Here is a 71261-nt window from a genome sequence, read left to right as displayed (position 1 = left end):
TCCCCCATCAATCACTAATTACGAAAATGCCCTACAGATGAATCTCACGGAGCATTTTCTCAACTGAGGTTCCCTCCTTTCATATAACTCTAGCTTGTGTCAAGCTGACTTATTAGACTAGCCAGGACACCCTCCTTCAGGGGAAGGATCCAGTGTTCTATAAAGATGGAATGCTTGCCGGCTGGTGGTGGTGGTGGCGGCGGCGGTGGCGGCGGCGGCGCACGCCTTTAATCCCAGCACTTGGGAGGCAGAGGCAGGCGGATCTCTGTGAGTTTGAGGCCGGTCTGGTCTGCAGAGCGAGATCCAGGAAAGGCGCAAAGCTACACAGAGAAACCCTGTCTCGAAAAACCAAAAAAAAAAAAAAAAAAATGGAATTCTTGCTCCTCTCCCTCTGTGTGAGTAGCAGCTGTGTCTCTGGCATCCTGTGAGGGGAATGAGAGGATCTCATGGGTTATCCCCATGTAAATACAACTCCTCACTTACAAACAAGGGAAACCCCACTCATTCGGAATGACACAACAGCGTCATTCTCACAAACACAAGAAGAAATCTGTCCAGCGTGTTGAGACGACAGGTCTCTCATAATGGCTTGAAGAAGTTACTGAACACAGTCTGCACACACCATTTGTGAGAAAGTTCTGGCACACTGTTATTGGGAAAACCATTTTCCATCCCGGCCTGTTGTTGGAGGAAGGAAAGGAAGAAAGGTGGTTTACTCTGTCTTCAAGCTCTGTGTCTGTCGAGAAGAGCTTTGAAAACCCGCAGACTCTTTAAGGTTTGTATGGGCTCCAAGGCTTGCCTCTAAAAATCCAGGGAAATTGCTTCAGATAGAAAAAGGAGCCTCTCTCTCACGTTCAGACGTTCTTTTGAATTCGCATCTGTCAGCTGCGCTGTGACATGTCATTTGCAGCTGGGGCGATGGGCGTGGATTAGTCAGAAGCTAAATGCTTAGCAGAGTTAAGAAACTGTTTTCCTGGTTGACTACCAAGGTTCTCCTAAACAACATCTTGCTGGTGGGTCACAGCAGCAGCACAGAAGCAGGATGAGGAGGGATCAGAAAGCCAGATTGATCTGCCTTTTATGAGCACTTGAACCCGCTTCCACATTGGTGCCAGTAGTTGCCAGCGCACAGCCGGAAGAAAGCATCAGTCAAAATGGTGCTGTCTGCTCCTGGAGAGGGAAGGGAGCCACACCCACCTTTCCCACACTGTCTGCATCCCACTTCTTGATTTTCAGGTTCCCCCCCCCCTAAATGGTAATATAATTCTCCTAGGTGCCTTGGCTCCAAATATCTGCATGACTCCTGGAGGCCAGGGAAGTAGCAGTGTGTAAATAGGACAACAAAAATCACTCAGCGCCATTTGACTGAAATTCTGTCTGAAGCACATTGTGTTTTCATAGTTAAGACTATATCGGGTATAGCTTTAAGACGGCCTCACTCGTTTCCTGCTTAGCTCATGTTATCATAAGCATTTTCCCATGTCACAAAAAAATTCTTCATACGATAATACAAGGGGGAAATATATATTATTAGCAACGGACACAAGAATTCCTTTTAGGGTGAAATTTGGCTTTTTTTTTTAAAAAAAAAAAAAAGTAGTAAAAGCTCTGGGGAGAAGCGTGGGGAATAATTTGTTAGTTGCTCCAGTCCCAGGCCCTTTGCGGACCCTCACCACCACAGTACATCACCACATCGTGAGAAACTGGAAGGCAGCAGAGAACTCAGCGGCCCCGGGCAGGGCAAGGCAGGGCAGAGCCAGAAAGTGCCTGGAGAAGGAAGCCCTCGGCGATCTACAAAGTTAATGGAGAGGATATGCATTTTTCATAAATTGTGGTTTGGAGAAATAGGGCATGTTAATCAGAGCATAGGAAAGACTCGGTTGCCGCAGCTGGTGTCAGGCTGATCGTCCAGGCTTTTGATAATTGCTCTGGGTTCTGCTGAACATCCAACACACTGCATTTAAATGACACTTTGAACAGCTTCATGTTTGGATTATTTCTTTGGACTTTAGAACCAAAAGGTCGGACGGCACAAGTGTGCCAAGTGAACTCCTGAGTGTCATCAGGAACGTGTGGGTCTATGGATTTGCAGAGAGCTGGCTTACTGTGCAAGATCCCTTTCATATCCCGTAGCCACCACAAAGCCCTTTGTGACCTGTATAAAGGAAATAGTATGTTTTCTCCCCTCTGTAAGCGTCACACTCACCAGGAAACTGCCCCTACTGGCAGAGATTCACATTATGGGGCATAGCTTGGAACTCTGACCTTGCCACACCGTGATAGACGAGGGAGAAGAAAAGTGTGGCTAGCCCCGGTCACTATGATGTCATGTCTGACCCAGATTCATAAGAGGATCAAGTTCAAAGAGATGCTGACGGATTGGGGGCTGCCCCCACTGAGCCTGTCTCTGGACTGGGAAGGCTGGAGATGGGTGGGCAGTGATATGGTTGGAAGATACAAGTGAGGTGAGACTCTAGCCTGGAGTGCTAAGACCACAGCTTATCATTCCCAGAAATCCGGAGCTTCTGTGGGGCCATTCAGACAGACCGCATCTCACTATTACTGCCAGGATCACAAATGGCACACAGGAAATGAAGACAGCATTGTGTGACATCTGAGTCTGGGACTGGCTGTGTTTGTCACAGCGCTCCTGAGACTAGTGTCTTAGGGTTACTATTGCTGTGGTGGAACATGACCAGAAGAAGCAACTTGGGGAGGAAAGGGTTTATTTGGCTCACATGTGTACATCACAGTCTATCGTTGAGGGAAATCAAGGTGCCAACTCAAGGCAGGAACCTGGAGGCAGAAGCTGATGCAGACAGAGGCCATGGAGGGATGCTGCTTACTAGCTTGCTTCTCATGGTTTGCTCAGTCTGATTTCTCAGCCCAGGGATGACACCACTCAAAGTAGATTGGGCAACATCACCCCCACATCAACCACTAATCAAGAAAATGCCCCACAGACTTGCAATCTTATGGAGGCATTTTCTCAATTGTTTCCTTTTCCAGATCACTCTACCTTCTATCAGACTGACAAAAACTAGCCAGTACTGCAAGGTCTGAAAATGTGGTGTTTTTTTTCCGAGACAGGGTTTCTCTGTGTAGCTTTGTGCCTTTCCTGGAACTCACTCTGTAGCCCAGGCTGGCCTCGAACTCACAGAGATCTGCCTGGCTCTGCCTCCCAAGTGCTGGGATCAAAGGCGTGCGCCACCACCGCCCGGCGAAAATGTGGTTCTTATGTGCGGTTAGGTTGATGGATCCAGACCTGCATGAACATCCTTATTAGTTCTCAAAAGTTGCAGATCCATGGATGAATTTTAATGTGAGGAGAGGTTTTTGGTAACGTAGGGTATTGTGGCGCTGTTGTGGAATATGGTCCTTCAAGCAAAGCAGCTGCCATCTTTATCAGATCAGTTGTGCCCACTTGTAAGAGGCCATCAGTAGTAGGACTATTGACATGTGATGTTCCCTCACAGAAGAAGAGCATGATGAAGGTCTGAATCCTCCTCTGAGGTGCCAGCCATTCTCCAGGCCACTTGTATGCAATTCTGTCCCTGTTGCACATGCGGCCCCCACCCCCCACCCCCCACCCCGGGATCATTGGAGGTGCCGGAGTGTGTAAGCTGGGGAAGGTTAGCTGGAGGGGCTCCATCTCTGTCAATTTGGGGAAGCCACCATCAGTGCTAGGTGGAGACTTGGTGGTATGGTTGCTCTGGGGTCACTCATGCTTCTGTCAGTAACCCCTCGTTCATGTTCTGGGAGTAAACCCCCAAGATGAACTCTGGTGGAACCATAGATTGTAGTTGGGGCCTTATGAGGAGAAGGTAGACATTGTTTATGTCTGCTCCAGGGAGGAGTCTCACAACAGGAGCCTTTGGAAAATAATGAGATGACATGTGAGACTGGGGCCCCCATAGTGGCATTAGTGACTTCGTAAGAGGAAGGAGAGACCTAGGCTGCCTTGTTTGTCCTATTTTGTCATGGACTGTCTCTGCCATGCTGTGATGTAGTAGTAAGGGCCTCCTTAATGCTGGGAAGATGCCAGTGCCATGTCTGAATTTTAGACCAGACTGTGCATACGTCGGTGACAGTCAGACCGGTGGATCTTGGAAGTCCATGGCCACTGGTCCTGAAGGGAGGCTATGGATCCCCCTCTGCTGCTGCTTCCGAGCCATTCATTCTTGGACAAAGCATATCATTTCTGTGTGCTGATTTCCTCATCTGTGAAGTGGGAAATCCAGTCTCCCGTGACTACTGTGTGGTTGGACGAATACATGAGAATTACCCATAACAGCCCTGGCCTGCATATGCCACTCAGTCTGCCTCAGTCACCACCTTAGTGCTGTGAAGAGGCTCCATGGCCAAGGCAATTCTTATAAACAAAAGCATTTAATTGGGGGCCTGTTTACACTTTCAGAGGCTTGCTCCATTATCATTGTGGCTGATCTGTAAGCGGAGAGAGATAACTGGGTTTGGCAAGAGCCTTTGAAACCTCAAATCCCACTCCTGGTGACATGCCATCTCCAAAAAGGTCATACCTCCTAATCCTTCTAATCTTTTCAAATAGTGCCATCCCTGGTGACTAAGCATTCCAACATATGAGCCTATGAGGCCATTCTTTGTTGTTGTTGTTTTTGTTTTTGTCTCTGTGTAGTTTTGGTGCCTGTCCTGGATCTCACTCTGTAGACCAGGCTGGCCTCGAACTCTCTGAGATCTGCCTGCCTCTGCCTCCCGAGTGCTGGGATGAAAGGCGTGCGCCACCACTGCCTAACCAAGGGGCCATTCTTATTCAAACCACAAGGATCAGGGAGGAAGCTGTGAAGATTTACCAAAACTTATCTCAACTACCGAACATGTCTGGTGGAATCAGTGAGTATAGCGTGAGCCTTATTTGGAGGTGGCAGAGTCAGCTTTCTCCAACACACTTGATCATGAGTGGGTGGCGTCAGTAGAACCTGGGACCTGTCAATCCTCTCGAGTGGGCTCTGTTTTGGTGGTGCTGGGGCCTGTCTTGATGGAGCTGTTGCTCAATACTTTTTTTTTTTTTATTATTGACTTGAGATAGATATGAAAGGAAGAAGCACTCTGGCTAAATCATTCCTGCTGGAGACTGCCTACCGCATTTGATTTGTTATGTTTTTTTCATCAGCCATTAATGCCTCTGAACACATCCTTAGGAAGTCAGCACTCCTAGTCCAGAAGATGAAAGACTTGGGAGCGGAGGAGCCTGTGAATTTTCAGTTACTGAATAGAACATTCTGTATTACTCTGCCTAGAAAGTCAAGGTGGGTGCAGGCCCAGGCTGTTGCACCTGCCTATCCTTCTCCAATGTGTAGGGTTGAAAAGGAACAAAGTCTCAAGGAGCACTTTCCTCTTCCCTGCTTCTGGAATCACAGCTCCATGGTTCTGATGGAGACCCCATTACTGACAATCAAAGAAAGGGACACCAGCTGTTGAATAGTTAATGGACGCCAAACAGGCCCGGAGTTGAAAACTCCCTCTCTGTTAGTCGCATAACATGCCCAGATCTATTCCCAGAGTCCTGGGAGATAACCCTAAAGTCCCTTGTAATTCAGCAAGGTACGCTTCTACCAATCTAATCTAGGACGTGGGGAGAGATAGGGAGAGGCCGGGAGGGCAGAGCTGCTAGGCCAGATAGGGCTGGCCCTCGGCTATTCAGTTTCTCCAGACACGGGCACCAAAGCCAATGATCTTAGGACTCTAAATGAGGACAGACAAACTGACCTACAAAATGGGGACAGGTGGTTACTACTGCTTACTCTGAAGCCCCACATGGGGTATTTTAATAGTGCTCTCCATCTGTCCAACCTCCGGGGTTAATCCTTCCTAATCTATGCCGTAACAATTGGGTAATCAGACAGGACACTCCAAGAAGCCCAGGCCATAGCTTTGCTGTTCTTTTTGGCTGGAGTTGCTTTTTTTTTTTTTAAGTGTGAAGTACAGCTGACCTACAAATTTCCTGCCGGAGCTTCAGTCTTCTGCTAAAATTAAAACAGACACTTGTAAGACGGAAGCACTCTTAGAAAGCATAGCTCTCCTGCTTAGGGGTAATTTGAGTCACTGTTCCCCCAAACATAAAGAATGAGGGCTGCTAGGGGGCAGCTCACGTGATCCTGGTCCTTGCTACCAACTAAAAGGAAAGGGGGAAAAAAAAACCCTAGTTCACTTGGCTAATGAGCTCGCTGGTGTGAGCCCAGGATAAAGCCCAGGGTGAATGCATCTGCTGAGATGTCCGTCTTTTGAAGACAGTAAGCTTGCTGGGGCAGACACAAGAGAAGCACAAATGATAGACTGGTGCATCCAGATCAGGGTCTTACCCTCAAAGCCCACGAGGAATACCCCGGAGGTGGTTAGCATGTGGGACAGAAGGAAGCTTGGCTATTTGGGGATTAACCCATCATGGAGGCAAACAGATTCCAAACCCCACCCTACTCGCAAGGAGACAAAATAACATCCAAGCTGCTAAGCCTGGCTATCCTGGCCTAGCGTCGGAGGAAGGAACAAAGACGCCACCAGCCTAGTGAGTTGGAGGGTGGCGTAGTGCCTCACCTGGGCCAGTGTCCTAGAGCGGCCAGTGGCGGGCGCCCTCTGTGCCGTGAAGAGCAGCACCCAGTGAGCAGTTAGAATGAATGGACCAGATGGAAGCCCTCTCCAATATATCCTGGGGGTGGGCGTAACCACACCCAGGTGTTTAATTTAGCCTGTTTCATGCAGGTACTAAGTGTATTTACTTTAACCCAAAATACTCCTCTCCAAGGAAAAGGCAAACTGACCTGGAGAGGCCAGCTGGGAGTGGAATTCCTGAGCCAGGCCTGAGACAGACTAACTACTGAGACGATGACTTGGGGGGAAAGAGAACAGCCTCATTCATAATGGGGCCAAGGTGTGACACAGGAGAGCAAGTCTCAAGTAGGTCTTCTTAGGAAAAGTTGGGGGGCTGTTTTTAGACTGAGAATTGATCACACTTCATGAGTAGGCCATCAACATGGCCCACTTGTCAGAAGTGTTCGCTACAGTCAGGCTCAGTTGGTTGAGTACTTGTCTAGCTTGCATGATGCCCTGTAGTCAATTCCCAAAATGCCTAATCTTGGCACGTGGGAGGTAGAGGCAGGAGTATCAGAAGTTTAAGGTTATTCTCAGATGAATATATACAAAGTTCGAGGCTAGCCTGGGCTACACAAGACTCTGTATTTTTAAAAAGTGGCTAAGGTCAGAGTTACACAGTTTGCCTAGCATGCACAAGGCTCTTTCTTGTTTTGAGCCTCAACACTGCTACATAAATAAATAAAAAATTAATAAGTGAAGAAAGGAATAGATAATAAATGAATAAATGAATAATATTATGTATGTTAGCTGTAGTTACTTAAAAGCTAGTGACTACAGGGAAGTGAAGCCAAAATATTTATTTGGGAGCAGAGAGCAGGTGATTTTTTTTGGGGGGGGGTGGGGCAGGTTCCTTTGTTTTTGGCAGGTGGTAGAGACTGAACATAAGTTTTGAGGAGCATGGAGAATAAATGAAAGTCCGTCTATTGAAGATGGAAAGTGGGATGGTCTATCAGGATCTGCTCTCATGTGCTAGCTCCTCCCTGGACTTTGGTATATGGCTGGGTCAGAACATGTTTCCTGCCCTCTCCCGTAGCTCTGTCTAGAACAGGTAGGTGAGTGCTGCGGTCTGAATGTTTGTATACTCCTCAAACTCGTATGTTTAAATGCTCCAAGGTGATGGCCCTTGGGGGTGATCAGGCCATGATGGTGGAGGCCTTGTGATAGATTACTGCCTTTATAAAAGAGGACAGAGAGAAGGGGACCATCTGAAGATACAGATTGATAATGCCATCTAGGAACCACAAGGCCAAACCCTCACCACATAGAACGTCTGCTGGTGCCTTAATCTTGGATTTCTCTGCCTCCAGAAGAAAACAGCACAATTCTGTTCTTTATACATGACCTGGGGCCAGTGAGGTGGCTCAGCGGATCAAAGCACTTGCTGCACAAGCCTGGAGAACTGATTGAGATCCTGGAACCCGCAATGGGAGGAAAGAACTGACTTCTAAAAGTTGTTCTCTGGCTTCTATCTGTGCCCCTCATGTGCATGCTTGCTCATGAACACACACAGATAAACAATGATGATGATGATGATGATGATGAAGATAGGCTATATAAGTAAATACAAATAAGATAATAATGCATACAATGGCCAACTACTCATTCTGTGGTATTTTGCTATAATGACGCAAGTGAACCAAGAAAGCAAGAAACAGGCCTCTGTTGGGCTGACCCCTGCGATTTGGGGGCTATATCTGGTACACAAGCCAGCAAAACCCTACATAACATATCAAACCACTAAAGGAAGTAACCCACCTCCCACATGACGAGACTGGTGGAGCTCACCACTCTAAAGACTACCCATCAGCCCCTGACAGAAGTGATAGAGCCGCTTGACAGCAGCCCTGTCAGCTCCCAGCTGAGTCCAGTCAGAGCCAGTTTATGGGAAGTGACCAAGCTGACTGACACTATGTAGAAAATGGTCTCTCCATATGTGACATATTACAGAAATCTGCAGGGCTTCAGAGGGACACAGGACAACTATGGTCCCAACTGCCACCTGGGATGCATAGGACATCATTAGCTCCAGAGGTGAGGTGAGGTGTTCCAGGAGTCGGACGCAGTGTAACACAAAAGCAAAACAAAAACATGTTCAGGGAGCATGCTCAGAGTAGTTGGGGCATGTGTTATTGCTGTATGTTGGGGTTTGGTGATAGGCCAGGGCTGGGGAATTCACTAACACAAGTAGACAGAGGTGAGACTTAGCTTTTGGAGTTAGGCATGTGTGTGTTTCTCTTAAGTATGTGTGAGATTTATGCAGGTGTCTGGGGCAGGTTTGCGTACACACAAGCGCATGTGGTTGCTTCACTTAACCGTGGTGTTAGGTCTGCTTCCCTGAGCATTTGCAAATGGAAGGGAACTGGTGTGTGGTACTGGCTGAGTGTTCAGAATCTCTCCCTGAACTTCCTTCCTGCACAGAGTGAATCTGCTTCACAGAAACAGAGCCAAGCTGAAGGTCTTTAGGAAGGGCTCTGTTCTGCATGCTCTGCCCTGGTAACCTGCAAAAGAGTAGGCATGAGATGCCCTCTTTCCCTAACTCTGAACTCGGCGACCTGAGAGCAGAGGGGTTCTGCCACTGACTGAGAAAGGGGGCAGTCATTCTAGAAGGGTCTTGGGATTGTGATCAGGATGTCAGGGCCACTTGCTGCAATGGCTGGATGCAAGGGTGAAAGGTGAGAAACCTGAACAGAGGGCTTGCTCTAGCCCCTCAGAGCGGCCCGTGCTTGAACATCTGTTGAGTGGGTTGGACCAAGCCTCTGTGCAATGCTGACTTTGTCAGAAGTGGATATAGACGAGAGTTTCCCTAAAATGAGCCGAAGGACCCCGAGGAGCAAGGGCATCGACTCTGTAGACCTCATCATCCCTCCATTGTGACACAGTCTGGTTCCGAAGCTCCCTTCCAGCCTTGCTTCCCGGCTCCCGGCTGTGGGCTCTCCAGTCAAGCTTTCTACTTGCCTCCATCGGGATCCACTGACTTCTTGACTTCCGTGGTCCGTGTGGCTGCCCTCTACCGCTGTTGCTTGGAGCCAGAGCCCTGGCATCCTGTCTGCACACCCTCTGCTATTTGACCTCATTTGCTCTGCTTTTGGCCTCGCCTTGGAGCTGACAGCTGAAGGGACCCCAGCCCACCCTGCATTTTAAGATGGAATCTTTTCTGAGAGTGTCTCTGACAAAACAGAGCAAAAAATGTTTGGGAAGAATAGACTGATGGAGATTCTGTGAGGTGTCTTTTCAGGCTTATGTGCATGAACAGAATTGTCAAAGCTCCCATCAATATGTCCTTTGTTCTATTCTTCCTACTACGTCTCTCACACCCACTTACAATTCTCCTGGGTAGTCCTGGGGCATCTTATGGGTCTCACAGTCTACAGAGGCACCTGCTCTTCTTGGTCATCACCATGGTGCGATTCCACCTTGCTGATATCCCCAGAAAGGCTATCCACAGCCCAGATAGCTTCCAGGGGAACTTTATATCAGAGTAGCCTATGTTTAGTGTGGATTTACCAAAAACAATGTCTGTGTCAAAGAACTCAGTGACTGTGTTGAAGGACGGAAGGAAGGGTGGATGTGGCCACCACCACAGGCAATAACGCTTGCTGTGGGTTAAACTGTATACTTCAAAAGACATGGAGAAGTCCTAACCACTGACATCTGGGAATGGAAGCTTATTGCAAAATAGAGCTTTGCAAATGAACTAAGATAAAAGGTAAGATGGGGTTGTATCTGTAGGGAAAAGGGGCTGGCTAAAGAAACCCATCCTGACCTAGAACTAGAGAAAGATAGCTCAGGTCAGAGCAGAAAGAAACAGTTTGGCTCAGTCAGATCAGAGCCATCTCTGCCCCTGGCCAACTGACTTGTGAAGCCAACCAATCACAGAGCAGGACAGTAGAACCCTGGGCCCCAAGTCAACCCCTGGTTGACTCCACCCCCAAGACATCCTGTGTAAACTGCCCTGTCTGGTCAGTTAGAAAAAAGGGCTGTTCTCTCCACCCTGGTAGAGGTAGCTACTCTCCTGGACTCCTCCTTCCCAGATACACCTCTTTCTTGAAAGAGTTTTAGGTGAGAAGATCTTCATTCACTGACGTGGAGAAGATCCTTGCTGAGACGTCCCTCAGTGGACAGAGCAAGAGAGAGCTGAAACAGCAGAGCAAGGAGGAGATGAACAGATCTTTGCTGAGACTTCCCTCAGATAGAGCCAGACAGAGAGCTAATAAGTAACACTTTTCTCCGGAGCTGGAGGAGATTGCTACATTTCTGAAGGGGTTTCCCCTTTGGCCAAGTGAAGCAAAAGAAGCAACATCTTAGGCTGGAGAAGCAGAGCTCTGCTAGGAAGCCCCCTTAAGTGGGGCTGAGCAAAGCTCAACTGTAGCGGCTCTCCAGGAGAGGAGCGGGACTGCTATATCCTGCGGGGAGACCATCCCCCATCACACCAGGTATATCCTGAATTTCCAGAATAGTCAGGATATCCTTCCTTGTTGAAGCAGTTCCAGGCCTGACTTTCCCCAGAAGTCAGAAAAATTTCCCTTCCAGGGTTGGGCTGCTTCTTTGCAGTTCCAGCTGTCAGAGACCTTCAGGACAGAGCTGTTCTGAGCAGCTAGAGGTGTCCAGGATACCTTACCTCCCAGGGCTGAACTGTCTCCTTGCAGTTCCAGCTGTCAGAGCTGTACTAAGCAGCTCAAGGTGTTGCCTGACTCCCCAGGTAGTAAGGACACCTTTCCCCAGAGTTGCTGCAACAAATTTACTTACATTGTTGGTGCTGAAACTCAGGAACAAACCCACAGAGTTGCAACCAATTTACTTACAGTATCAAGGTAGGGTGGAATGTGTATGGGGTGTGTCTATGTGCATACAGGCATGTGACCATGGAGGTCAGAGTGGGATGTTAGGTGTCGTGCTATCTCACTCTCTGCCTTATTCCTCAGATACAGCATCTTTTGCTGAAACTAGAGCTAGGCTGGCAGCTGGCTACCCCTAGGAATCCTTTTGGTCTCCCAGTACTGGGGTTACAATCATGCCTGACTTTTTACATAGACACTGGGGATTCAAACCCAGGTCTTCATGCTTGTGCAGCAAATGCTGTTACCACCAAGCCATCTCAGCACCTCCAAAGGGTAGACCCTTAATACAATTGGCATAATGCTGAGAAAAGAAGCGCCACAGAGAAGGTCTGTGGCAATGGTGGCAGAGAGTGGAATGAAATGTTTCAAAGCCAAGAGGCAACAAGGACTTGAGCAATACCCAGGGCCAGGGTATAGGCACAGGACAGAGTGGCTCCTGGGACCCACAGTCACAACTGGCCCTACTGCCACCTTGATCTTGCACTTCTGACCTGTAGAACTGCAGGATGATAGATCCCTGGTGTTTTTTAAGCCTCCAGGCTCGTGGTAGTCTGTTACAGTAGCCCCTGGAAACAGACTGCTGCTGCTGCTGCTGCTGCTGCTGCTGCTGCTGCTGCTGCTAGAAATGCTAGACCTGTCAGCCACTGCCCGGGCCTGTGTCCACAGGGCACCCATTAGCATTGGAGAGAAGTGCTCATTCTGTTTGTATTGGGTCACTTATATCTTTGATTCAGGTACAAAACTGGACCCAGGTGACATCTTGGCCTTGGGCATATGGACACTGTTGAAAACCGTCCCTCACAAACACTTTGGCTGGACTTTTGACCCTCCTCGGAAGGACCACTTCAAGAGCACACCTTGGGAAAGTATCCTAGGTAAGAACGGACAAAATCAGAGGCTAGGCATTTCCACCTGGGATGGGATCTGGACTGGCCAACTGGTATTCAGGTGGCAAGTGCTGGTTCTAATCCAGGAATCATTCCCAAACCACCTTGGTTAAATACTTGAAAGGCTTGAGGCCAGTTGAATCCAGAGCCAGTGAGCTCTTCCCTCCTAACTGCTGTTACATGCAGTGTCGTCCAGCAGCAGCCACACAGGGACTTGGAGGGGAACCCTCAGCCAGCCCTTCGAATGTGGTGCTCTGTGCAGTTCACCTGACTGAAGATTCCATTTGGCAAGCTTAGGACAGAGACAGGGGGTCAGCTGGGTAGAAGACCCTCCACAAGGAAATAATGATGGTGACCATGATGATGCTATATTTTGAAGGATATTTTTTCTCAACCTTTTTCTTGTTCTGAGTGTCTTCCTCCAAAGAGGAAAGTCCCAGCTCCATGATAATCCTCCCTTGTCCTGCAAAAGCAAAGCTCACACCGGTTTTCCAGTGAAGTCTGCTGCTAGTCTCTTTGTGGAGATCCTTATGTTTTGGAGCAGCTTTACTGCTGGACATTTTCCCTCAGTTTATTCTCTCCAACTTCACTCTCTAAATTGAACCTCCATGAAGTAAAAGGATGAGATACAATAAAAAAAAAAATGGGGTGTTGGGCTGGAGAGATGGCTCAGAGGTTAAGAGCACTGGCTGCTCTTCCAATAGTTATGAGTTCAATTCCCAGCAACCACATGGTGGCTCACAACCATCTGTAATAAGATCTGGTGCCCTCTTCTGGCTTGCAGGCAAACATGCAGGCAGAACACTATAATACATACATACACACATACATACACACACATACACACACACACACATACATACATACATACATATATACATAAAACCTTAAAAAAACAACTGGGGTGCTTCTGGTAAAATTATCTTAAATCTCTTGCTTGTCTTTAAAAATTGCTTCTGTTTTGTACAAATATAGTCTCTTGCCCCACTTTGTGGAGCTGGTGGGGATATAGATTGATTTTAGGGCCTTGTGCAAACTAGGAAACTCCCTTAGTTATATCCCGAGCCTCTTTTTACTTTTTATGTTGAGACAGGTTCTCATTACATTGCCCAGGCTGACCTTGACCCCTCTCTTCAAGTCAGTCAGGCCTTCAATTTTCAATCCTCCTACCTCAGACTTCCATGTATCTGAGTTCCCAGGCCTGCACCACCAGGCCTGGTGTTTGTCCATCTCAGCTCTGGGGAGCAAAGAGCAGTTTCAGGTCTGTAGACATCTTTGCCTTGGCTCCGAACCCTGGCCCTTCATTCTGCCACTCAACAGCATGCCTTTAGCCCTAACCCTCAGGTCATCTTGCTGTTCCTGCCCTCTGGCCAACCTGTGTGGTCCTTTTGATGGCATCCCTTGTAAACTGCTCTCTCCCACCTGGAGAGGAAGTGGGGAGTCCTCAGTCCGTCTGGAGTTCACCTTGCCTGTTGGCTGCTTCAGGCTAACAGATGGCTCTAAGTGTCCTGCTTCCTTCGTCCACAGGTGATGACTTGGCACCGAGACGCCTTCCCCACACTGAAGGCTGCTTTGTCCCTTTCTCTTAAGCATCTAGGTCCCAAAGGAATCATAGCAATCCCAGTGTCCTCGGTCAGTTTTCTCCCTGGGGACTGAAGAATTCTTATGTAGATGAGTTACATTTGGCCTGTCTTGGAGGATGACAGCGATCTACTGGCTAAGCAGGCCACCCACTCCAACTCTTAGGCTCAGAGACCTGTGATTTTTTTCTAGATTGCTTGTTCTTCTCGATTGTGGTCTGAAGCAATTTCAGACTGACACAGTTACTTATATAGTAACCCACATATCTAGCCAGCATGGTGTGTGTGTGCGCGTGCATATGTTTAAAGAACTGAGACAGACTTCCAATTGTCCTCCAAAAGCTTTCAGAGAAATAACAAATGACTTCCTCTTTATAGTTCTTCATACCCTGTCTTTTGCAGGGCATATGGGGCTCTCTTCCATCATGTCACATGGTCAATTAGAATTTCAGGAAATGGTCCAGAGAGATAACTCAGTAGGTAAGGATTCTTTCCACCAAGCCAGACGAACTGATTGTTGGGACCCCCATAGTAGAAGATAAAAACTTCCACAAATTGTCCTTCACGGTGGCACATGTGTGCCCCAACACACTACAAAAGAAATAAATATTTTGAAAAGAAAAATATTTTTTTTAAAGGGATATTGAGAAAAGTCTGTCTCATATCCCTGTCTGTTCAGGAAGAGTCCTGTTAATCAGTGGAGAGAGCTGGCGGGGTTCGAACTCTGAGATCCACTGAACCCAATCTCAGTTGTCAGCATTTTTCATCAAATTGAATAAGGGCAATGTACTGCTCTGAACGCCACAGCCTAAACATGAACCATGGAAGCTGCCATGGCCAACAATGGAGTCTGCTTAATATAAGCAACACAGAAAATAAATACAAGAGAAGCAGGAAAAACTGGCGTTTGTATACATATGTAAATAGTATATATAGTCAAACAATATTTAAGAACAGTGTTATTAAACATTACAAAACATAACATTTTTCCAAATCCTTCCCTATTTTGCTGATAAGGATTAGGAAAAGTTACAATATTATCGGTCACCTTCAAAGATAGAACACAGGAAAGTACCCCAGACTGGGTTGTTCTCAGGAATGGAGTTTTCTTTGGCCCTGACCCCTGTCTTTTTTTTTTTTTTTTTTTTCCTGTTCTATTGGAGAAGATGGCAAGTGGTTTATGGGGTGTTCATAGCCAGGGACAGGGTGGTCACAGCAGGGACAGACATACTTATCATACCCCTGAATGGAAGAGGAAGACAGAACCCAGGCCTCTAAGGCCCACTTGTAGAGGGACCAGAGCTTTCCAAGGGAAGTTCTCAGTCTGCTCAGGCTGTTGTGACCAGTTGTAGGCTGGACAGTGACTTCTGTGACTTAAGCCCTATGTCGCTGGAGTGTGGGGTAAAAGCTTCACGGTTTCCCAAAGACCAGTGAACCCCCGCCCCAGGGGACTGCTGCACTTTCGTGGCTGAGAGCTGCTAAAGTTGCTATTTGATGGCTGTTGCTTCTGTAACAGGAATCAGATCCACATGATCCGAATGCAGCATCAACCCCAAAACACACTTAGCACAGGACCCGACACAAGCGTGGACGGATCGGTATGGTGCCTCCTGGGCTTGATGCCCACACGTTAGGACCTATGTGAAGGACCTGAGAGAGACTGGAGGCTGCGTGAATTCCGAGACAGATGATAAAGGAAAACAGCCTTGTTCTTTTGGGGCGTGGGCGAGCATATGTTGATGTCTGAAATTGGGCTCCTAGGATAAGCCAGGCTAGAGCAGGAACCTGAGGTGGGTGAGAGTCGACGCACTGGGATCCGAAACCCATAATTGCGAATTTCATTTTTTTTTTTCTCTTTCAGCTCGAGTCTGTGATGAGGGCTCTTGCTACACAAAAACCTATGTGGCGCCCAGGGTATTATATAAGCCCTTGGCAGGAGGGGAGATAGTCCGGTCTGTGCGCTTCGGCCGCCGCAGTCGCAGCAGCCACGGCGCAGCAGCAGCAGCGAGAGCCGAGAGCCGCTCAGGTTGATTTAGAACGCGGGTGACAGTGGCCTGGCGCGAGCCTGCGGCTGACGACAGCGGCTGATCCCGCTCGGTTTCCATGGAGACGGGCAGGAGCCGCGGCGGCGGCGGCGCGGCTGTCAGCGAGCGCGGCGACGCGCGCGCGGGGGTCTGCAGGAGGCAGGAGCAGGCCGGGGCCCTCGCCGCAGACATGGACTCGCATTGTGAGTGCGCCGCGGAGACGCCCGCCGCAGAGCCGCCGTCGGGGAAGATCAATAAGGCTGCGTTCAAGTTATTCAAGAAGAGGAAATCTGGGGGGACCATGCCCAGCATTTTTGGGGTCAAAAACAAAGGGGATGGGAAGAGCGCGGGGCCGACGGGGATGGTGAGAAGCAGGACCCACGACGGACTAGCGGAGGTACTGGTGCTGGAGGGCAGCAAGAAGGAGGAGCCGCCCGGCGGGGGCGATCACGGCGGGGCCCGGCCGAACCCCGGGCCCCCCAAAGCCGCCGGGCCTGGTCTGGGCTCTCTGGCCAGCAGCTCGGTGGCCAAGTCCCACAGCTTCTTCTCCCTGCTGAAAAAGAACGGGCGATCCGAGACCGGCAAGGGGGACCCTGCCGAGGCGAGCAAGGCTGGCGGCAAACAAAAGAGGGGGCTGAAAGGGATCTTCAGCAGCATGCGCTGGCACCGGAGGGACAAGCGCGGCAAGGAGGAGGAGGAGAAGGCGGCGCGCGCGGCGGGCCCGGGCAGCCTAGTCCTGCCCGGCTCGCTCACCGCCAGCCTGGAGTGCGTCAAGGAGGAGCCGCCCCGAGCCGCGCGCCGCCCGGACAGCCCGGGCCAGGACGCCCCGCGACACGCAGCAGGTGAGCCCGAAGGGGGAGAGCAGGCGCCCGCGTCCGCCGAGCGCGCCCCGGCGCGGACCTGCCTCGAGGCCGCGAGCCCCGCCGGCCCTGGCGACCAGAGCGCCCGGGGAGAGGACGCCGAGGGGCACTGGCGCGCGGAGAAGCCCGGGGCAGCCCTCGAGTCGGGAGCCGGCGAGGTCCAGGCGGCCGATGATGCGTCCAGGACAGGTGACGTTCCGATAAAGACCGTCCCCCTTGTCGACTCCGAAGGTGGCAGCGGCCGGGCGTCTGCCGTCCCTGACCCTTCCTCTGTTGATCCACCCTCAGACCCGTCGGCAGATCGTATTTGTTTGATGTTTTCTGACGTGACTTCACTGAAAAGCTTTGACTCTCTTACAGGCTGTGGAGATATTATTGCAGACCCAGAAGAAGAGGCAGGCCCCAGCTGTGACAAGCATGCCCCCGGGCCAGGCAAGGCAGTGCTCTCTAAAAAGAACACCAGCGTGGTGGCCTACCAAGGAGGAGGGGAGGAGATGGCCAGCCCGGATGAGGTGGACGACACCTATCTCCCGGAATTCTGGGACATGTTGTCCCAGACTGAGGACCAAGGACAAGGGCCCCAAGAGAGCGCAGCGAAGGCTGCCACTGCTTCGGACTCCAAACTGGCCCCTGAGACCTCCAATGATGCCCGGTGTGGGGAAGTAGTCAAGGACGTGTCCTCTGTCAAGCGCAGGAGGCTCCACAGGATCCCCGTTGAGGCTCAGCAGAAGGACGAGCCAAAGCACCCGGAAAAGGAGCATCAAGAAGGTGTCCCTAACAGCGACGAGGGCTACTGGGACTCCACCACTCCTGGTCCAGAGGAAGATAGCGCCAGCAGCAGTAAGAAGGCAGTCATCCCCAGGGATAGCGACAGTGGCGATGCTCTCTATGATCTCGACACTGAACCCGAAGGAAGCCCAGCTGCCCTTCCTGCCACAGAGGACCCACCCTGCTTGTCCCGGCTCAAGCCCGTGTCTCCAAGCACCATCACCTGTCCACTGAGAACACCAGGCAGCTTGCTGAAGGACTCTAAAATCCCCATTAGCATCAAGCATCTCTCCAACCTTCCATCCAGCCATCCTGTGGTGCACCAGCAACCAGCCAGGAGTGAGATGCCCAGAACAAAAATCCCCGTTTCCAAAGTGCTGGTCCGCAGGGTCAGCAACCGGGGTTTGGCTGGGACCACCATCAGGGCAGCAGCATGCCATGACAGTGCCAAAAAGTTGTGAGGTCTCCGAGGCCAAGGAGGATGGATGTTCTGTGAGTTAAGGAATACAACTTTCCCCTGGAAACCACTGAAGGAAGTTTGCTTTGCCCAAAGCAAACCATTTAGGACCCACCCTTCTCCATATGGCCTAGAAGTCTTTGTTGGAGACAGGGACAGGGCACCCTGGAAGGGGGATGTTACACCTGGAGTTCAGATAAGTTCCTGGGAATTCTTTTCTAGCACTTTTTTTTTCTTTTAACTTTTAAAAAAATCTGGGTTTCTTCTTCTTCTTTTCTTTAATTCATGGATCAGAAGTCGCCTTCCCTTGCTTTTGCAGAAAATAAAATTTAACCAAATCTAACAAATATATCATGCCAGGATATCGGGCTGTTCTAGAGTCAAGAGGGCCTTGAGGAATCTCACTAACAACAGAATTCTTGCCTCTCTTTCCAGGAAAAAACAAAACAAAACAAAACAAAGACCCTTTGCTTATCACTGTGTGGGAAACACCTGCAAAGCTTAAAGATCCAAATAGCTATGGGATGAGAAGAGGGACCTACTGGCTGGCAGAATCCCCCCGCCCCAACGTCCAGTTGCCAGACATACAAATAGGTAAAGATCTATCTCTACAAAAACAGAAAGGTTTTAGTTTGGCTGGTTCAGATCATTTGTTTGAGGAGAAATAAAAGGCTCATGATTAGTTTATGTGGTTTTTGTTTTGTTTGTGTATTTTTTGGGTCCACTCCTCCCTCTTGGGGCAAAAATTAGGATCAGGGAAAGATCTCACTAAATGCTAGTTACACAGTATTTTGTCATTTGTAAACGTCAACCTTCTTACATGTAGATAATGCATATTTTAACAGTTTGTCTCACGGTTAACATTTTACAACCCGTCAATGATATAGAATTTAGAGTCTGGTCTTATAGTTGGATATGATGACAAACCATTGTGGTTCTTTATGCACTGTAACCTGGGGCAGGGATGCTTTCGATTTATGAGGGTTCTTTGCATATATATATATATATCCAATGCCCTTGAACAATGATCTGCCTGGCCTTGGTTAAGAGTCCATTTCTCAGCCCAAACCAGAGATTTTACCTTGTTTATAAAAATGTTGAATCCAACCATTTCCCCAAGGTTAGGAAGTCCAAAATGAACATATCAAGAAATAATAGAAAAATACAAGTTTAAAGCTACTCATTTTACTTTTGCTATATAAACCTATGCCTGAACAGGTGTATTCTTCATGTGACACTGGCAAACCTAAGTGTGTAAACATTCTACTAAATTACTTTTGAGAAATGGTTTGATTCGATATTTGCTCTCTAATATTTTAGCTGAAACTCTGATGCCTTGGCAGTTCAAACAATGCAGTGAAGGGGTTCCTCGAATGCTGTCAGTGTCTGCTGACTAAAAACTGATGTCCTCTGGAGGTGCAGTTAACTCAAAGGGCTGGAGCTTCTACCAGGGGTGCTGTGGCACATCGGGAGGATGGCACATATCCCAGTGGCCCTGCATGTGTGTGAACGATATGAGCACAGTGTAATTTGAGTTCTAGAGAGATGATTAAGAAATGGTCTGCTATTTTGTGTTTTAAGATTTTAGTTATATTTTGTAAAAGAAAAAAAAGAAGCTAAATATATGAAAATTTATTTTAATAGTGTGAAGGAAGCAAAAATAAGTGGGCATCAAGGGAAACTTGATAAGGCATAAAGGAACATATTCCCATTTCCAATTTGTAGCAATTCCCTTAGAAGAGGGGGCAGAGGTCTGCTGTATCTCTTAGATTACTGACTTTTACTGTATTGTCTCAGGTCCTTGATGTTATCGCAAAGCAATGCTTTAATTTTTAATTTCCTTGTATCTAGAAATGAGACCCTCCACGTACTCATCACCCTAAGCATTCTGGACTTTTTAATCAGATACTATACAAGCATCTCATACATGCTCAGGAATTCATCTGGATAAAAATTAACAGAAGACATCTCAAAACAGTTGGGATTTGGCAATATTTTGAAAATCACTTCTGCCCTTGAGAAAAGACTTTTAAATCTGATTAATAATTATAGAAATATTTAGACCCAAAGATGCATTTGTTTTCCCCTAGAACCGGAGAGGACATGCAGCATTTTACTTCTAGCAGGAAAACAAGGGCACTTTTTCCTTGTGCTTTTCCCTGCCAAGATCCTATTTACCTTTGCAGGACTCCGTGGCTGGGTTTTGTTTGCACTTGTGCAGCTGTGTAGGGAAGGTAGCATATGAAGACTGGGTTCAGACAGTGTCAGAGTAATGGCAGGTGGTTGCTGACGCACCAGAAGCCCCTCCTTCAAGCCTTCCCAGCTTGGAGGTTTATTTCGGCAATCACCACTATGCCATCCTTGCTTTATAAGTGAAGGAACATTTTAGCAATAGTTACCTTAATTTCCTCCTGGCAATTAACCAGTTACAAAAGACTTAAAATGTTTTATTTATAAAATTCTTTTTACCACACTTCCCCCCCCCACCCTGATTTTTCTCTTTTATGCTGCACATTTAAGAACAGCACCCGTGCCGGTCCAGTCAAGGACTTGGCACTTGGCAGTGGACTGAATGCCCTTAGCTGTTAGCAGTTAGGACAGTGGTCAGCCTTCTCCAAACACAGAAAAGGGATCAGAGTTGCTTTCTTGTGCCAAGGGTTACTTTGTCTTACTTGTGTTTGCAAGAAATTCCTAGATTTTCATGCAACTGTTTATGAGTGTGTTATCTCATAGTCTTGTGAGAACTGGACAGGCTTCTTTGCTGACTCTTAGAGAAAGGTCAGACATGAGCAAGTGATGATTTCTTGGTATGTGCGGTTCTAAGGCCCATTGGATTGACACCCTTTGGGTAAAGAGCTGCCTGAGAGGAGAGAACAAACAGCTAAGTCAACTGTTGGGCAGGAATTTGTCAGTTTAATGGCTCTGAACAAAGACGGCCTGTCTTTAATATCTACACCACACACACACACACACACACACACACACACACACACACACACACTCACTGCTCATTTAGTCCTGCCTTGGTTCTGCTGGCCGTGGCGGCTCTTATTCTCCTCCATCATGGAGTGGGAGACATTTCATTTACTTCAGCATTTCAAATAATCACAAGAGGAAATACATTTTTATGATTTCACATAACAACAATGCAATACAGATCATCAGGACTCCTCTGAGATTCATTTTTGCACAAAACTTATCTGCCCTATTGACATGCAAATATACATTCAGTGTTTAATCTGTGCAGACGACATCTTGCCCGGCTTAGAGGGCTTACTCACTCATCTCAGTTCTTTTTCATTCATTGAAATTAATATGCAAAGTACCCTATGCTGACTCAATTGTCAAGGTCAAAGCCTATATCAGGTGTTAAGGTTCCTTTGACCAAACTTTCTAAGAGTTTTCACTTTTCACTCTTTCTCTGATCTATCTGGGGGAAGGTCTTTACTAAGAGCATTATCTGAAGAGGCTGGCTCTTGTGGTTTTATCTCCCTTTGTTTTCATCATAGTTACCTCCTGCCCTGGATAGTGAGAACACAACATTCTCCATGTTGTTGCTGGTCTTCTGGACCATGTTAGCAAGTTTTGCTCCCTCGTTGCTCTTTGTAAATGTCTTCCTTGCACTGAAAATGTGCGAACTTGGCTCTCTGGGCTTGACCTCTACTGAGACATAAGCCAGTCAGTCACCTACACTCTGCTTCCCTCCCGAGTGCTAAAAAAATATTAACACAAGAGTTTTCCCGTCGCCTCTCCTTGTCTCCAGGACGGCCAGTTAGAAGGCTCTACATAAGGATCCAAACACCTCAGCTAACCTTGGTCTTATCCTTTCTCAGCCCACCAAGAAAGGACTCAATTATTCGTGTAAGCTCAGCCTTGGAAATTTTGATTCACTATGCAAAAAAAATAAAAAAATAAAAAACGAGCCAGTGAGGGGTGAACAAGGTCTTAGCAGCGTGTCCCTTGTGTGGCAGAAGAGGACTGCTTAGGAGCACCTCGGGGTGCTTAGTGTGTGCTCAGAGTGGTCACTGGCTGTGTCACCTGCCTCTGCTCTCCAGCCTTCCAGTGGCTGTCAGTTCTAGAGTGCTTCTCTGGGCCTCCCACTCTGGTGATGGTTTGAAGGAAGCAGTTTGTCGCGACGACGATAGCCACTTAGAAAGGAAGGGATTGCTCCCCCTGCAGACAGACGAGCCTTCAAAAGGTGGTTTGGAATTGAACCAGGGAGAGGAGTTCTTCCTTGAGCGGAAAACAGGGAAGGTTAAAGTGTCCCGAGTCCTCCAGCTGACGGAGAGCAGCTTTTATGATATTGACTTGAACGCAACGCAACGCATATTTCCAGGATAGTCGCTATATCTAATACTTAACTGTGAAAATCCAGTTGGAGGCTTCGGTGTCGCTGTGCTGTTATCGGATCTTTTTTTCCAATATTCTTTCAAACACTTTCATTTGACTCATCCCCCCTCTGCATGTTTCGTATTTGTGCGTATTGCTTAATAGCTTGTATGTTGGCGCAGAGTGGTGGTAAACCAAGTCCCACAGATGCTTCTAGAACTTCTGACAGTGGCCAGCGCTTGCTCAACTCTTCTGTGTGCCAGTAACTCCACTTTCTTAACAGCCACATGGGGTGACACTGTCTCCCTGACAGGACTTGACTTCAGACTTTTTGTTCTTTCTGACCCTTTCATTGTAGGCACCCCCCCTCTCCCCCTCCCCCCCCCCCCAGTCTCTGGGGCAGGGCTGCAACTGTTTAGTGTCCTGGTAACACCAGAGCTCAGAGCTGCTGAAGTCATTGACCTCCCTTTGTGTCTAACAGGAAAAGCTAACTCACATCCAAGCTGATGAGGTTGGCTTCGTGTCTAAGACATTGGTGCTTTGGGTCACACACAAGGGAACCTGCAGCCCCCTGTTCCTCTGTGGTCCATAGGCAAATAATTGGCCTCCTTCTCTTTGGCGCACCCTCTCCTTCCAGGGATTAACATGGAAAGTACTGACAGAAGTCTCTTCTGTTGTCATGGCAACACTTCTTCCCTGATAGGATTTTGGCCATTCCGGGCACGCTTCTTCACTCTCCTACCTTAAGCCTAGACTAGCCTTGTTTTGAGTATTCTGTGTTATTTTTATTGTAGTAAGAACATCCCATATGAAGTCTGCCCTCTCCAGTTTTTACATGTGCAATAACAGCACACAGGGCTATAGGCACATGGCTTAGAGCAGACCTCTAGAACTTGTGCATACTGGAGTCATGGATATTTTATTGTTCACTGATCAGCCATGCCCCCTTCTCCAGCCCTGATAACCACCACTCTGTTGTTTGATTCTAGGAGCTGGACTGTTTTAAATACCTCAGAGCAGTGGGATCTGGTAGGTTTTGGGCTTTTGTGACTTGCTTATTTCACCGAGCATAGTGTCTCCCAGGTCCAATGTCCACCTTGTCATATGTTAGGATCCCATCGTGCTGCATGTCTACTGCATTTTACGGTTTTAGTCACCTGTCGGCAAACATGATACTGTGTCTTGACTACTGTGGATAATGCCCCAGTGTACATGAGGATGGACATAGCTTTTCAAGATCCTGACCTCTCAAGCCTTTCAGATAAATACCCCTAAGTGGAATTGCTGGGCCATACAGTAATTTTATTTTTAAGCCTTTGAGGACCTTTCCTCCCGCTGTGTTTCCCACAGCAGATGCATCATTTTACACCCCTAACATCAGTACCCAAGGGCCCAGTTTCTCTACCATCAACTAGTTGTCTGTTGTCTTCAGGGAGCAGCTGAGTTATCCTTTGCCTTGGTCTAGCTCTGAATTCCAGATGCAAGTACCTGTGATCACAAGCTATCCATCTTGTTTCCTCAGTGGCCCTGGAATCTTGATCTACATTTTCTGATTCATTAATTCACTCAAGTGGCATTTACCTAGCACTTCTTGTCATTTTGTGGTTAATTCTACTGACTTCCATAGGCTGGGTTTCCTGGAGTGTCAGAAATGGGACTCTCTACTTTGTTTTACGCCATTATCTTGATAGCTCACAAGAACCATGTAAGGCTTCTCTGGGCTCCATTTTCTGGAAGAAGAAACTGATTCTTGAGAAGTTTGAAGATCCTTGAGGCTTGAGTCACATTTTGAGTAACAGGGACAGCATTTGAAACTGATCCCACAGCCCAGGCTTTAATTGGAGACTTTTTTCGGCCATCACACACCTTTTGAATTACTCATTTTAAGTGAGAAACTGATGGATCAAACTCCATTTTTATGATGGCAGTTGTTATTTAAATGATTCTTTCAATTAAAACTGAACTTGGTTTTTAAATAGCCATTGATGGCCTTCATAAAAATCTATGTTAACAAGTCTAAAAGGTTGATTCAGGGACAAGCAAGCTTTTTCCTATCTAGGTCAGTTAAAATTGGGGGTCATAGCCCCCATTTATTTAGATTGTACTTATGGGCTATAAACTCTTATCTCTGTTTTGCGAATAACACAGCCAGAAAAGCAATTTCAGTGGGGAATCCATTAGGCCTTGACCTTGTTTCCTTTATCTCTGATCCCAGAGAGATGCCTATCTCAGTATGTAGGGAAAATCAGTTTGAAATTGCATCAATATCACAACTAACAAGATTATTTTACTCATATACATGCTACCTACCTTTGGTCTGCTTTCCCCGTGATTCAGCGTCATGGGACATGGTGGGAGAATCAATGCTGGCCCTTCTTACCCTGTTGCATGGTAAGCTAGGAGGAGTCAGGAGGTGTATTTAATAATTAACTCTCTGACCTATATGAGACCTATAGATGCAGTCGTGGTGCCTGGTTCTTTGAGATGCATCCAGCTTTTCCCAGACATCTTCAAATCTGAGTCATTTAACAAAGCAAAGTAGAAATGCTAGAACACGTGTGGTCCAGTAGCAGAGGGGCGTGGAGCTAAACACAGCACCATCCCTGTGTTCAATGTGCACAGCGCTGGTTCCGGTGCTGCTGTGCCGCCTGCGGTAGCCAGGGGGAATTAATGAATGCTCTTCACTGCCTCGTAAAGAACGACCAGCATTTTCATTGCTTCCAGAGTAAACTCAGCTGGGCTGATCTGATGGCTAGTGGTGGATTTAAGAAGAATATCAGTGAAAAGTGACTCTGATGATACAGCCCTGTGGTTTTCACTCGTCCTCAGTGGCCCAGCAGGCCCCTGATTCCCAGGCAGCCTCCCAGTGTGGTAGAAGGAAGTGCAGGCCTTTGGCAGCAATGGCTACGGAAGCCCAAGCAGAACCTCCTGGCGGGAGAGCCTCTGAGGACAGGGCTTGGCTGCATCACTTTTGTGCACAGGAGGAAAATCGCTGGTAATTGGTAGGTTTATATATATTATTTTTATAATAGAATGTTAATCCTCTGAAAAACATCAGAAAGTTAGTCTCCTAGAAAGAACTCTATGCTTTCCAAACCTACTTCCAAGAAGGGTTCTAAACACCAGTAGGGTCCTTTATCCTTCACTACTCCGATGGTCTAATGGGATAGATGAATCAATGTTTATATTTTTAAACCTGTAAATATTTTTATTTTGAATATTTTGTATATTTGTTGATATAATTCCATTTTGTGCATATGTACTATTGTGCATGTTGCTGGTTTTGATAGCCACTCTTTTAACAAATGTAAACAGGATGGACTAACTGGCTCTCTGCTTTCATTCATCTTACACTGAAAATACAATGTTGCCATTTTAACTGCTGTGTTTAAATTCCGTCAATAAATTCTGTTGCTCCTTTGCAGTTAAAGCAAATTCTGTTGGCTGTTATTTTTCCAGGATCAGTTTCTTTTTCCCCCTAGACTTTAAATTTTGGGGACGTATACTAATGACAGCAAGGAGTGTGTGGGTGCGCGCGCGTGCATGCGCACACACGAGGGCATGTGAGTGAGAGGTGTGTGTGATGTGTGTGTGTATGTCTTTGATGTATCTGTGTGTGTGTGTGTGTGTGTGTGTGTGTGATATGCCTGTGATATGTGTGGTGATGTGTGATTCACATATGTGAGATGTGTGCTTTGTGTGTGTGAGTGTGTAATGTGTGATCTGTATGTGTGACTGCAGTGTAAACACTAAAATGGGAGACCCCTGTTTCTTCCCACACTTTGTAAACAACTGAAAATTGATTGCTTCTGGCAGCTGCCTTTTGAAAACATGCTTGTTACCCTGTCCTGATTCCCCAACCCTTTGCTGGGGAACTCTCCCTGCCTGTAATCCCCTGTGAGACCAGCTAATCTGTGCGACTCTTAGGGAAGAGTCAAAATAAGGTCACAGGTGTCTTTCCAGAGTTGTTTTCTGTGTGCTTTGTGTTTGGTGGCAGATTTTCCGTTCCTGTATATTACAGACTCAAGTTCACAGAAGCTGTGTGAAGAGAAGTTGTAGCGTTTTGTGTTTGAAAAATAAGAAGGGGAGGCCATGTATGTTTTGAAGTATACCTCCTTTAAAATGGGCTTGTTTGTACCATGGATGCTTATAATTTCCTTTTTTTCTTTTTCTTTTTTTTTTTTAGACAAGGTTTCTCTGTAGCTTTGGTGCCTGTCCTGGATCTTGCTCTGTAGACCAGGTTGGCCCTGAACTCACAGAGATCCACCTGCTCTGCCTCCCAAGTGCTGGGATTAAAGGCATGTGCCGCCGCCGCCGCCGCCACCGCCGCCACCACCACCACCAGCAGGCACAATTTTCTTAAATGACAAGAAAAGTTAATGTTTATCTGCAGAACATAACTCAGAAATCATTTCAAAGGAGAATGATTAGTCACAGTAAATATACAACAGGAGAGCAATAATGGTGGATGGCAGGTTTGCAAACATCCCTTATCTTCCTTCAGGCCCTCCCTTTCCTCTCCGCCCATTGTCTTCCATTCTCATCTTTTTCCTAGAAGTAATTTGGAAGGCACGTCCCTTCAATAAGGCAGTGAGGAATCTAGAGCTAAGACCAGACTTTCAAGCTTAGTGTAGCAAGCTTTCCTGGACCACCAACCAGCTCCCAACTCAAGACACAGAGACTTATCATCAATTACAAATGTTCGGCCTTATCTTAGGCCTGGCCCACTAGCTCTTATAACTTAATTTAACCTGTTTCTCTTCATCTACATTTTTGCCTTGGGGCTTTTTACTTTTCTCTCATTCTGTATGTTCTGCTTTTCCTGCTTCTTCCATGTCTGGCCAGCTGGGAAAAAAGAGGGAAAATCTCCCTCTCTTTCTCCCTCATTCTCTTCTCTCCTCCCTGGAGCCTAGATTCCTCCTATTTGCTCTCTCTGCCCACCAGTCCCGCCTATTTCTCTACTGCCTAACTATTGGTCGTTCAACTTTTTATTAGACCAATCAGGTGCCTTAGGCAGGCAAGGTAAAACACCAACACATCTTTACATAGTTAAACACGTGCAGCATAAACAAATGCAACACACCTTTACGTAGTTAAAGTAATATGTCACAACATGTCAGAGCATGCAGAAGACAGATTCAGTCTGGGCCCATTAACTCACAATTGTCATCCTGGCACTCAGGATGCTGAGACAGGAGGATTACCAGAGTTCAAGGCCAGCCTGGTAGACCAGCTAGAAAAAGAATAACAGAGTAAACTTGTAGGCATATAAGTAAAAAGTACAGTGGAGGGAACCAATAGATGGCTCAGTGGTTAGAAGCTCTTGATGCTGTTGCAGAAGACCTGGGTTCAGTTCCCAGCATCCACACCAGGCAATTCACAACTGCCTTTAACTCAAGCTCTGGGGGAATCCAATGCCCTCTTCAGAACTTGGTGGGTACCTGCATGCATGTGCTGTACATACATTCAAGCATACACACATAGACATACATTAAAATGAATAAACGTTTTAAAGAAGTACTGTTATAATGTCTGAAAATAATAAAACAAAGCAGAGCTACTTTAAAGTAGTCAACTATGACAAAAACTAGTTCTTTTGTAAAACATCTAACAACACTGACTAAGAAAAGAGAGTGGCTGGAAAGACGTCTCACTGGTTAAGAGCACTGACTTTTAAAGGACCTGAACTCAATACCTAGCACCCACATGGCAGGTCATTGCAGTCTGTAACTCCAATTCTAGAAAATCTGACACCCTCTTCTGGTTCTGAAAACACAATGCTCATGGTACACAGACATACATGAAGGCAAAACACCCATAAAATAAGAATAAATCAATCTTTGAAAAGAAATTTTACCATAGATTATTTTTAATTGAAAAAAATCATTATATGCCGGGCAGTGGTGGCGCACGCCTTTAATCCCAGCACTTGGGAGGCAGAGCCAGGCGGATCTCTATGAGTTTGAGGCCAGCCTGGGCTACCAAGTGAGTTCCAGGAAAGGCGCAAAGCTACACAGAGAAACCCTGTCTCGGGGGGGGGGGGGGGAATCATTATATAATATATTCTGATCACTCTTGCCTTCCCTCAACTCCTCCCAGATCCTCCACACCCTTTCTCTCTTTCTCTCTCTCTTTAGAAAACAAACAGGCAAAGAAAAAAAATAAAAAGGGACAAAGAAGCCAGGTGGTGGTGGCACATGCCTTTAATCCCAGCACTTGGTAGGCAGAGGCAGGTGGATCTCTGTGAGTTCAAGGCCAGCCTGGTCTACAAAGCAAGTTCCAGGAAAAGACACAAAGCAACACAGAGAAACCCTGTCTCGAAAAGAACCAAAAAGAGGGAGAGGGAGGGAGAGGGAGGGAGGGGAGAGAGAGAGAGAGAGAGAGAGAGAGAGAGAGAGAGAGAGAGAGAGAGAGAAACACAAGAAGCACACAACACAAAACAAAACCCATAAAAACACACTCAGAGACCATACTATACAAGCAAAAGGCCAGTAAAACAAAACAAAAATGATCAAACAAATCAGAGGAGAGAAAAACTCTAGAAAACTACCATTGAGGTTTTTTTTTTTGTTTTTGTGCTGGCCATTTGCTGCAGGACATCGGACCCAATCCTAGTGTGGGTAATATGCCCAGTGAGAAGCCATTGGAGAAAACTAGTTTTTCACTTGCAAATGCCAATCAGTTGGAGAGAGCTTCTGGGCTAGGGATGGGGGCTTGTGTCCACTGCCACTCTCACTTCTAAGACCCATGCAGGCCCTGCGCATGCTGCCACAGTCTCTGTGAGTTCATATGTGAATCAGTCTCGGAAAAAAAAAAATTTTTTAAAGAAAAAGAGGGAAAGATATAAAAATCAGAATGAGATGGTTGGGGGGAGATAAAGAATAATGGGAATCGGTCATAGTTATGGAAATGGTTTTAAAAATAAGCGTGGATAAAAAAATCTAAATGTGCACACTTGTACACACGTACACATAAAGCTGGACATGACGGTACATGTCTGTAATCCCCGTGCTCCTGTGGTGAAGTGGGAGGCAGAGACTGGGGAATGCCTGGAGGCCGGGGAGCCAGTTACCTTACACAGACTAGTATAAACAACAAGAGTCTCAACAGGGAAGTAAGGGCTGACACCCAACCTGTGTCGCTGTGGCAGGAGTATGCGCCCCTTCTCTCTCTCTCTCTCTCTCTCTCTCTCTCTCTCTCTCTCTCTCTCTCTCTCTCTCTCTCTCTCTCTCACACACACACACACACACACACACACACACAAGATTTAAAAGGAAAAGAAAAAATGGAACTTGTTTGTAAAGCTAACACTGGACCATAGCCAGGTTGGGCTTAACTCCAGAAATGTAAAGATGGCTTTCCATTTTAGAAACCCTGCTAGAACTCGCCGTTTAAAGAGACAGGAGAGGAACTCTGGTGGGTTTAAGCGGTGGTCACTGCCGGGAGGCCGCTCTTTTTCCCCTTGGCAGCTCCCTTGGCTGCCTCGCTGCTCTCCCTGTGCTCCCACAGCAGCACGCTCTCAGGACAGTAAGTCGCTGTAATGTTTAAATGCTTTGCCTCAGAACAACTTTAAAACAGCGGTTGCGTCCATTTCATCTGAATCTGAAATGCTATGCCATTCTTCAGCATAAAGGAAGGAAAAATACTGTCAATTAGAATTGTAGGATACCATTGATTAAAAGAGTCACCCGATTCCGAAGACAGAATTGTGAAATGGGTGACTTAGAAGGATGCATTTCTTCAAAACAGCGTGCGCGCGCACATGCATGCATACGTGTGTGTGTGTGTGTGTGTGTGTGTGTGTGTGTGTACGTGTTTGCATGTGTGAATGCACATGTATGTGGAAGTATACATGCAGCCTAGAGGACAACTGGGGTGTCATTCCTTGTACGCTGTCTTCCTTTTTGTTTGTTTTGAGATAGGTATCTCACTGGCCAAGAGATTGCCAAGCAGGCCAGAATGGCTGGCCAGCGAGCCCCAGGGTCTGCCCATCTCCACCTTCCCAGCACCAGGATTACAAGTGTGTGCCCCCATGTCTAGCCTTTCTTTTCATTTCCTCTGTCTTAAATGTGGGTTCCTGAAGAAACGCATTTTAAATGTGGGCTCTTCTTTTGAAAATGTGGGATTGAACTGAAGTCCTCGTGTTTCTAAGGCCAGCCCATTGCTGACTGAACTATTTCCCTAGCCCCATTTGTTTGACTGGAATATTCTTCCGTATCTGGAGAGTCAAAGTTTCTGTGGGGAAAGATAGTTATTTATACTTACTAAGTGGTCAGACGTTCGGAACAGCTTAAATTTAGTTCCTTCAGATCTTCAGGAAAATTGTAATCTACTTCTCATACAGCATTGCACACTTGTCAGGACACAGGAAGAAACAAGAGCATACACGTGGTTATTTTACACACGTCTCACTTGCAAGCAAACGGTCTGCATGCTGGACGCCTTGCCTTCCCAACGTGGCAGGCAAGCTTACAGCGACCATCTTGTCACCTTTCTCTGTCAGCTGCTGGTACCTCAGTATTTCCCAGAAGAGCCCAGTTTCTCACAGTCCCAGGTCTTGTGCCCTTTCCCAGATGGCGACGTGTTTCTAAGCAGCTCCCAGCTCCTGCTCGGGCCCTGGTGTCACACCTTGCTCTTTCAGCCTCTCAAATGTGCCGGAGGCCCAACGTGTTGACCATGCCCACCTTTATGTGCCTTTCTATGGGACCCAAGGGGATTTCCGCTTTTCTATAGTGGGTGTACAGTCCTATTGGCCAGCCAGAACAAGCCCAATGTTTGGTTCAAGAACAAACTGGCCTTCTGATAGTGGCATTTGCCAGCCTGTAGATCTTTAAATCATGACGAAAGGTCTGTGTGCTCCCAGCTTAGGGGCTGGTACGTTTTAATTGATCATTTTGTTTCATATTACCATTACAGCCTTATCAGCCTTTTTATCTTATGGTTATAAACTGATACTCTCTTAGGGATTCGGGCAGAATAAAGTCTGGTCTTTGTGTCTGCTTTCTGAGAGAGAACCTGAAAGCTTTTGGAACTTCTCAGGAGCATCTGCCTGCTTGCTGGTGTGCCCTGAGGCCACACTGAGTTCACGAGTAACGATTTAGGATAAAGCTGGTTATGCCAGGAAGGGTGGAGCTTTGAGCCAAATGTCATCAGCTTGACCTCTTGACCTACAAACGCCAGGGAAGGAAAGAATTGATGCAGATTGAGTTCAGTGTCTCCCAAAGGCCCTTGTGTTAGGTATGGGCCCCAGCCATGATGCCACGGCTAGGTGGTGGATCCTCTAATAGGTAGGACATGGTGGGAAGACATGTGGTCAATGGGAGGCATGCCTTTGGGGGATATTGGGACTGGACTCCTATTTGTCTTTATGTTAGTTCCTCAGCCATGCCTGGGAACTTCCTTCAGGCCTGGGAAGGGAGCACTTGGATCTGCCTGCGTGTCTGGGAAGGGAGCACCTGGATCTATCTGCAGGGCTGGGAAGGGAGCACCTGGATCTACCTACAGGGCTGGGAAGGGAGCACCTGGGTCTATCTGCAGGGCTGGGAAGGGAGCACCTGGATCTACCTACAGGGCTGGGAAGGGAGCACCTGGATCTGACTGCAGGCCTGGGAAGGGAGCACCTAGATCTGCCTGCAGGGCTGGGAAGGGAGCACCTGGGTCTGCCTGCATGTCTGGGAAGAGAGCACCTGGGTCTGCCTGCAGGGCTGGGAAGGGAGCAACTGGGTCTGCCTGCAGTGCTGGGAAGGGAGCACCTGGGTCTATCTGCAGTGCTGGGAAGGGAGCACCTGGGTCTATCTGCAGTGCTGGGAAGGGAGCACCTGTGTCTGCCTGCAGTGCTGGGAAGGGAGCACCTGTGTCTGCCTGCAGTGCTGGGAAGGGAGCAACTGGGTCTGCCTGCAGTGCTGGGAAGGGAGCACCTGGGTCTGCCTGCAGTGCTGGGAAGGGAGCACCTGGGTCTGCCTGCAGTGCTGGGAAGGGAGCACCTGGGTCTGCCTGCAGACCTGGGAAGGGAGCACCTGAATTGTGGGGACTCACAGAGGTTTCCTAGTGAGATCTGAGCTTGCTTTACCCAGCAGGGCTGCATTAGGGGATGGCTTAACCAGGTGTTTGGAAGGGTCTGCACTTGGCTGTGCTAGGGGGAGGTCTTTGGCCCCGCCCCTTGGCATTCCTATAAAAGGCCCTTTTGAAGAGACAGAAGGAAGGGGCTGGTGGATATTGATCCAGGCCCTTCTGAAGCTATCCTGTGTTTCTGTCTGTCTTCTGCACACTATCTTTCTATCCAAATATTTCTTTTTTTTTAAACATTTATTTATTTATGATGTATACAGTGAGTGTTTGGCCTGCAGATCTCATTGTAGATGGCTGTGAGCCATCATGTGGTTGCTGGGAATTGAACTCAGGACCTCTGAAAGAACAGCCAGTGCTCTTAACCTCTGAGCCATCTCTCCAGCCCTATCCAAATATTTCTTATCCCTCTCTCCTTAAGAGTACTCTGGAAAAAAGTAGGAGCTGACCTCCCACACTGGGTCTACCTGCAGGACTGGGAAGGGAGCACCTGGAACTTCCTGCAGGGGTGGCTTATAGGGCTGGGAAGGGCAAGCAGGGTGACACAGCACTTGAAAACCTTCTGCCTCAAGCCAGGACAGGGAGCAGGGAGGTGGGGCTGGTGGTGGAGTCTGTGTGGGAAACATCTAAGGAAGAGGGTCTTTGCAGCCTGCATTGAGGTGGAGATAAGGGGGCCTCACCTGAGTCTCTGACTTCATGTGTATGGACCACACTCTGCACCACACTCTGCTGGTGTGTGGGCTGGTACTCTGAAACATCTGAGAAATGCAGAGCAAAGAGTCTCCACTGTAAAAGCTCAGCATCAAAGCATCCAACTGAATTCAAAACCCATTTGCCCTCATCATAAGAACTGCCACGAAGGAGAGAACAGAGCTGCTCGGGTCTTTAAACCTAATTTCAACTGTTATAAATGCTTGAAAGGTTTGCAAAGTGGTTTTCAGTATCTTATCACCCACTTGTGTGAGCATGTTTTCTCCTCAAACTTTATAGGTAGGCCACATTAAAGTCTTCCTGGGAACTTCCTATTTTGCTCTTCGTTTTGAGATTTTCTTTGTTTTGAGACAGTGACATTTTATAGTCCAGGCTGATCTCAAACTCACCACAATCCTCTTACCTCACCTTCCAAGTGCTAGGGTTATGGGTGTTAGCCACAACGCCTGTCTGGTATCTGTTCTTCCTAAATTACACGACACAATTTAAAGAACATGCAATGCCACTTGCTAAACCACATGCCCATCCACAGACCACATCACAATTACTTTAAAAAAAAATGACCAACTACATGACAGTGGCCTATTATAAGATTACAATGGAACTGAGAAGGCTCTGTTGTCATAGCGCTTAGAATGCTGTGGCAAAGTGCGTGTGGTGACAATGATGGACACAGACCTGCCCACTACAAGCTCAGTGCACACAGCCGTGGGGAGTACATGCTACTCGACAAGGACAACTGTGACTGCAACGGGTTTGTGTGTTTGCTGCACACACTTTTTGTTGTGTTTCAGAACTCTCACCTTCTCCCCCTGAAAAATAAAGCTTACTGTAGACAGGAGACAGTAAGAGACAGCATCTTTACCAATGTCTTGATTACACTGAGCGTCTCCACTGAGTAACCCACTGAGTCCACTTGAGACACGGGTTCGGGGAGACCTCCTTCTGCATCTTTTGTGAGGGGTATTTGGGGGAGGGGCCCTATGCTTGCCGGGGTTGCGTACTGATATAACTGGAAATTGCCATTCACTCTCTAATCTTGCAGTGGGAGTCTGACAAGGAGGGAAAGCTGGTGAGCAGGGCTGGGAAGGGCAAAGAGGTTCTGGACATCAAAGCCCAGTGTTCAAGCTCTCAAGCTTCCTAAAGCTGGCACCATTCTCAGAGTTGCTGCCTGTTTGAACCAATGAATAAAGTGATCTCATACCATCTTACACCTGTCAGGATGGCTAAGATCAAAAACACTGATGACAGCTTATGTTGGAGAGGATGTGGAGCAAGGGGAACACTCCTCCGCTGTTGGTGGGAGTGCAAACTGGTACAGCCACTTTGGAAATCAGTATCTCAGTTTCTCAGAAAATTGGGAATCAATCTTCCTCAAGACCCAGCTACACCACTCTTGGGCAGATACCCAAGGAATGCTCAATCATATAAGGACATATACTCAACTATGTTCATAGCAGCATTATTTGTAATAGCCAGAACCTGGAAACAACCTAGATGCCCTTCAACTGAAGAATGGATAAAGAAAATGTGGCACATATACTATTACTCATCTGTTAAAAACAAGGATATCATGAAATTTGCAGGCAAATGGATGGAACTAGAAAATATCATCCTGAGTGAGGTAACTCAGACTCAGAAGGACAAACATGGTATATACTCACTCATAAGTGGATACTAGATATAAAGCAAAGGATAACCAGACTACAACCCACACCTCAGAGAAGCTAGCTAACAAAGAAGACCCTAAGAGGGATGCATAGATGGCCCAGCGAAGGAGAAATAGATGAGATTCACATGAGCAAACTAGGAGTGAGGGGGGTAATAGAGAGCAAGGGATGGGGGATGAGAACATAGGGGAGAGCAAGGAAAGAGATACCATGATAACTGAAGACATCATGGGAACAGGGAGAAACAGGGTGTTAGGGAAGTTTCCAGGAATTGTCTGTCATCAAAGAGCCTTCATCCAGTAACTGATGGAAGCAGATGCAGAGATCCACAGCCAGGCACCAGACCAAGCTCCATCCAATTGATGAGAGAGAGGAGGGATTCTATGAGCAAGGAACATCAAGATCATGATGGGAAAACGTACAGAGACAGCCAGCCAAACTAGTGGAAATTCATGAACTGTAGATCAATAGTGGTGGATCCCCCATGGGACTGGACTAGGTCCTCTGGATAGGCAAAACAGTTGTTTAGCTTAAACTGTTTAGGGGACCCCCAGGCAGTGGGATCGAGATCTGCCCCTGGTACATGAGCGGGCTTTTTGGAGCCTAGTGCCTATGGTGGGACACCTTGAGCATCCTTGGTTTAGGGGGGAGGACCTTGGACCTTCCTCAACTGAATGAACCAGGCTCTGCTGAGTCCCCAAAAGAGACCTTGCCTTGGAGGAGGTGGGAATGGGGGGTGGGCTGGGGAAGACAGCTGGGGGGTGGGAGGAGGGAGAAGGGAGGAGGGAGGAAAAGGGGATCTGTGGTTGGTATGTAAAAAGAATAGAAAATTTCTTAATAATAAAAATAAAAAGTAGAAAAAAAAAAGAAAGTGATCTCAGGGTTGAGGAGATGGCTGTGTTTGTGTGTGGGTTCTTTCCCAGCACACACAGGGTGGCTCACAACATCTGTAATTCTGGTTCCATGGGATCTCAAGACCTCTTTCGGCCTCTAAGAGCACCAGGCACACACAGGGTGCATAGATATATATGCAGGCAAAACATCCTTACAACACACAATAAAATTAAATCTTTTTTTTAAAAAGAAAGAAAGAAAAGGTGATATAACGTGTGCTTTCCAGTACTTGTACAAACCTTCCTTCCTGAGGCCCTTGGGACATTAGCATGTGAAACTCGGTTCTTGAGCTTTGGTCTCTGAATTTTGTCTACAGATATGATGCTCACTGTTGATTGCCGACAAGATCTGAAATCACCCAGGAGATGCACTTCCAGGCACACTTGTGAAGGATCATACAGATTAAATAAACCTCTGCTCACATGTGTGAGGAATTGTCTGGATTGGGTTAAATGAAGGGAGAAGACCCACCCCAGCGGTGGGCAGCACTATTCCCTAGCTCAGGTCCTAGTCTACACAACAAAGAAGACTATCTGAGCACCCGTGGATGGAGGTTCTCTGCAGCCCGACTGTGAGCCCAATGTGCCCGGCTCTCTCATACTCCCTCTGCCAGGACTTCTGGGTCATGATGTACTGTACTCCAAGAACTATAACCTAAATAATTAAACCGGTTTCCCTGAAGTTGTCTTTGTCAGGAGAAAGTAACTACCACAAGCCTGTGGTTACACAGCCAATTGATGTTTACAGCCCTTTATCAGGTAAAGTGTTAGGGTTTACATTGGAAATGTGCCTCCAATCCATGTGGGTCCTTAGGGGTCCATTGTCTGACTACTTCCTGTCTTGCTTTTACTTTCTAGTTCGCTCTAATGGGAGTAGCCTCCATCACACACCCCTGTGGTCGCAAACTGAGCTGTTTTACTGTGATAAACTGAAAAGAAACCTCTGAAACCATGGACCCCAATAAATGCTTCTTCCTGTAAACTGTGAATGACAAGAAATTCGATCGCACTGAGGCAAAACCTAACCTAAGAGGTTAGAAAGGTGGAAACCTCACTGTGCTCTTTTATAGCTATGCCTCGGGCTGAGATGAAGGAGCTTTCAGGGAGGGGGGTACTTAATAAAATCAGGAAACCTCTTCCATGTAGACTTGATGTGGAATATGGGTCCACAAACCCTAGAGAGACAGCTTTTCTGTGTCAACAGCTGGGTGATAGTTTCTGATTTGGAAGCTTTCTCCCTGGACAGATGCAGGCCAGTGCTGCTGTGTGGGTTGAATTTCTGAAAATTCCACCCCGCTTACCACTATACAAACTGCCTATCTTCTGGGGATGATGCAGTCTGCTGCTGAGGATCTGGACCAGCACCATGCAAAGTGGCTGTTTCTAGGGAAACCAAAGGTGGGTTTTGCCAGCATGTCAACAGGCTTTGTGATCTGAAAGAGGCTGGAGGGAAGGGAAGCGAGGGCAGAGCCACTGAGCTGGAGCGGTGAGATCCGGGAGGGGGCTGCCTGCCAGGCCGGCTGTGAAAGAGAGGACAGCGCGGAAAGTAGGCTATTGCACTTGGCAGATTCGGAGAAACGACGCGGCAGAATCCTAATTGTAGTGGACGGTGAGAAAGAACCAGCATAGACTGCATTTGCACAGAGCATGCTGTAGAGCCCATAAAGAGGCCGTGGGGGAGGGCTGGCTTTCTGGAAGAAAGGAATCTTCCCTTCTTTTGCTCCCTTCTTCCCTCTCCCCCATTCCTAAGTTCATGTGCTGAGGATAAAGATTCCTCTGAGCAGAAAAGACTGAGGTCAAGGGAAGAGGGGTGACTGACTAGCCAAGCTCCGGAGAAAGGATGCGGGATCCAGGGAGGGGCGGTGAGACCTCTGCCCGCAAGAGGGCATCTTTTGTGATAGCCCAGTTGGTGAGGGTGTGGGTAGGTGGGGCAGCAGCAGAGGGAGGCGGGCCACGGGGCCACCGGATGAAGGTGTGAGAACTGAGTACGGACAGGAGGATGGCCCAGGCTGATGTGGAGAGTGGGAATGGCCCTTTGCAAATGTCCCAGTAGAAGGACAGAGCGAGCTTCTTGACTGGCTGCAGTGGGAAGTCACGCCTTCTGCAGTGCAGAAGAGGTCAGGGCTAGTTTCAGCACGGCACTCCACAGTTACAGTGATGCTTGGGGGTGGGGGGTGGGGGAGCTTGCCCATGACTCCCTGCTGCATTGGCCTTTGCTCTCAGGCCTACTGCCCAGTCCCTGGCTCAGCCTCTGAAGATCAAGTACAACAGTCCCTCCTGCCCCATAGTGTTGTTTTTCAAAGCTTTAGTTCAGCTTTAGTTCAGCTATGCTGTAAAGACACCAAATGGGACGTTCCAGAAATAATTCAGTGCTTTCATTAAACTTTAATATAACATTATTGTAGTTATTTTATATTCTTAGTTTTTGCTAATACTTTGCCTCTAACAGGTGGCAATCCTCCTGCCTCAGCCTCCTGGAGTGCTTGGGATTACCGGCATGTGCTAACATGCCCTTCTTAAATTTTAAATTAAATTTTATACAAGGTCCATTACTATTTATGGTTTCAGGGATCTGTGGATAAGGGGAGACTATAGCACAGTTAGAAATAAGGGATCGGGCAAAGACCTGTACTTCACCAAAGCAAAGAACGAGGATTTTACATGGTTCTTATTGGTCAGCCCTTGGGGCATGTGATCACCTCTGAGCCAATCGGGGTTGGGATTTCCGAAAGTGGCCAAGCAAGAGCTGGTCACAGGTTCCATTCCTCAGCCCTGTGATTGGCCACACTCAGGCCATTTTCCTAGAACCCCAAAGAAGATGTAGGCAAGAGAAGGGATAAAGCAAGCTGCCACCATCAGAACAAAGGATGCCCGGGTTCTTAGTGAGTGTGGAGGACGTAGGGTGCCGCACAGTTTGAAAGGGCCCTATGGAGACCTAGAAGGGGAGGGAATGTTTAAATATGACTGGAGGGCTCTGATGAGGGCCTTAGGGGTAGAGAGTATAGACACACGGTTGAGTTAATCAGCACCACTTTTGAGGCCTTTTAATTTTTATTTTTAAAAGCACTTAGTAGCCAACCCTGGCATGTGAGTGGGAGAGCAGAAACGTTAGTAGAAATAGACCCACTGCCCTCCAAAGGTCTAGCTGGACAGGGATGTCCAACAGAGGATTTTTGAACTTGTGGCAAGGGGAGCAGACGCCATCTGCAGCTCCCACACAGGTAAATGGACTCCAGAGAAAAATGAATGACTCAGAAGGATCGTTTAGTGTGGCCTGCGCAGGAGGAGGGGCCTTGCATGGAAGAGTGTGAGTCTAAAGCCTTCTTGAATTTGGTGTGTTCAGGTTAATCATGTTCAACTGAGCCAGCCTTTGAAAGAGATGGCTGTGGAGGCTGGTACATGATCTGCCCCAGATCCGCTCTTGGTTTTAATTTTATGTTGCTCCCCACGGACATTCTTAATAACATCAGCGGCGTCCCTTGGTTTCTGATCTCTGTCTCCCTCCCCTGAGCCTCTGTTTTTGTTGTCCACTTTCTACAGTAACCCCAGCATCTTCTCTACAAATCTGTATTTGAGTCGGAGGGAGCCCCGAACCCGGTGAAACAGGCCAGCAGTGTCAAATAAACCCACAGACCAGCATGTGCGAACATACCCTCTGAGTGTAGAGATGGAGTCTATTATGTATGGCAGTAACAAGGGGAGCAAGATGTTGGTGTGTATTCTGTAAGTCAGTATTTGCACGTGTTCTAAAATGTATAGCAGTTTACACCATCTATCTCACGAGAGATTTTATTACAGTTTCCTAGGACAGCTCTTACCTATGTGGCTAGGAAAACAATTTTTCTGCAAGAACAGCAGCTTGCTCCAGCATTCTTATTGTGCAGTGGTTCTCAACCTGTGGGTCATGACCCCTTTGGAGGTCACATATCAGATATTTACATTATAATTAATAACAGTAGTACCATTATAGTTATGAAGTAGCAATGAAATAATTTTGTGGTTGGGGGTCATCATAATATGAAGAACTATATTAAAGGGTGGCAGCATTAGGAAGGTTGAGAACCACCGGTTGAGAGAATCGAGAGGGAAAAAAAAAATCAGTCTTCAAGCTCCCTCTTCATCACTTTAAGCTCTCACCATTGAAACATTAAATAGTTCCATACACTGAAAAGTTTCGAGAAGAATGTAATAGACATCTGGCTCCCATACCCAAGACTAGAATGTGAGTTGGTCTTCATACTTGTGTCTAAACTCTGTTGAGCAAAGGTTTACAGGTATGGTGCCTAGCACGGACATCTAGAGTTCAATGTCATGGCCACCGCGTTTCTGTCTTTACTGCACTCCAGGGATACCCTATCCTGAAGTCATGCATCCTTCCCATTCATGCATTGTATTAGTCAGGGTCCTCTAGAGGAATACATCCAACAGAATGAACATATTTTAAAAGGGATTTCTTAGAGTAGCTTACAGGCTATAATACGGCTAGTCCAACAATGGCTGTCTCCTGATCAAAAGACCAAGAATCCAGTAGTTGTTCAGTCCACAAAGCTGGATGTCTCAGCCGGTCTTCAGACTGTGTTGGAATCCTGAAGAAATGGGCCTCTAATACCAGTGAAGGAATGTCTCAGTGGCATTAGAGATAAACTTTGCGATGAGAACGAGGTTCTCCCATGTGAGCAAGACACATCCAATCCATGCCCTGACTTTAGTCACGGTCCAGTGCAGAGTATATCATGTATCAAGCAAGCCCTTTGAATTTCGAAACCACTTTAACCCCTCCTTAGCTGTTCTGCACCTATGAATTGTGTGACACTTAATGTGATTGGAGTTGGTATTAGCAACTGTGTTGAAAGAACTTGTGTTTGTCGATGGCTACAAGTTCCAAGGGAATGATGACTATGTGGTGAGTGAAAACTGAAAAAAATATCAATATAGAGTGATTTATTGTCATTCAGTAAATCCCAACATGGTGGAAATATACAGCCATATCGATGTTGCTAACAGCTCTCTCACTACAGCTTTTCTGGAGGTCTTATTTGAAACAAACACACTTTGCAGGTGCATTACCAGTCATCTAAAGAGGCAGCTGTTTTTCTTTTCCATTCTCTACAAGCACAATAGATTGCCCCTAAAAGTACTCGCCTTGCAGCTAATATATTGGATGTGCATGAGTGCCTCCCAGAATCATTTGTGGGAAGCAGGATAAATGAATCAAGGAGTACATAAGTAGATGATTATAGCAAGAATATATGGGTAAGATAAGCTCATCAAATAAATTGTGTCCATTAGAGAAGTCTACGCTGACACTAATTCATGGCAGGGCATGTTTCTCTTTCATAAATAATGTGCTTTATAGTTTCTTAACACTGGCATTTTTCAGTGAAGAACCAAACTCAGCCCTCTATTCCCTGACCACTGTAAAGTTCAGTGATCAAGATCAAATATTGTCATGCCTGCTTTTCCTGATCAGAATATTAATACACTTATCAAAAGGACAATCTATGAGCTTGCTAATATCCAGTGATTAGAGGCAGGGGCGAGAGCTGATGGAAGTCTGACACAATGAAAACAATCCACTTGTCAATGGATCCCCTTTTAGAAAAAAGATTAGACTTGTGAATGCCTTAATCTGCCTGCTAAAAGATTGTATGTAAATCATATGCAAATTATCCCCACTGCTGACAGTGACTAACAGCATTTATTGTATCCCACATGCTCAGCTAAGAATTGTGGGGAGTGACGAGTCCTCTAGTAGTATTTTGGGATCTAAGTCTCTCAATGGCTTTGAATGAAAAGGACTTTTAAGTGTCTTGTGCCGATGAACCTTTTGTGTTCTGTTGGAGTCTTTTCCCACTTCATTTTAATCACAACTTCACTTCTTTATAAATGTATTTTTTTTCACTATCAAGAAAGCTACATGTCCTACAATGTAGGAGGTATTTTAAGTGCTTTTCTCCCACACTCTAAGGTTCTACCTAGACTCTGTGTATACACAAATTGGTTTGACAATATTTAATGACTTGACAGAGTAAAATAGATTCTTGAAAAAAAAAAAAAGAAAGAAAAAACAAACGTTTAAAGAAAAAAATGAGTCAAACTAGAAATTCTTCCTGACTGTTCTACCGTTATTCTGGCTGTCGCTGCTGCTGTGTTCTGACTTACTGAACAATGAAGTCGAAACTAAATGGATTTAAAAACCCTACTTAAATTGTTTTCAGATGGATGGATTTTCCTACCCTCCACATGCTGCGCACTCTTGGTGTGATTTCATCTCATGCATTTTCAAAGCGTACTGGGTGTCGGCAGATGGCCCAGCTGGTGGGCCGAGACTGCCGGTCACTGGGCCTGCAGGAACTGGCCTGTTGCTTTACACTTCCAGCCCCATGTACTTGTTTATCTGTACTGCCCAAATCACACTGTAAGATTTAAAATACAAGGGGACCTTCCAGGGGGATGGGACACATGGTAATCCCAGTACTTGAGGAGTAAAGGTAAAAGCTACACAGAGAAATCCTGTCCAAAAAAAAGAAAAAGAGAAAAGAACAAAAGAAAGAGAAAGAGAAAAGAAAAGAAAAGAAAAGAAAAAGAAGGAAAAAGAATCCAGGGCTAGGAAGATAGCTCAGTGTAAAGTGATTCTCCAGTGTCCCCAAGACTCTGGGTTTCTTCTCCAGCACCACAGACAGACAGACAGACAGACAACCACTAAATAAATGGAAAATCACCTCAGAATTTACTCCCTTGATAACAACTGGTATTTTTCTCCCAGAGAATTTGTCCTCGAGGGGACCCTTCACATGGCTCCCTCTGATAACTTCTTTACCCATTTAATAAAAAGATACTGTTTGTCCGTGAACATATACATCTGAGATACAGATGAAACCCAAAGACCCACTCAGTTTAGTACAGGGCTGTCAGCCTCAGCCCTGACGCTGTTTTGAAGCGAGGATCCCTTGCTGTGGTGGTCTGTCCTGGCCGCTGTGAGATGTTCAGCAGCATCCTTGGCCTCCATCAATTAGCACCCCAGCCCAGCTGTGAAAGCAAAGATGTCTGGAGGCAAAAATCTGCCCAGCTGATGAGCACTGGCTCATTTTCTCTTATCTGAGAAAAACAGTGATGGTTTTGTGGTCCCGGAAGGAAAGAGGAATGTGGACTCACGTGGCAAAAGAGCCAGCTTCTGAGGAAGACACGTGGCCTTCTTCAACTCTCCCTCAGAATGAAGCCAATCGGGTGGTGACTGGAAGCCCACACTCAGGAGCTTGAGACCAACCAGGAGGAGGTCATCACTCTGCTATGTCAGGTTCTGGGTCTGAACCCAGTCCACTGCGGAAGGAAACACACGTGTGTGTCAGTTACTTTTCTGTTGCTGTGAGGAGCACACGACGGCCAAGGCTTGTGAAAGAAAGTATTTAATTGGGGGTTGGCTTACTGTTTCAGAGGGTGAGTCCATGGCCATTGTGGTGGGGAGCATGGCGGCATGCAGGCACGGCCCTGGAGCAGTAGCTGAGAGCTCACGTCTGGTCCCCAAGCAGGAGGCACAGAAAGAGCTAGGCTCAAGCCAGGCGCTGGTGGCGCACGCCTTTAATCCCAGCACTCGGAAGGCAGAGCCGGGTGGATCTCTGTGAGTTCGAGGCCAGCCTGGGCTACCAAGTGAGCTCCAGGAAAGGCGCAAAGCTACACAGAGAAACCCTGTCTCGGGGGGGAAAAAAAAAAAAAAAAGAGCTAGGCTCAGCCTGGCATGGGCTTTTGAAACCTCAAACCCCGCCCCCAGTGACACACCTCCTCCAATAAGGCCACACCTAATTCTTTCGGAACAATTCCACTAACTAGAGACCAAGCATTTGAATGTATGAACCTGTGGGGGACCATTCTCATTCCAACCACTGGAGTATGCTTTATAGATGAAGAAACTGAGGTCCAGATAGAGTAAGTAACCTGCTCTTATCCAAGATGCAGACTGACACATTGGTGGATGAAGCTTAATTCTATCTTTTACTGTCACACTGAGAGGAGTTGTATGTGCCCAGACCTCCAGGTGGGAGCGGGGCGCAGCTGGAGAGGTACGCCACACACACTCACTGCTGGTGGGGATGGAGTCTGTGGTGGAGGGTTTAATTCTGCCAGGAAGCTAGGCCTCTTGTTGATTGCTCAGAGGATGCCAAGGCCACATGCTCTGGTTTACTTCCTATGGCAGATGGAAGCTGCTGGCCCCACACTTTTAATATTCTTGTTAAACTTCTCCCAAGGCATGATGGGATAGAAACAGCAGCCATCTGACACAGACAAGGAGTAGCACACATAGGGAGCTGAACAAATCAGGCCCTAGCGTCAGAAGCCCCAGAGATCTAGAAGGGAGGGACTTTTTACTTCTTACATGGGGGTTCTCTTATTTTTGTTGCTGTTGTTTGTTTCTCTTCATCTCTGAGGAAAGTACCAGAGAAATGCGGTCAGAAAAAAACTGGAAGGCTTTAGGTCCAAGTTGACGTGCATTCTCAGCCCATGTCTGTGCAGGGCACAAAGCTGAGGGCGGGGACTGGATTTCTTGGGAGAATCCAGTGAGATCTTTAAATTTTCTCTTGCAAGGAAAGCAGAAGAGATGAGGTTGATCATGGTGAGGAAAACCCTGGGAGAACGAAGTTGTCTGATGAGGGGGTCCACAGCTTCTGGGTGTTGTGTACCATGAGTCCTCCTTATTGACTCCTTGTGAAGCCTTGAGTAAAATATCCATGTCCCATCACCACCCGGTGTCAGGTACTCATCACCACGACTGAGTTCCCCAACAAGTAGCTTGAGAGAGGAAGGATGCTCTGACTCACAGACCTAGAGGGTGCAGTCCACAAGGATGGGAAGCTGTAGTGATGGGAGTGTGTGATAGGACTCCTCACCTCTAGGTGCTTGGCCAGGAAGCAGGGTGTCCATGGAAGGCAGGCTGTTTGTAACTTTTAATGTCCATCTCAGTGACTCACTCTTACTGCTGGGTAGGTGATTTCCTCTGCCAGGGATCCGAGCTCAGAGAAGTGACACATCTTTCCCACGACTCAGAGAGAAGGTCGCAGCAGAGGGGAGCTCATGGTCCATTAGGATGGACGACAACTGAGTGCTTCTACTCCCTCTACCACAGTCCCTACCAAGGAAGAAGCCAGTCTGGAAAGCCACTCTGTCCTCAGGGTCTCCACTGGACACAGGGACGTCACATGGAGGGGAGCAACGAGGATCTGTTAAGTCTCCCTACCCTTCCAAAGCCAGGCCCTGGGAGAAAGGAGCACCTCTGTATGCCTGGATCTTGTGCAGCATCCTAGGATTCCTCTGGAGTCTGAGCAGACACGGCATTGGCTAAGGCCTGTTCTCAGGAGGATATGGAATTCTCCAGAAGGGAAAAAAAGCAAGGCTTTACATGACTGCTGCTGTATCTATTGCTTCAGATGAAATCTGCTTAGGACTACTGAGTGAAGCTTATAAATCAATGTAGCCTGGCCCTGGCTCTTACTGCCATGCTTGGACATGCAGCTGAATACATTCTGAGAGAGGAAGCCGGGCGGTGGTGGCGCACGCCTTTAATCCCAGCACTCGGGAGGCAGAGGCAGGCGGATCTTTGTGAGTTCGAGGCCAGCCTGGTCTACAGAGCGAGATCCAGAAAAGGCGCAAAGCTACACAGAGAAACCCTGTCTCGAAAAACAAAAACAAAAACATTCTGAGAGAAGCTTTTTGACTTACAGTGGAGGTTATGTCCTGCAAACCCACTGCAGGCTGAAAGTATCACAAGTCAAAACTGCACTGAATTTTCAAAACCTGTAGAGCATCCGACCTATCTCAGCAACACGGCGTATTCTAGAACAGCGGCTGTGTGCTTGTGAATGTGGGGCTGGCTGGGAGCTGCGGCTGCTGCTGCCGCCTCCTGGCATCAAGGCAGGATCAGACTGTTCAGGAAAAGAACCACATCCAAAATCCCAAATCCAGGGCCTAGTGGATAAGTGCTGCCAAACCGGATGGCCTGAGTTCAATCCTTGGGACCTACATGGTGGAGGGAGAGAACTGAATCCCAAAAAGCTGTCCTTTGAGCTCCACAGGTGTGTCATGAGATGCACGTGCTTTCCCACACACAACATAAGTAAGGATGTAATTTTTAAAAAATCTGTGTGTCTGTGTGAACAAGTATTTCTTTCCACTGGCATACAAAGAACTGTAGGACCTCAGTAAATCAGAGACCATTTGTACTTCAGTGTCAACCGTTGGCACCGAGGAGAAGTTCATGGTAAAGTATCATGTTCAGAAGAGCCCAGAGGGTGCTGCTATTCTCAGTCACTAAAGTTCAAAATATATAAAGTAAAGAAGAATCAAAGGCTGCCTCCAGGCTGGGCTTGGAGACTCAAGCTCTGGGGCAGACTCAGAAAGTGTCACCCATTCTCCACACCAGGTAGACCATGAGCCACTAGGCAGGAGTCAAGTTGAAGAACCAAGAGCAAGAATCCAGTGCACACTCTCTCTCTCTGTCACTGAGAAGTATGACGTACTGTAAGAACCTTCCCAGGGACTGTGCACTCTGGAAAGGGAGAATTAAAGATTAATCAGCAACAATTTGTACTCAAAGGGAAGAGAGTCTGCACATTGATTCAAGTGTGTGTGTGTGTGTGTGTGTGTGTGTGTGTGTGTACACTGTAGACATTAGAATATACACTAGCATTTTCCTACATGTGTAGTCTCTAATGACAACTATAAACAAATCCTTGCTCAGTGGAGAATCTATCTTTATGGTGTTGCTGTGTGGATGTTGGTGTGAATAAGTACGTATTTATCAAGTTGGCTCTGTTTGACCTCATCCTGATAGCTAATAAAGTACTGGAAAACTGCTATTCTTCAAATAATATGTGATTAGTCACATTGGTCAGAGGTGGTACCTCACATCTGTAATCTCAGGACCCAGGAGTCTGAGGAGGGAGGATTGCTACAAGTTTGAGGCCAAAATTGTGGGTGATATAATGGGCTCCAGGCAAGCCTAGGCTATGGAGTGATGAGGCCTTGTCTCAATGATGAAGATCATGGCGATGATAATGATGATGATGTTGATGGTGGTGATGATAATGATGATGGTGGTAATGATGATGATGGTGGTGATGATGATGATGGTGGTGATGATAATGATGATGGTGGTGATGATGATGATGTTGATGGTGGTGATGATAATGATGATGGTGTCGAGTGTGAGATCTAGAGCATTCTCTTTGGCCTTATGAGCTTGCTGCAAGGCACAAAAGCACCGTGTTGTGATTAGAGGAGCTATCCCCTGCTGTGCTCTTGTTTGGACTGACTTAGTGATTGTCTTAATCAGGGTTTCCAGTGTGCGATGAAAAGCTATAACCAAAAAGCAATTATGAATGAAAAGATTTATTTGGCTTACACTTCCATATCACTGTTCATCTTCAAAGGAATTCAGGACAGGAACTCAAACAGGGCAGGAGCCTGGAGGCAGGACCTGGTGCAGAAGTCATAGAGGGGTGCCGCTTACTGACTTGCTCCTCATGGCTTGCTTATCCTGCTTTCTTATAGAACCCGGGACCACCAGCCCAGGGATAGCACCACCCACAATGGGCTGGGCCCTTCCCCATCAATCACTAATTAAGAAAATGTCTTACAGCTAGATATTATGGAAACATTTTCTCAATCGAGGCTCCCTCCTCTCAGATGACTTTAGCTTGTGTCAAGTTAACATAAAACTAACCGGCACAGTGATTTTGATGTTTATGGAGGATTCTGCTGCAGAAAGGAGGCTTCCCTCCAGAGTGTGTTCAAATGAGGGTGACTTACAAACAAGAGGGTTCTGAATGGAGGGACCTTTTTTGAATGTGAATAAGACCTTATGATATAGTGTCAATCCCAAAGGTGAGAATAAGACCACTATCACAATTTGAGCCAAATTTAAAGCAAGCTTGATTTTTTTTATTGGGGTGCACCCAAGAGCTGGCCAGAGACTGCCTCCTAAGTCGGGCTAAAGAGAGCAAATGTGAATCCATTTCTCAGGCCCCTTTCAAAGAGTGAAATCATGAGTAGTTTTACAGAAGAGAGACAATGAGGTAGTAAGGAAATACAAAATTTTTTTTTTAAAATCATGAGGTCACCATGTGACTAGGAAGGGTTCAGGGAGGGTCATGGAGTGTAAGGGTGTTCTCAAAAACAAGTCAAAGTCATGAGTTGGGGAGGGTCAGGTTCCAGGACACAGAGAGCAACTCAGTAAATAGAAACTTACTCTTAACAATGCATCATAATGGGGTCAGGCAGGTTCCTCATCCCCCACTTGACCTGTGTTCCCCTGTGTTTGACAGGGGGATGTCTTAATAATATCATTGAGCAGCAATGATTCTAGAATTGTGTGTGTGGTGGGTGATCAAGTTATCGACACACTAGAGGGCACAGGGCCTGATTATAACTAGTTAGTAGAAACAGTGTTAGGTGGCCAATGAAGGGGGAGAAACATCTTAGCCATATTGGCCAGTCTAAATTTGTTTGAGAGACTCTGCCTATTTCTTTATGTAGACCATCAATTTGGTTGTCAATAGTATGAGAGAACCCGAGATATTGAAACAGCGCATTCCGGTAAATTGCTGACAGTCAGGATTATGTTTAAGTAATAGTTAACCTATAGTAGCTCTATTTTGAAGAACAGTTATTCTCAGTTCTCCCATTTCTTGGGAGATTCATTTCTGCTAATATTTCTACTGTAATATTAGTAGTTTTTGAAATGAGACAGGCTGTTTTAGAAACCTCTCTTTGTGGTCCAACAACATGTCCTGGGACAGGTGACAGGAAGGCTGGGGTAGCAGCCACTGTAGTGGGATCTAATAGATGTGAGGAGTCTTCGCAGTTTTCAGGAAGAGCTCTTACAGTTCTTATAGTTCAGATTGTAAAGATTTGCTGAGTAAAATAGGTGGAACATAACCAATCCCACAAAAACCCTTATGTCCTCCTGGGAGTGCAGACTAAGTATTATTTTCACAGAAAAATCCTAAGGGCAATTGTTTACGGGGGGTGGGGTGGGGTGGAGATGATGAGAAGTGGAATTACAATAAGAAGGGACATGTGTGCAATCAAAACATAGACAGAGGAGGAAAAAGACATTATCAACAGGAACATCAGTCACAGCTTTTAAAACATTAGCAAGGGGCATGTTCTATTTTGTCCTCTGTTATCATTGTATAATTTTCAGAAGAAACCTCTATTCCATACAAATTTCTTTTTAAGAGCCAGGGAATAGAGGGATCTCCTCTGAAACAGAAGGAGTTTTCTTGTTGGCTTTTTAGTGCTAGATGGACCCAGAGATTGTATTCCACATTATTAGTTACAGACAGGGTTACTCTGGGCATGTTAAATTCAATTGAAGTGATTAACGAATCTTCCCTTCCCCTTCTTACTTTAGCATACCTTTAATTTCCATTATCAGAACCCTTTAAAGAATATTTGATTATGCTAAGTCTGTGTTATTACATTGGGATTGGCCAGTTAGATTAGTCCATCCCAAATATCCTCTATCCATCTGGCTAAAGACTGTTCCCTTCTTTTGTCTAAACTATGGGACCCGGTGGATAAAAGCAATCTTTTGCATGGCAAGACAATATCAGGGTGTTTCCTAAGATAGGGTGCCTCTTATTCCCCCTGTCAAGATACACTTAGGTTCTGTCTGCAAAGGTTGGAAATAAAACAACAAAACTGTTAGCCATAGGATGATCATGATGCCAATTTCAACAGGAAGAACACAAGGTTATGTTAGACAGTCAAACCTTAGAAAGTTTGATTTTTACCAGTCCATTTTCAGTCATTTTCCACCTCTGGGGGTTGAGCTCCTCTTCTGTGGGTTCCTCCGGTGCCTTCTTGAACTGTGAGTTGAACTGTGAGTGATGAATCCAGGCAGAAATACAGGTGACTTTAACAGCAGTAGGAATCCAGAGAATCACAATGTAAGGAATCCTTTCCATCTAAGTTCAATCTGGTCAGTTTTGAAGTGGTGGAATAATACAGCATCTCTGGGCTGGAGTGGGTGACCAAGTGGGTGGTACCCAACAGGTTGAGCAGCCGGGACCTGAGGGAGAATCTTATCCAAAGTTAATTTCAATCTTTTTAAGGACTCAGAGATTGGAGTGAGACAATCTGATAACAGTCTGGCATGTAGCTGAGAGATCATGGGAGGTGGTCACCCATAGACTGTTTCATATGGGTTGAGCTTTTCTTGATAGGGGATACATCAGACTCTGAGAAGGGTATAAGGTAAGAGGTCAACCCAGTTACCACCAGTTTCAAGAGTATATTTAGTTAAATCTCCTTTCAAGTTTTCTATTCATTCTCTCTACTTTTCCTGAACTCTGAGGGTAATACATACAATGAAGTTTCCAATTTATGTGAAGAGCCTTAGACAGCAATTAAGATAACTTAACTGTGAAGGCCAGGCTGTTGTCAGATCCCAGAGATATGTGGAGTCCAACTCTGGGAATAATTTCCATTATGAATTTCTTAGCTATCACTTGGGCTGTTTTTATTCTGGATGGAAAGGCCTCTACCCAGTCTGTGACAGTATCAACAATGACCAGCAGATATTTGTAGCCTTACAATCCTGGCTTGACTTCAGTGAAGTCCAGTTCCCAAAATTCGCTGGATACTACTATACCTTGACTCCATTGACCTGGGGGAAGTATGTCCTTCTTTGTATTTACCTGGGCACAGGTCAGGCAGTAGTCTGAAATGCTCTGAAGTTTCCCTCAGTGTCCAGGTGGCCAGACATGGGGGGAGATGAGGTCTGAGATTTTCAGGTGACAAGTTCATGGCATGATGCAAGGCAGTTAGGCAATGTTGGCCCAGTACTTTTGGCATGCAGATTCTTCCATCAGGCAAGATCCATCATTCATTGCAGCTCTCCTGAGCCCCCAAGTCAGAATGTGACTTAATCTCTTCTGGATTGTACTCAAGAATATCTTCATCATAGCAGAGTTGGGGCTCAGGGACAGCAGATAGTTCCAGGACAGTCTGGGGTTTGGGTTCCCTAAGAGCATCCTCTTTTGGAAACTTGATCTGCATGGCTGTTACCTTGAGTTTGGGGATTTTTGTCTTTTTGATGTCCTGTCCAGTGAATTATGGCCAGTTCAGTTGGTAGCCAGATGGCCTCCAGCAACTGGACAATTTCATATTTATTTTTGATAGTCTTTCCCTCTGAGATGAGTAAGCCCCTCTGTTTATATATCTGTCCATGGCCATGAGCCACGGAAAAAGCATATCAACTGTCTGTGTAGATGTTCACCCTTTTTCCTCCAGCCCATCTTAAAGCCTGTGTCAGAGCAATTATTTCTGCTCTCTGGGCAGATGTGCCCCTCAGCAAGGCTTGTGCCCAAATGACCTCCTTCTGGACTATGACAACTGCCACCCTCACATACATGGTTCCTTCTTGAATGAAGCTGCTGCCATCCATATAGAGATCTCCATATGTCTGGTAGTGAGAGGAATGTCTGTCAGTTCAGGTCACATACCTTGGATGATGTCCAGCATCTCTAGGCATTCATGGATGTACTCCTCAGGGTCATCAACTGGCAGCAGGGTGGTGGGATTAATGGCCTGTGATTTATCAAAAGTCAGTCTGTTCTTATCTAAAAGAAGGGATTGATACTGGGTCAGATGGGCATTAGACATCCACCAGTTGGTGGTATCTCTCAGCAGAGCTTCCACAGCATGTGGAGCTGTTACAGTTAGGATCGGTCCCAACATGAGCTTATCAGCTTCTTCTACAAGAATTGCAGTGACTATGATAGCTTTTAAACAAGGTGGCCATCCACAGGCTACAGGATTCAGTCTCTTTGAGATGTAAGCTATGGACCTTTTCCAGGGACCCAGGGTCTGAATCAGGACTCCCTTGGCAATGTCCTTTCTTTCATGGACATAAAGATGAAAGGGCTTGGAGATACCAGGGAGAGTTAATGCATGGTCTTGTACCAGGATCCCCTTTAAATTCTTACACGGACTGTTCATGGTTCTCAGTCCATTCCAGAGGGGTGTTGCCTTCAGCCATAGCAGAGTACAAGGGTTGGGCAATTTCAGCAAACCCAGGTATCCAAAGACAGCAATATCCAACAGCTCCCAGAAATTCCCTAACTTGTTTCCTGGTGGTTGGAGTTGGAATTTGCAGTACAGCTGCTATGCCGGCCTGGGACAACAGTCTTTTCCATTCTCTCAGTTCATATCCTAAGTAAGTAACCTGGAGAGAGCAAATGTGGGCTTTCTTTTTAGAAACTCTCTGACCTAAATGGGCTAGAGTTTCTACAAGTCCCCTGGTGGCTCTCAGACATTCCTCTTCATCTTTAACAGCCAATAACAAATCATCTACATATTGAAGCAAAGTTAGCTCGGGGTACTTACTGGACTTCCATCCTAGTTGAGTGCCTCATCGAAGATGGTGGGAGTTTTTGACCCCTTGAGGCAGTCTGGTCCAGGTTAGTTATCCTGATATTCGGAATCAGCCCATTCAAATGCAAAGATGGGCTGACCTAATTTTGACAGAGGAAAGGAGAAGAATATACCTTTTTTGTTTGTTTGTTTGTTTGTTTTGTTTTTTAAGACAGGGTTTCTCTGTGTAGTTTTGGTGCCTATCCTGGATCTCACTCTGCAGACCAGACTGGCCTCAGACTCACAGAGATCTGCCTGGCTCTGCTTCCCGAGTGCTGGGATTAAAGGCATGCACCACCACAGCCAAGCTAAGAATGCATCTTTTAAGTCCAACACAGTGTAAACTTTATGCTCTGATGGTAGGACATTGAGCAAAGCATAGGGATTTGGGACAGTTGGGTAAATGGATGCTATCTCTTGTTCACTTCCCTCAAGTCTTGTACTGATCTATAGTCTCGAGTTCCAGGCTTTTGGACATGCAACAAGAGGGTATTCCAGGCTGACTAGCAAGGAATAAGTTTGCCTGCTTCAAGGATGTGAATCTTATTCTCTTCCCTGGCTTCTGAACTGATGGGGTATTGCTTACTCCAATGGGCACTGCCCCAGATGTTAGTTACACTATGATGGGGGCACATGTTTGGCCAAGCCAAGAGGCTTGTCCTCTGCCCAAACTATGGGAATTTCCTGGGTCAGCAACTTTTCCCATTCCCCTTCCAGGGAATGGGTTGGATTTTGGAGGGGCGGCTATCCCTCACTTATTGGGCAGGTTATAGTTAAAGCAGGGTCTCCCAGTTGCAACCTAGGAGAGTCTCCTGAGAATGATATTGTTGCCTGGAGCTTGTTCAAGAGGTCCCACCCCAGTTAAAAGGCAGGAACATGCAGGAATAACAATGAAAGAATGAGTCACTGCTCCTCGTCCTAGGTTAACAGTCCAGTCAGTGGTCCATTTGTATTCTTTGACATCTATAGATGTAACCAACCGTCCCACCAAATAAGAAACACAGAAACAATGCGAAAGAGAAAGCCGAGAGGTCAGAGCTCAGAGCCAAAATCTCACCCTTCCGCCTGCGGTGTCCCAGCCTCCCGAATGAGAGCCCTATTTCCTGACTGTTCATCTATTTAAAGAGACAGAACAAGCCACAGCTATCTCACCTCACCAGTTCCTCAGCTGGTCCTGTTTCCTCAGACTGGAAGCTTCTGTGTCCTCATCCCAATAGCTCTCAGCTGAACTGTGTTGCTCCAAAGCCTGAAGGCTTAACCAGCCAAATGCTTCTAGTTTCTGGGTCTCACGCCTTATATATCTTTCTGCTTTATATCACCACTCCCTGGGATCAAAGGCTGGTTTTCCGGGACTAAAGGAGTGTGTCACCACCATGCTTGGCTATTTCCAATGTGGCCTTGAACTCACAGAGATCCAGAGGGATTTCTATCTCTGGAATGCTAGGATTAAAGGCGTGTACCACCACCGCCACACTCTTGCTATAGCTCTAATAGCTCTGACCCCCGGGCAACTTTATTTATTAACATACAATCAAAATCACATTTCAGTATAATTAAATTACCACCACAGATATCCCTTGTTAACCCCTGAACTTCCATTGTTTGGTTGGTAAGGGGGCCCAGAGGCTCTTGTCATACCATATGAGTAGCCCCTGTGTCCACCAGAAATTTTGCAGGTTGACACCCTATGGTGAAGGCTACAATAGGCTTCTGGGGGCCTGGTTCAAGGGAGCCTCAGCCTCACTAATCCTATATAGCTAGGATTGGCTTGCGTTTGGAGGTCTACCTGTTTCTGGCATGGACAGTCAGACCAATGACCTATTTCCTTACAGGAAGCAGGCATACTTATTCCTTCCTTACATTCCTTTTGTAAAGGTCTCCTCCTTTTATCATGGTGTGCATGGCCAGAGTTGAGAGTATCTGAGGCTTCAGTGCAACCATGGTGGCATGCCCCATCTTCTTTATCAGAAGACCTTCACCGTCAAACACCTTCTGGGCTGTCTCCCATAGATCTCACCTGTTCTTTCCTGCAAACCCATCTATCTTTTGTATCTTTCTACATATGTCAGGGGCTAATTGAGTAACAAAGGCCAGGTTCATTGCGTTGAGATTTGCCGGGTACTCTGGGTCAATAGGAGTGTATAGCCAATAGGTGTCCAGGAGATGCTCCAGGAAAGCTGAAGGCAATTCATCTGGACCCTGTTTCACATCTGTTACCTCAGGTAAGTTAGTGGGTTTCCTCTGGACTGCCCATGTCATCCCTTCAAGGAGAGCCTGGTGGTATTCATTGAGTGACCTCCTGCCCCTCTCTGTGTTACAGTCCCACTGGGGTCTCCTTCTTGGCAGAGCACGGTCAATCACCTCTGCCCTCTGGTCACCAGCCATTGATGCTATCCTGGGGAGTGCTTCGATTACTTTCATGAGAATCTGTTCCCTTTCTTCAGCGGTGAAGAGGGTACGGAGAATCTACTGAGAGTCATCCCATGTGGAGAGATGATTGAAAAAGACAGACTCAATTAGAGAAATTAAGGAATCAGGTCTAGCGTTGAAAGGGGGGTTCTGGTTCTTCCAGTTGTAGAGATCTGTGTGGAGAAAGGGACGCACAGGTAGCGATTGTCAGGAAATGACTGTAGGAGAGTGAGGACTGAAGGAGGAGCCACCCCAGAATCAGGATCAGAGGAGAAGTTGGGAGGGCCATATGGGACTCTCCGGCAGGTGTGGGGAGGAGGGAAGGCAGGGGGAGGTAGGAAAGAGCTGAAGGTGGGAGTTGGCAGGGGTAGGGAAGAACTAGACGGTGGAGTAGGGGTGGGCACAGACAGGGTAGCAAAGTGAGGCCTTTGGTGGGGACTGGGGTGGCAAAGGTGGAGGCTAAGGTGAGGAGGGGAGAAGAGGATAAAGATGGTTTTATGGAGGGAGGAGGGATTCTTATCTAAAGATAACTGTGAGTCCTGCAGAACAGTTTTCAGAGGGAGATCATTGGTCTCTGACAACCACGGCATGGCCCCCTTGTCCATTGAGGGCCATATAGACCTTCATGGGGGGACAGGTTGGAAGTTGCTTCAGCCTGAGGCAAGATGTATCCAATCTGATCTGGGTAGTTGGGCTTATGGAAGGTGACATGCACCACAGCCCAGGCTATCTGAGAATCAAAAGTACCCTGGGAGGGCCAGTCAGCCCTGAATGTGGACCATTCACTTTCACAGAATGTTCAGAGGTGACACTTGGTGATAGGAGAATCATAATCCTCCTTAACTATACCAGGGTAAGATTCATCAAAATTCTTTAGAACACAGGTTAGAGGGCAGTTAGGCTTGCTAGTATTATTACCCTTACTGTTCATTAGTTCAGTTGCCCCAAGTCCAAAACAAACCAATCAACACAGAAAGCATAAAAGACAGAAAGAGTACAGTAAAAATGAAGCCAAGATAAGACAAGATGTAAAAAGACAAGACAAACAGGACATGAAAACAGACCAACAACCTCAGGTGGGCAGTGCAACATCTCACTTTTTGCCCTGGATAGGAGAATATTGGGATCCTGTTGAACCCCCTCCACATCCAATATAGGAGTCCCACAAAGCAGAAGCAGACTATAACTCACCAGAAGGCCTCTGTAGATGCTTGCTACCTTTCTTATCATGTTGAAGGCAATCTCAGAACCCTGGAACCTCTTAAGGCACGTGCCTCCTAAGGCAGTCCCCCAGCCCCACCCCCAGGAGTTCTGGAGGGAAGGTCTGGGTTTAGAATTTGGGTGGGTGGTCTGAATCTCGCTGGGACCTCCAGAAAATGTTAATCTCAACCGTGAGAATAAGACCATTACCACAGTTTGAGCCAAATTTGAAGCAAGCTTGAATTTTTTTTATTGGGGTACACCCAAGAGCTGGCCAGAGACTGCCTCCTAAGTTGAGTTAAAGAGAGCAGCAGTGAATCCATTCCTTGGGTCCCTTTTAAGGAGAAAATCATAAGTAGTTTTACTGAAGAGAGACAATGGGGCAATAAGGAAATACAGGGAAAATACTAAAACAACAACAAAAAAATAAAAATAAATAAAACTATCATGTGTCCACCCATGTGATTAGGAAGGGTTCAGGGAGGGTCAGGGAGTGTAAGGGTATTTTCAAAAACAAATCAAGGTCATGGGTTGGTGACAGTCAGGTTCCAGGAAACAGAGGAAGCTCAGTAAATAGAAACTTATTTTTAACAATACAGCATAATGGCTCCTGCCTTCAAAATGGAGTCAGGCAGGTTTCTCAATAGCAAGGAGTGCCTGAAGGTGCTAGCATCCCTGCAATAGAGCTGAAAGTATACAGGAGTGATTCACTCACAGTCAAAGATTTCTCAGAGACGGATCGTCTATCTTCCTGTTCCCAAAGTTGGGAAGTAATCCAGAGATGCTGAAATCAGAATCTGCATGCACTTAATGAGCTTCCCTTCCTTCAAACTAGTTTCTTTCCTCCTCTCCATCCCTTCCCACCATCCCTACACCTCCCAGTCCCAGATCCTTCCCCTCCCTTCCTTGTGCCTTCTTCCCTCTGTTGTCTTTTTTTTTTTTTAAATCTGTTTACTTTTTCTGTGGTTGCAGGGATCCACTAATTTTTACTGTATTTTCTCTGTGTACTGGAGATCAAATCTGTGATCAGGCAAACACTCCAACCCTGAGGTACCTTCGGCTTCTCTCCTGAAGTTCTTTATCCAAGGAAGCACGCTGGACTTTAGAACTACTTCACCACAATGTGCAGTCATTTTCCCAAGACTGTTTGCAAAGCTGACTGTGCACTTGGCAAACCAGAATTCGATCGTAAACACACTAATCAGGCAGGCAGATGTCACTCTACCAGGTTCCTTATCACAAGCTTGCACGCACACACACACACACACACACACACACACACACACACACACACACGATGAGGGAGGGGCAGGGGTGGGACCTATACTCACTCCCTGCGCTTCTGTCTTGCCTCTGGGAGATTCACTGGTTCCAGCCACCGCCCCCTCTGCTTTTATGCCCTGAAGGTAGCATTGTGTAAGCTCAGCCCCAGGGCAGGGGACAATTTTCACGAATTGTTTACAGTGCTCTAATTTTTACACTGTCTTAAAGGGTCTGTGTGCATGCTGATTGCAGAAGGTAATATTTCCAGCATCAGTAACCATGGTAATGAATCATCCTCCTCAGAATGAGTGCCAGCTGCACGGAGTGTCTAGCTTGTAGCACCCTGGTGTTCCGCTAATGAGTGGTTTCATTAGCTATGGAAGGAAGGACATTTCCACTTCTTCACATCTTTGCATGTTTTGTTAAAGGCTCCTCCTTGGAAGCAACATTTGGAAAAAAATTAATCCCATTTGGCAAAACCTTGATCCCCAAAGGGAAGCATTCCTTGGTCTAGAAATTGGAGCGTGCAGGAACATCCCTTTGAAGGCTGCCCGGCTGCTCTGCCGTAGCCAGCTCTAGTCCCAGCATCCCTAGTGCCTCTTTCTTTCCCCCATAGAAAACACTCCATCAGCGTTTTCCTTTGACGGTATAGGAGTTTAAATATTTTAAAGACTTATGCCATGAATAATTTAAGATAAATAAAGCAAGCCTCTAAACTCCTTTTGAATTATATAACAGGAGCTTTGAAGTGTGTTAGCATTCTGTCTTACCAGATTTCATTTTTTTTTTTTTTTTTTTTTGTGGGAAGACTGAAGTGGGAATGAAGTCACGCTGTCCTTTATCTGATGATGAAGCTGAGAGGCTGAGCATCTGAGCCTCACAGAGATAAGAGCCTGAAGTCACGGATGCCGCTCCTTGTGTGGGGGAGAAGACTCCAGACCACTGCTGCCAGGACAGTAGGGAAGGGAACTCGATATCCAGAGTTAAGACGGACATCCTCGAGTAGATTTGCCCTAGGAAGGCTGAAGGAACTGCCTGCTCTGCCATTGTGTGCAGTGTGCTCATGTCTTTAAGCCTTCTGAGGATCCTAGGATGTGGCTATGGTTCCCACCCCACAGAGGAGAAGACAAGCACAGAGGTAACAGACCCACGGTTACCTACCTCCGTGTCAGACTTCTCACCCAGGGGATCTGACCAGAGCCTTTCTTGTAACCCTCTATGCTATGATGGAAGAAAGCTCAAAGGAGGGCAAGGTTTGTTTGTTTCTTTCTTTCTTTGAGAAAAAAAAATATTACTACATTTTTTTCTTTCCTTTTTTTAAAATTTGCTTTGAAGTTTTTATTTAGTGGGAGCATGGGGAGCTATAGGTGTGTGGGTACGTGTGTACCATGCCATGTATGGGGGTGGGGGGGTTGAAGGTGTGTGGGTACATGTGTACCATGCCATACATGTAGAATTCAGGGAACAATGTGTGGAAATCTGTTCTCTCTTTCCAACATGTGGGTCCCTGTGATATCACCTAGGTCATCGGGTTTGTCTTGGCAGCGAGTGCCTTAACCAGCAGAGCCATCTGCTAGCCCGAGGGCATAGTTTCCCATCTCAGCCTGGGCTTCTGCCATTTGTCTCATATACATTTCTTTTTTGTCCTACATTTCAGATAGCACCTGCCTCACAGAGAGCCTGGGAGGACCGAATTAGAAGATGCACATATAAGCTTATAGTACCTGCTTCACAGAGTAGCTAGGAGGACCGCTTTAGAAGATGCACATAAGAGACTATAGCACCTGCTTCACAGAGTAGCTAGGAGGACCGCTTTAGAAGATGCACATATGAGACTATAGCACCTGCTTCACAGAATGACTGGGAGAATCACACTAGAAAATGCACATACGGTGAGCTTCATTTACACTCTGATGTGCCGAGTGAGTGTGTGGAGATGGCAGCCACGACTGTTTCTGGAAAAACAGGACAATAGCAAAGCAGCAAATTCTACAGAAAATTAAATTAGCAGTCACAAAATTATTCACATTTCTCAGAGTTATGCTATCAAGAACTCATGTATTTCAAATTATTCATAGTTAACTAGATTATACATTCAAAAACACTTGCTCATGATCAACTATGAGGCACCATTTTATTTTGAAGAATTTTGCATTGGCATATTTTTGTTCTTGCTTTTATTTTTTGAGACAACATCCTGTGCAGCCCAGACTGGCCTTGATTCTGCTGCTCCTGCCTCCCCAGGGCTTGATTACAGGCATGTCACACTATACCCAACTCTGACATTGCTATTCAAAAATAAACATTCTTTTCAAAGAGTTGAACATATATCACCAAAGGGGGTCAGGTGTTAATGCCTTTATATTGCTTTCTAAACACCTCAGAGAGAGAGAGACTGGAACAGACAGAACCTGATCAGCAAAGTGACTCCCTTGTGGGAGAAAAGTAAGAGAAGGTAAGTAAAGACAATGGCAGTCAGGACCTTGGCATTTAAAAAGAATTATCTTAACCCCTAAATTATTAAATGGAAAATTCCAGAAATAGACACCTCATACATCTTAAATTGCATGATAGCTCAAATAGCATTTTTTTTTGCCTTTTTTTTTTTTTTGGTTTTTCGAGACAAGGTTTCTCTGTGTAGTTTTGGTGCCTGTCCTGGATCTTGCTCTGTAGACCAGGCTGGCCTCAAACTCACAGAGATCCTCCTGGCTCTGCCTCCTGAGTGCTGGGATTAAAGGTGGAATTCTGGGAAGTGGAAGGCTGAAGCAGAGAGACACTGCCAGCCGCCACCATGACAAAGAAGATATGAGGTACCAGTAAGCCATGAGCCATGTGGCAAAGTATGGATTAATAGAAATGGGTTAATTTAAGATAGAATAACTTGATAGTAAGAAGTTTGAGCCATTAGGTCAAACAGTTTAAATAATATAAGCTTCTGACTGATTATTTTATAAGTGGACTATCGGACTGCTGGGCTTGGCGGGACCTGGAGAGAAAACTCTAGCTACAAATCACCACCACCACTCGGCTCCCAAATAGCATTTTCAAACCTCACACTGTCCTTCCTGTCCTGCCTGTGATGGACAGTGAATCGTCCCTGCCTAGTGTCTCCATACTGTGTATGATACCTGGTCATTTCAGTTACTAGACCCACGGCTGGAGTATTGAGACAGGAACTAGCTTCCTTTAGACAGTAAGGACAGGGTTGATGGTGGATCATGAGCTGCTTATGTGGCATTCATGACCCCAGCCTGGAATAGGCAAATAACTAAATAACTACCTAACTGGTCAAGGTATGTGGGCTCCTTACTGGTTTGGCTCATAATGCACTAAAAAAAAAAAAAGACCAGTCATGATAAAGATCACCCAGTCTTCATCCACTGGTTACCATAAGACCCACAAAGGGCCACAGGGAAGACTGCATGTGCCTGTCATACTCAGGAGTTTTCTCACTTTTCCTTAATAAACCTGTATTTGCTTGGCACACTCCTTGTCTGTGTTTCCTTATTCTGGGATATGAGGCAATACATTTGGAAGCCACTGGCTTGGGTGGCTTTGGTGGCAGTTGAGTTTCCAGAACCCTAGTCCCCTGAGTCAAGTCCACCAAGAGCCTGGAAAAGCTCTCCTGAACTCAACTTACATCATCATCACAGTCCTTATGTTAAGTATTATCTTGCTTAATGATGGTGAGATGCTGGCAAGATGACAGAATAGATAAAAATGCTTGCCACCAAGCTTGATAGCCTGAGTTAGCATGTGTGGCCACATAATAATACAGAGAGAGAGAGAGAGAGAGAGAGAGAGAGAGAGAGAGAGAGAGAGATATGTAAGCCCTATGATTTGTCTTCAACCCCCAGAACCGACATGATGGAAGAGAAAACCTGACTCCTGCAAGTTGTCCTCTGCTGTCTACACCAGCACTGAGGCATTACTCCCCTCTACATAATATAATACACAAAATAATGGATAATTGTAAAAATCTCTAATAACAGTGTCAAAGCTCAAGAGTATTGATGTTGGCAATTATCTTGCAGCATATTGTTACGATTGTCTACTTTATTGTGTAATTGTTGCTAATCCTTTCCTGTGCCTAATGTATACATTGAATTTATCATAGGCATGTATGTACAGGAGAAAAGAAGGTGTAGGTAAGATGTGGCTCCACCTTCAGCTTCAGGTATCTGTGTCCTTCCCTAAGAAGGGAACTACTGGGTTCTGCTCTATACAAGTACACCTGTGACAAAATTTAACTTGCAATTTATATATTAAAAATAACAGGGCTAGAAAGATGGCTCAGTAGTTAAGAGTGCTTGCCACTGTTGCAGAGGAGCTGAGGTTGAGTCTCAGCACCCGCACTGGGCAGTTGACAACCGCTTGGAACTCCAGTTCCAGTTCCAGGGGGCCCAATGCCCTCTTCTGTCCTCCTCCAGCACGTGCACGCACATGTGTTCTCTCTCTCTCTCTCTCTCTCTCTCTCTCTCTCTCTCTCTCTCTCTCTCTCTCACACACACACACACACACACACACAGAGTTAAAAATAAAACAAATACATAAAATATAATTCTTCACAATAAAACAATATTTATAACAATTTTCTGTAGTAAGTTATGTGATGTCTTTCCTTCAAAATACCCCATTACACGCTACCCACCCTTCTTCATGAGATGACATTCGATGGGATAGTACTGTGTGAGACAAGGAGGTGGAGTCAATGATAAGGGCAGTGTGTGGTAGCATTAGGACACTATACAGGAGTTCTTGAACATCACCTTTGAAACTGCAGAAGATAGTCTGAGTGAGTTAACTCCCCACAGTGGGCAGATGGTACATACTGTGTGGATAGACTGGATAAATGGATGCTTTCCCTACTAAATGGATGGATTGTATCATGCTACCCAAAATGGTGCCATTTGAAAGTGATGAATTATTTATTCATAGAATTTCCCCTATAAAGAGCTTGAACTGTAGTTAGCAGCTGATGACTGGAACAATAGAAGGCAAAGGGCGGGTGAGGCTGCTTCTCAACCTAGCCACTGTGGAGGGACTTTGAAAAGGCTAAAAACTCAAAGGCACAAGCATTACTATGTTAGCTACTTTTCTTGTTGCTGAGACTGAGTAGCCAACAGTAGCAACTTCGTGGAGGAAGGGTTAATTTTGGCTTGCAGACAGGCTACAGTCCATCACTTTGGGGAGATTCTGTGGTAGGGATTTTGTCCACAGTCAGGAAGCCAAGAGAAATGAATGCTGGTGTTTAGCTGGCTTTCTCCTTTCCTCAGCCCTGGCCGCCACCCCATGGTGTGTTGCTGTCTGTATGAAGGGTGTGTCACCTCAGTCAAACCGCTCAGGAAACTCTCATAGACATCAGAGGTGTGTTTCCCTGATGATTCCAAATTCCACCAAATTGAACATGAATTAACCATCACGGTTACCAAATTAAAAACAACAACAACATGGATTTGAGAGAGAAATGGGGCATGGGAAAGAAAGAATGAAGGGCCCTCCCCTTTCTATCTCGCGCTCAGCAAAGATCTTAGGATTCATCTCTGCCTCCCAGAAATGATCCCCTGCTTTGATTTTCCTCTTGGCTATTTTCCCAGTAGATTAAAAAAAAAAAAAAGTTGTTACTTACTGAAAGTGGCCGAAAATAGTCTCTTGCTTTAAATGAAGATTTGGTTTGGAAGCAAGCTCCTCTACCCAACATGCTTCTTCCTTTATGGTTGTAACTATATTCCAGAATTGAATCTCCAAGTAGAAACATGGAGCCCTAGGTCTTTCCAACAGAAAGCCACAAAGCCACCCGCTTTATTCGCATTGTCCTTTAAGACAGCACAGCACCATTCCCTTAAAAAAGTCTATTTCCATGTCTCGTCGAGTGACAAATGCTTCCGCTTGGAGGAAAGAGGACAAGGAAGGCGTCTCTCCTGGCTCTGGGCCGTGGAACAGTACCCCTGGCAGTGGGGGCTGTGCCCACATGCTTCCCACTCAGAACCTGCCTACGTCTTGGCTGGCTTCCATTAACACAAACTCAGAAGGCCAGATGGGGAACGGAGGCAAGAGTGGGCTACAGTGAAGAGAGAGATGAATTAGCTTATTAAGAAATCAGCTACTTGATATAACGTGGCACATTTCCATGGAACTTGGAACTGGGGTTCAATTCAAAGAGGAGAGGGGTTTCCCAACAGCTTGTCTCTGGATCACTGTGAGCCGCAGTGACTTTCAGAAACCGCCCTCTGCAGGTTTCTGGTGCTGGCCCCCAGCCTTCCTTGGGTGGCCATTCCTCTGGGCACTGCCTTCCACTCTACTTTGGACATTTTACTCCTACTCTATATTTTAATGAAGGTAATACATATGGATCAGCAATCTAGCTGATTATCCAAGCATAGTCTTGGGCTAGAGTGACGCAGGTGACCGACTAATGGAAGACATGCATTCTCCTGCAGCTTGGAGAACAGAGGAGACAAATGAGGGAAGAGTCACTTTGTGACAAGACAGACTAATCCATGTAACAGCCAGAAATAAGCTCCCTGGGAAGTGGTAGGTACTGTGGTGAGCCAGAAAGAGCAAATGTGAATAGTTAGACCTTTGTATAAAGTTTTTTAATTAATTTTTTTGGATAATGTACAAAGGAATGGGTTTCACCGTGGTATTTTCACACATACGAGTCATTACCTTTGTTCTCTTCTGTGCTCCTCTCCCTACCCTTTGCTGTTCTCTGTCCATCCATCCTCACAACAGATCCCTTCCTGGTTTCATGTCTGTTGTGTGACTTTTCCTGGAGGGATGTGAACAAATGTCTATTCATCTCAGACAAGGAACAGACAACAGACCAAAGACACAATGTCACCCAACTCTAGTTTGGTGAGTCAGTGAGTTTAGGGGGGCAACTTGCAGGAACTGGGTGAGGAGTTGCTTACTAGGTGAGCGGGAGGGAGATTCATCACTAAAAGCCCGCTCCAGCTTGGATGGTGATTCCCAAAAGCAGCTTCCCTGGAGCTTTCGGCAACACTCGCAGGCAGCTCGGCCATCAGAGACTTTTCTCCCCAGCAGTCGTTTATGCTTTCATAACTGGGGGGGGGGGGTCTTGATACTTGTAACTGCCTGAACTCGAGTCCTGTGGACCTCCCACCACCACCCTCCCTCCAGAAAGGAATGTTTTAGCTTGGAGAAAATTGCTATACCGTGCCACATATACCCGCCCTCTTGTTTTCACTCCCCCTTCTTTCCACCTCTCCCCCTTCTTACAGTCCCCTTTCTACTCCCACATTTTCGTGTGTATGTGTCGTAATTTCATTCTTCTTTGAAGCTGAGTCCATTGTGTATATGCACCACATTTTATATGCACATTTTCTCTCCCCATTCATCTGTTTGTGTACATCTAGAATGGCTCTAGATCATGGCTATGGTGACTAATGCAGCAATAAATACGGATGTGCAGGTGCCTCCATGGTATGTTGGGAATATACCCAAGAGGTATAGAGCTGGGTCATGAGTTAGTTCTTATTTTCGGTTTTGTGTAAATGTTTTAATCTTTAAGACACTTATAAAGAGCAAGACACATCAAGATCTGAATTTGGCCCTGGGCTTCCAGCTTGCATGCTCCAGCCCAGGACACATCAGGCTCCTGTTTGTTTTGAGGACACAGAATCAAAAGGGTAAGACCAAAGAAACAGAGCAAGGGAAACACACTAAGCGAAGCCAGAACAAAAAGCAAGAGCAAACATCTCAAGACCCTGCAAATCCCAAGAGCAGGGTGGAAAAGACCTCAGAGTTGGAGCAACTGTACCTGAGCTGGAGTCCTGGTTCTGATGCTTGCTATCTCTGTGAGCTCTAGGGAGGTCACTCCACCCTAGTACCTCAGGTGCTGAGAGAATTTTAGAAGTCACTGTATGTGTCACTGACTGGATAATAATGTGGTGTTAGCAAGGCCTTTGGAAGAGTGCAGAGTGCTGTACAGGTGTTGGCTGTTACTGGATTTAGTAAGACATGCTATGGTTATTTCATGCTGTCATAATAGAACACTGCAGGTCGGCAGATGTTAAACAGTAGGAGTTTGTTTGAGTCACCTTTCTGGAGACTGGAGAGTCCAACATGCAATGGTCAGCAGCTAGAGAGGACCCTTAACAGCATTATAACATGGTGGAGGGCATCCTGTGGAGAGGTAGAATAGGCACTAGCCAGCTCGGGGTACCTCCTCTTATCAAGTAATTAATGCCACCATGGGGACATTATGACTGCTCCTAATCTCGATCATCTCTCAAAGTACCCCCAGATATGTGAACCTTGCTTGAGGAGCACATTCAAACCATACCAAGAAAAGCAGCAAGTAGCCTAGCTCAGTGTCTTAGTTACCTTCTGATGCTGTGATAAGACATCATGACCAAGGCAACTTATAGAAGAAAGAGTTTATTGGGACTTACAGAGAGTGAGTCCGTGACCATCATGACAGGGAGCATGGCAGCAAGTAGGCAGGTGTGGCACTGGAGCATTAGCTGAGAGAGAGAGAGAGAGAGAGAGAGAGAGAGAGAGAGAGAGAGAGAGAGAGAGCACTAACTGGGCCTGGCATGGGCTTTTGTAATCTCGAAGCCCTTCTACAGTGACACACCTCCAACAAAGCCACACCTCCCAATCCTTCCCAAACAGTTCCACCAACTAGGGACCAAATATTCAAACCTATGAGCCTATGGGATCATTCTCATTCAGAATCATTCACCACATTCAGAATAGATGTCCTCATTCTCTGTGAAGACCGGAAGCACATCTTTGTGGGTTGAAGGTCTCAGTGTCCCAGTGTCTTGTCTCCATCCTAGGCTGCATCTTCTCTTTAGCTTTTGCCCAGCACTTCTAAGACTTCTGTGTTTGTGAACCTGGAGGTCTCACTGAAACACACATTCTGATTCTGTAAGTCTAAAGTGGTACTCCAGATTCGACCCTTATAAGAGCTCCCAGGGTTCACCAACTGTGAAGAATCAGGAGCTAAAGAATATGCTCTCCAATATCGACACAAGCCAGAGCTTGCTTTCTGGGGTCTCATGTCACTGTTAGCATCAGATAAGGTCCATTAGAAGCCCCTTTCTTCATCCCACTCTAACAATAATGGAAGATAGGCCCTGCATTTATGGAATGTTCTGTCTGCTCTCACCCCCCCCCCCCCGCCTTCCTCACATCTGTGAGTCAGGACCACACTTCCCCCAGTGGGTGTGTTCTAGTAGGTGTCTGATGTGAATAGATGTCTCAGAGCTCTTTTCTAATCCAATGACACCACAGATGCACTGAGAGGAGAGTCCTTTTCCCCAGAAGAAACCAATAAGACAGAACCTCCAGTTACAGGATATTACATCTGCGTATCGGCTCCTCTGCTTTTCTTAGGAGATAATATTGTCACAAAGGCAAGGATGGCCACTCATTGTCCCACTCCCTGAACCGTGCTCTGTGAGACCCCCATGTGCAGCTGATCTTCAAGAGATGTAGACAGAGAAATGAGTGCATTTCCACACCATGCAAGCCATTCATCTGCAATTCCATGAACATTTTGTTCCAAGGTGCCTAGCCATACACAACCCCGTAGTGTATGAGGATGCTGCCATTGTCCATAAAATGAGACCCTTCCCCACTGCTCCAAGGTTTTTTGCACTGGTGCTGAACTTTAGGAACCCTTTTATCTTGTGATTATTTCCTAACTAGTACACTGCATAGCTCATCTAGAGAATGTGTTAACCACACAGGAGGCTATGTATAGGTTATATAGGTAAATACCATACCATTTCATATAAAGATCTTCATCTGTAGATTCTGAGAGCCACATTGGTCCTGGAACCAATACCCTGTAGATACCAAGGAACACTTGTATGTTTTTTTTAATAATAGTTGTTACTTATTATTATTATTATTATTATTATTATTATTATTATTATTATTTTGCTGTGGTGGAGATGGAACCCAATGCCTTTCCCATGCTAAGCAAGTTCTACATCTGAACTATATTCCCAGCCCAAGACATTTTAGTTGATGCACAGTCATCTTACATATTATGGAGGATAGTGTGATGTTTCAATATATGTATACTATGTACAATGTTTAGATCAGGATAGTTGGTCTATCATGAGACATGATTTCTTTGAACTCTGTTACTAAAACAAGAATAACTTATGAATACATTTTGTTGTCATTCTTGTTTCAAGACAGGGTTTCTCTGTGTAGCCATGACTGTCCTAGAACTCACTCTGTAGACCAGGCTGGCCTCGAATTCACAGAGACCCGCCTACCTTTGCCTCCTAAGTGCTGGGATTAAAGGCATGTGCCACCATGCCCAGCTATGAATATGTTTTTAATGGAAAATGACAGGAACTTAAAGTGTGCGCACATTACACAGTCTTTCAGAAATCCCACATGAGTGGTTTCTGGTGCCATTTATACTTAGTGCCCATGCCAACTTGGGGATGCCTTAGGAGGCTCCATCCTCAGCCTGCCTCCCACAGTTAGGGATTAGCTGTCACACCAAGGGCTCTCCGTCCTGCCTCTGTCCCTGGTTTATTTAGTCACCGCTTCCCATTCATTTTGGCCTGTTCACTGGGTGCCGAGGTGGAGCCACCCAGTCATCTGCTTTAAACAAGATGGAAGGATGATGTGGGGTGTGTCAGGGAGCTTGAGGAGGGAGAAGATGAGGACTGTGTAACTTCTCCCCAGACACCCTGTGGGGACAGTGACTCTGAGAAGACAGCCTGTGGATGCTGCCCCTCATCTCAAGGGAGACTGTTAGCGAAGGTATCACTTAGGGCAGTGGGCACGGGAGAGAGAAGTCTGGGGGAAAAGCAACAATGACCGAAGCTGGAGCAAGTTCCAGGGCCTGACTGAAGTCCCAGAGGACACTGAGGATGGCTGTGATGTCCCAGATCTGCCACAGGCATGTGTTAGTGACAGCTCTGTGTGGGTGACATTTTCATGACAAGATTGACAGCGCAGGGACTTGTAAAGAATCTCTTGCAAGTGAAACGCAGCTGGATTCAGATTGATTGGCAGAGAAACACACAGAGCTAGAGACTCAAGAAAGCCTTGTGCTCTGGGGAGAAATGAAGAGGGGAAAACATAGATAAGAAGTGGAAATTACATTGCATGTGGAGATAAAAGACTTGGGCTGGCCATGTAGCTCGGGGGTAGAGCACTCGCCTTGGGCTCCACCCCTACCGCAACAGAACCAACCAAAGGACATCATAAAGAAAGACTCTACCCCAATGCTCTATAAGCCTTATAAGAAATCTGGACCATTTTATTGGGAAGTCCCAAAGCTTTTATGGAGAACAATGGAGGTTCTGTTCACAGGACCATCTTGCATTATAAAGGGTCTTCAAGTTGCAAGTTGTAGGTCTCAGGAGATGCTGGGGTATACAGACTGTGATTAACTGGGGGAGTGGGGGGTGACTCCATCTATGCAGCTGAGGGAGCGATGTCATCTAGGCTGGGCTGAGACTTTCTGGTGGTGTAGTTGTTTGAGGGTGACCCACAGTCCTATATGTAACCCCTCACCACGCTCTGTAAAGAAGCCCAATTCACTCATTGGGTTGCCAAGCTAGACTACCAGAATTGTACTTCAGTTTGTCATTGGAGCCTTATAAGAAGCAGGGAGACATTTGTTTGCTTCTTCCCACGAAAGGAATTCATCTCTGGGAAGGGGCTCAGAAGTTTGCCTTAAAAAACAAATTAGACTCTGTTTTTAAACTGACAGGTTTCTAAGATGTCACCTTCGTCCATTTTCTGTTACTCTAACCAGACATTGGAGACTGGGGAATTTACAAAGCACAGACGCTAGGGAGGTCCTGGAAGCTCGGGGGCTTTGCTGGCTCCCGGTGAGGGCTTCGCGCCGTGCTCTAACAGTGGGAAAGCAGACGCGCGAGTGGACACGGGCAGAAGAGATGAAACACGGTGGAGGCTCAACTCCCTGCAACCCATTCTCCAGGTAAAGCCTAGTCCCAAGAGAACTCTGCTAATCTCTCTCTTCAAACCCAGCGCCTGGCATGTGCTAGGAAAATACTCTGTCGCAGGGATGTGCTTATTTTTTTTGAGACAGAATCTCATTATGCAGCTCAGTATGGCCTTCAACTCCAATGGAGCCCAGACTGAGCTTAGACTTGAAGTCCAAATCCTCCTGCTTCCAGTGTTAGGATTGTAGGTGTTGGCCCCGCACTCAGTTGCATTGATCTTGTAATGACCCAGTCACTTCTCAAAGGCCCACCACTTCTCAATGCTTTTACATTTGCAATCAAATCTCATCAAACATCACATCCAGATCACAGCAAGTATGCAGTCTAATATCTGTACATGTGTGTGCCGAAGTAATTGCCGTAAAGGAATTTGTGCATCACCACACTCACGTTTAAGAACTGTGGGCTCCAGGGGTGAAGGAACTAGTAGTCACTCACTCACGACTCCCCCCTGCTCTCCACCCCACCCCCATGTGTTGAGCCAAGACTAGAACTCAGTTTTCCCACTAAGCCCTCTGGCGGTCATTGCGTGGAACCACTCCCCTTTTCCACGTCCCACCCACCCTGGGCTCATCAGGAATGCCCATACCATCATTTCCTATAGAGCGCAGAATTTGAACAACTTCTTAGCTCACTTGTAAAAGACAAGTGTTTCCTGAGCGAGATCTCTTCATTCACGAAGACCCCGTGCACTTCATCACTTGACACCTCAGCACCCACTCCTCCAGCGTGTTCTCCCAGAAGTACAAGGGGCTGGCTGAATAATACTTCCCTTGTATGTCTAAGGTAGGGTTTTGTGCTGCCTACGAAGCTGTGGGCTGAGGGCCCTTCTCATTCACGGGGTCCTACTCTTTGAGGAGAACCAATTTAGTAAAAACCCATCACCTGTGGGAGCTCACAGAAGCTCCCTGGTAAGGACCTACTCAAGGTCAGAAAGTCTGAGCTTGCTTTGCCCAGCAGGGCTGCATAATGGGATGATTTGGCCAAAGGGGTGGTTACTTGGTATTTTGAAGGGTCTATACTTGTTGGTACTTTATATCCGAACCTTGAAAGGGGGAGGTCTTTTGTCCCTCCCCTTACTGATGTATTAAAAGCCCATCATGAGTAAACTTGGGGCAGCTGGGTATTGACCCAGGGGCCTCCCGAAGCTATCCTGAGTCTCTATCTTTTCTCATCTACGTCTACATTTCTCCCTACTATTTCTCAATTCCTCCCTCCTCCCTCCAAGAACCCTTCGACAGGTCAGGGCTGGACCCCGACAACCACCCATCAGTTCCTCTCAGCCCAGCTTCTGATGCTATAATAGAATACACAAGACTAGGTTGTTTGTGAAGAATAGAGGTTTGTTTTGATGTTTGTTTCTGGAGTTGGATCTCACGGCTGCTTCAACTCCTGGAAGAAAGTGGGTGGGCCAAGACAGTGTGTGCAGAAGGGGAATGGCAAGAGGGGTGGTCCACTTTGTGGAGTTCTGCTCTCAGTAACCAACCCTGTCTGGTATGATGGAGAACTCCCTGGAGAAAGTATCACCAGACCTAAGAGGGCACGCACGCACGCACGCACGCACGCACGCACGCACGCACGACTCAACATGCCCACCACACCCTCCTCCCAGCACCGCTACACTGACAGACTAAGGTTTCAACATGTGAACTCTTGGAGGACACGCCCAACCCTCTCAGCTCTTATCAGGTGGCATGGGAAAGCCCAGGCAGCTCCTCGCCACCCCAGTGCCTTGCTGCGATGTGAAAATGCACATTCCACACTGCACAGGAGAGGGCCCTGCAGGCAGCCTTGGGCAGGGCGAGCACCTCTCATTCTGGAGTCAGATGTAGAGAAGTCTCTTACTCCCTTGCACTTGGTTCTCCCGCCACGGCCTCATCTGTAATGACGTCATCATTTAAGGGTTCGCTATGAGTCAGTGTAAGACGCCTTCCGTAGTCTCAGGTGTTGGAACACTTGGTTTCTAGATGAGAAAGTTTTATGGGGGAGCTTGTGGAACATCTAGGAGGTGGAGCCTGGCTAAGTAAAGTTGGTCAGTGGGATCAGGTCCTGAAGTTTCTAGCTAAGCTCTGCTTTCTGATCCACCCTGATTGATTCTTCTCCTGCTGTCAGAGCCAAGCCCTCCTGGTCTCGATGGACTGTGTCCTCGGACCACGATCCCAAAGAAGCCCTCTGCCCCTTAGTTTCCTACAGGCATTTGGTCACCGCGGTGAGAAAGGTAGCTAACACGGGGTCCCAGCAGCCTTTCTCTTCTGAGCAGGGCTTGAATTAGATTACCTGTGTTTAATTGAATTT

General features: G+C 46.5%; 1 protein-coding gene and 1 long non-coding RNA gene across 5 annotated transcripts; both read left to right on the top strand.

The window, feature by feature from the left end:
• The first annotated feature begins 10557 nt into the window (after positions 1–10557).
• Amer2 (APC membrane recruitment protein 2) lies at positions 10558–21960 on the top strand. 3 transcript variants are annotated; one of them, XM_028870369.2, is made up of 4 exons: positions 11018–11060; positions 12200–12340; positions 15794–16798; positions 17177–21960. In XM_028870369.2, exons 3-4 carry the CDS (start codon positions 16036–16038, stop codon positions 18043–18045), a joined length of 1632 nt encoding a protein of 543 aa, XP_028726202.1. In that variant the 5' UTR covers positions 11018–11060; positions 12200–12340; positions 15794–16035; the 3' UTR covers positions 18046–21960. The 3 variants fall into 3 exon arrangements, with proteins under 3 accessions (XP_037064379.1, XP_037064378.1, XP_028726202.1); XM_037208484.1 differs by lacking the exon at positions 11018–11060 and adding an exon at positions 10558–10686 and having other exon boundaries at positions 15794–21960; XM_037208483.1 differs by having other exon boundaries at positions 11015–11060; positions 15794–21960.
• Positions 21961–35883: 13923 nt separating this feature from the next.
• LOC114693829 lies at positions 35884–59629 on the top strand. Of its 2 annotated transcripts, none has more exons than XR_003734613.2 (3): positions 35884–37107; positions 57800–58244; positions 58649–59629. It is a non-coding gene; the product is annotated as an uncharacterized LOC114693829 (long non-coding RNA). The 2 variants fall into 2 exon arrangements; XR_003734612.2 differs by lacking the exon at positions 35884–37107 and adding an exon at positions 37114–37318.
• The last annotated feature ends 11632 nt before the right edge of the window (positions 59630–71261 follow it).

This window comes from Peromyscus leucopus, chromosome 9, assembly GCF_004664715.2.
Source record: "Peromyscus leucopus breed LL Stock chromosome 9, UCI_PerLeu_2.1, whole genome shotgun sequence".
Classification (NCBI taxonomy): domain Eukaryota; kingdom Metazoa; phylum Chordata; class Mammalia; order Rodentia; family Cricetidae; genus Peromyscus; species Peromyscus leucopus.
Note: the sequence above shows the minus strand (reverse complement) of the source record. Positions and strands in the feature narration are given on the sequence as shown.

Bases quoted from the DNA above. Each gene is read 5' to 3' on its own strand.
- Amer2 (XM_037208484.1), top strand. From the start codon at position 16,036: ATGGAGACGGGCAGGAGCCGCGGCGGCGGCGGCGCGGCTGTCAGCGAG.